Source organism: Zootoca vivipara, chromosome 14 (assembly GCF_963506605.1).
Source record: "Zootoca vivipara chromosome 14, rZooViv1.1, whole genome shotgun sequence".
Classification (NCBI taxonomy): Eukaryota; Metazoa; Chordata; class Lepidosauria; order Squamata; family Lacertidae; genus Zootoca; species Zootoca vivipara.
In genome coordinates this window covers 812,501-870,337 of record NC_083289.1, presented here as the reverse complement: position 1 = coordinate 870,337, position 57,837 = coordinate 812,501, and the positions used below count along the sequence as shown (strand labels likewise).

At 45.1% G+C, this 57,837-nt stretch overlaps 1 protein-coding gene across 4 annotated transcripts; it reads right to left on the bottom strand.

Annotated features, from left to right (window-relative positions):
- Nucleotides 1-3,026: 3,026 nt before the first annotated feature.
- SIN3A (SIN3 transcription regulator family member A) lies at nucleotides 3,027-55,741 on the bottom strand. Of its 4 annotated transcripts, none has more exons than XM_060282590.1 (21): nucleotides 55,675-55,741; nucleotides 29,703-29,924; nucleotides 29,011-29,187; nucleotides 26,273-26,379; nucleotides 23,985-24,279; nucleotides 23,204-23,452; nucleotides 22,403-22,555; nucleotides 21,781-21,939; nucleotides 20,671-20,754; nucleotides 19,856-19,974; nucleotides 19,219-19,429; nucleotides 17,445-17,561; nucleotides 16,505-16,743; nucleotides 13,173-13,356; nucleotides 11,386-11,950; nucleotides 10,419-10,588; nucleotides 9,800-9,973; nucleotides 8,019-8,111; nucleotides 6,132-6,226; nucleotides 4,950-5,262; nucleotides 3,027-4,516 (listed from the first exon to the last, which is right to left on the bottom strand). In XM_060282590.1, the coding sequence occupies exons 2-21, from the start codon at nucleotides 29,889-29,891 to the stop codon at nucleotides 4,286-4,288; spliced, it is 3,924 nt and encodes a 1,307-aa protein (XP_060138573.1). In that variant the 5' UTR covers nucleotides 29,892-29,924; nucleotides 55,675-55,741; the 3' UTR covers nucleotides 3,027-4,285. The 4 variants fall into 4 exon arrangements, with proteins under 4 accessions (XP_060138573.1, XP_034993470.1, XP_034993472.1 ...); XM_035137579.2 differs by lacking the exon at nucleotides 55,675-55,741 and adding an exon at nucleotides 45,127-45,639; XM_035137581.2 differs by lacking the exon at nucleotides 55,675-55,741 and adding an exon at nucleotides 45,127-45,637 and having other exon boundaries at nucleotides 4,950-5,175.
- Nucleotides 55,742-57,837: the final 2,096 nt, after the last annotated feature.

Sequence of the window (57,837 nt, the reverse complement as noted above, 5' to 3'; positions counted from 1 at the left end):
GACCAGCTTAGATAGCTGTACAAGTATGATGAGGGAGAGTAAATGGCTATTATGTGCTGCTTGCTGAACATTAAACCTTCGCATCTAGGAGCGGACACTTCGGACGCCAGAGACAGCAAACTTGTGCTGTGCCAGAAAACTTCGCAGACTAATCTGCCTGGCTGCTACTGAAGACGAAGGACCAGAAAACATTTGGTCTAGTACCAGGGGAAGGGGTGGGGAAGAGAGATCTTATGAGCTGAACTGTCCCATGGCAGCCCCTCCCTAATCCAGATTTTAATTTAGACTAGACAACTACTTTTAATATTTGCAGCTATGGGACCTCCGTATTAGAGAAAACAGACTAAGAGTGCTGCACTGAAGTGAGAATCTTCCACAGACTACTTTGTACCTCCAGTAAAGAGATTCTGCCTTCCAGCACAGCACGTAGCACATCTAAACAGATCATTTAGTTGTCTTTTAAGGACGTGAAAGCAAAGTGCCCAAGCTAAAGACTCAAAAGGGTGGGAAGGGATCTGAATGGAGGGACTGCAGAGAAATTCTTCAGGAACCTGTATCGTTTGCACTTCCTGAACCAATACGCAAACCAAAACACAGTTAACATTTGAAGTCTGTACTTCTTCCAATTGTGAAATGCAGTTCCTCCAACCAAAAAGAAGTGTGTAAAAAAAAGGGTACATTTGGGGAAAGTGCATACAAAGAGCAAGTTAGTTAAAATAATGTACATTTTAGATGGGAAAACTGCCTGCAAAAATGCATGTACAGTATTAGACAAAATCATGTACAGTCAACCAGGCATCAGGAGAAATGCACACAATTTTTTGTGTGAACTTCCTAAAAAAAGAATTACAAAACAAATGTAGAAATGGAACAAACGGAACTTAAGATTGGAAAAATGAGAAACAGAGTGAAACTGAAAATGGCAATTTGCCAATCTCTACTTAGATGAGGCCATAGTTCCAATTCTAAAGGGGACCGGCCCTATCAAACTTCTTCAAATCAGAATCAAGTTTACAAGCACCTTTGTACCATACCTGCAAAAGGGAGTTACAATCCCAACAACCGAAAACATTTTTGCTCACTGTTGTGCTTGTATATTGAAGAGATCCAACCCTCTGAGCAGTTTTGCACACTAGAGGCAAATGTATGAAAGTCAAGAGCCCAAACAGCACTTTTCAAGTTACAGGTAGGTAGCCGTGTTGGTCTGAGTCGAAGCAAAATAAAAAAATTCCTTCAGTAGCACCTTAAAGACCAACTAAGTTTATATTTTGGTATGAGCTTTCGTGTGCATGCACACGAAAGCTCATACCAAAATATAAACTTAGTTGGTCTTTAAGGTGCTACTGAAAGCACTTTTCAAGTTCACCCAATCAAGACCTCACCCATGTTTTTAGCCGAGTTTGATCAGGAAGGACCACCAAATTTGTACACGAGGAGCCCTGATATTTTAATGGAAATACTGCACTACAGTCAAGTTTACAACATCTGTATAGAAATCATCACATGAATAGGTGGCAAAAAGGTTCACGTTACAGAATACAAAAAGCAATTTAAAATAAGAACGAAAGTATTTTGCTATTTGTACAGGCCAGGACTAGGAGCTTGGAGCTCAGATGTCAGACATCAGCATTGGGAGGGTCAGGGGGTGGGGAGAGAGAAATGCTGAATTCTGAAATCCTGCTACAGGAAGGGCAGTGGCCTCCTTTATTTTGCAGCTGCAGGTGGTTTTTCTTACCCTCAAAAACAATGAGTGAGAAAAAAATCCCACCCTGCTCTACCTGTCTTGCTCAAAATGACACTTGGGCAAAAGAACAGCAGCAGCTGTTTTATTTTCTAACTTGGTAAAAAGGTCTAAACTGATAGTTAAATATACACAGAAGAGGAACATCTGAGAGGCTGTCGAGAGTGAGGAGCAGGGGAGCAGCACAAGCAAAATGGAACAGGACACAGTAGTGTTGTCATCCCCCCATCCCCCTCTTTTAAACGGGCAAGGGAAGGAGACATGAGTGTTAGCTTATTGCTGGCATACCATAAGAACTCCCCAGCTGGGCTCCACTTCTTGCTTTTACCGTTGCAGGTCACATTTTCACTGTGCAAACCTGCCTCTCACTGCAGAGGCCCAACCTGCGGCTCTACAGTGTTCTCTTAAGCTACAGGGAAGAGAGAGATACTTGCACAGATCCTCTTTTTCTCCTCTCTCATTTCTTTGCCTTGGACCGTGACAACACTGTTCTGAGAGTGTGGACAGCTACTTGCCGGGTACCTGGAGAGGTGCAAGTTTGGCAGATTTGGGGAGAAGACAAACACCAGCAAGCCATATTTTTAAAGGTCTCTTGGTTTTGTCACTTTGTACAAGCAACCAACGCCTCCTTGGAGGAGGGCACAAATGTTAGGTTCATTGCCATTTACAAAACCCACAGCAATTTCTTTTAAAGAGAGACCTTCATATCTTCAGTTTCTGTTCGTGCCATCTATAGTAAAATAAATATGTCCCTGCTTGTGTATGTTACCGGTGAAACCACAAAAGGCCACCCCTCTTCTTTCCTATGTTCCTGCATGTGCGCTCTCTCTCTCTCTCTCTCTCTCTCTCTCTCTCTCTCTCTCTCTCTCTCTCTCTCACACACACACACACACACACACACACACACACACACACACCTTTTCTCTTGAGCAGCTCTGTCAAATACTGGTTTGGTATTTAGGATATTTTCTTCAACACTGAGAAGAATCACACAAGAAAGCACAACTAACCCCAAACTAGGGAGCTCAGCAACACTTTCAAAAAGTGCAAATTCTCTGAGCTGGAAGACTAGGTGGATAATAAAAAAGCTACCCACCAAAACAATCTCCCCAAAACAAACAAACAAACAAACAAAAAGAATTTAAAAATTCGGATATATATTCTCATTCATATATCACACAGGCTGCTTAAAATCATATAAAACCACAACACACACATTCTCATTCTCTCTCTTTCACATGCATATCCTTTTTTCCCTTTCCATGGTGAAGAATTTTTTTGTGTGTTGGGTTGGATGCTTCCCTGCCCGCAATTGGTAGCCATACATCTCTCAGAACAGGGTGAGGGAACCAGCAAGAACACATCTTTCTCTGGTAAGAACCAAGATGTAGTATTATTATTATTATTATTAATAATAATAATATTTTTTTGTATTTTTGTATTTATTTATTTTTTACAAAAAGGAACAAGTTTCCACACAAAGCACTACAATGATAACTCCCTTTGGTAGAAAGTGTAATAAAAATGTCTCTGTCACTCTCATCTGTAGGTACTAAAACCTGAACCTGAAGCCACCTGGTACTAAAGTACACAAGAAGCTAGTATAGTTATACTAGCACATCAAGCATACTTTTTCTTTAATAAAAAACAAAAAAATTGACAAGTATGTACATTTATTTACAAAAAGGGGGGAAACCAGTTTAATATAGGTTGTTGCTATTGTGAAAGCGTGTGTCGTCTGTCTAGGGGTACTGTGTAGGTGAGAGGAAGTGTTTGTGTGAAAAGCTGCTACATGGCACTAAGAGAGACTAGTAAACAAGCAGGTTCAAAAAAACAAAACAAAAAACAAACCCCAAACAAAACCATCGTTCCACTGGCACTGGAAAGGACAGACTGATCTTAAATGGTTTAAGTCAGGCACCCAGATAGCAAGGAAGGAACTGGAGAGAAAAGAGAAGGGGGCAGCAAACTCAAGAGCCAATGTTTCCGCTGTCTGGACTGCTGAGTCCTGAGAGCTGATGGAAGGTTCCAGAAAGTCTGCTGCCTACTCCTGCTGAAGCTGAAGCCGGGGACTGGGCATTTGGGAGATTCCCAACCAAGATACTCTGGCTGCAAGACTTTTTTCCTTTTTCTTCTTGGGGAGGGGATGTTCAAATGCACCACATCTTGTCAGGCTATTCAAAGCCCCCCGTTGTCACTGATGCCCACGGGGCTGGGAGAACGAACGCTGCTGGTGTGTGTACAGGCAAGGTGGGCTTCTTTCTCTACAGCGACACGGACACCTCAGCGCCCCTCATGGCATGGAGCATGCGTGGGATCTCAGCCTCTGGGCAACAGGTCCAGCTTCCGTTTCTCAGGATGGACATTTCCAAAAGTGCCCCCCCCTGGGGCAACAAGATGTACCAGCTATAAATTAGTCCAGAAGTGGCTGGTAACAGCGAGGGGCTGGGGAGGAGGTGGGAGGAAGGCATCTTCCTTGTTTTCCTTGATGAACCTGCACAAAATGTGCACCCACAAGACGACCTTTCCCTATCCCCCTGGAGTTTAGGGTGTCTTGAATATTGTGCCATATTTGACACGGTACTTGTTAATGCTCACAAAGTGCAGGTCCTCTGTGTCACAGGTGGTGGTGCAGGGCACCAAGCCTTCCAAGCCCTCCCCCATTAGCCACTTGCTAGTTTCAGCTGCCATTTCACGGGTCACATGCTCCTTGGTCCATCTGTCAACCCAGGCCTGGAATCGCTGGTGCAGCCTTTTGCTCACCCTTTCATGGGACTACAGGGAAGGGAGAAAAGAAGAGAAAGCTTTAGTGACTGGCCTTCTGCAATGAGGCCTCGGTCAGACACGCAGGCCTGCTTAGCACATGCACAACCCTCTTTTCCCTCCATGTCACAATCTGCATATAGTCTAATGGACACAGGTTTTCTGCCAGAAAAAAAGGGCTTCCGTTACACATACTCAGTGTGCCATTGAAGTGATCCCCCTTTACTGGCAACAAGGCAAGCCAATGGATGCAGAATACAGAGAGTTCCCAGTTGATCTCCCAGTAAGATATGGATCAGGCCCTGACACCTCTGGTCATAAACACAGTTGCTTTGATGAACAATGATGCAAGCAGAACCAAAAACCCCCTGTATCCTGGCTGCCTGCAGCTTTCCCTTGGGGAGAAGCCAGAGCTGCTCGCCCCACCCGCTTTGCTCAGGCCTACCTGATGGGCGCGCAACAGAGCAGTCCTCCTGTACATGTAATCCTCCGATTTGATCACGTACACCATCTTGTAGGAGTTGAGCTTGAATTTGCACTCCAGTTTGTCCAAGCTCTCCACGTTTTCCAAGGGCTTCTTGCTGAGACCCTCCTTCCCGTCCTTCTCCTGCTGCTCCCGACCCCGCTGACACTTGCGGATCCGCCTCAAGTTCCTGTAAAGCAGAGAGCCCCTGCTGGAATTAGCACCCGCCTCCCTCATCGGGCTGGACGTTGTGGCTCGCGGGGCCTGCTTCTCAAAATCCATCACACTGCTCGTGCTGAATGACGATAAGAGCGTAAGGGATGATTAACACATTTAACGTTGCCGTGGTTGCCTGCATCCTCCTCCACTTGTTGAAAAACTGCCGTGGAAAGGAGCAAATCCCCTCCCGGCAGAGTTCAGCCCAAGCTGAGAGGGGAAGGGTGATTCCCAGGCACTGGCTAAATTGGTGCTTGACCTGCACTGCGGAGGAGAAACTCCTGTTACACATAACCATCCTTTTTTCCTGACCAAAAATGTGATCTTTGATATGCTACCAAGGCACATTCATTCAAAGAATTGCCACAAAAGCTCATGATGACATTTGCTGGCTGGCTGGGTCAGTGTGCACATGGTGGTTTTTCCTCCTCTGTACAGGCAAGCATTAGATCAACCAGTCCTTGTGACCCACTCCTTCCCCCTTTGCTTGTTCCGAGCGCTCGGTGAAGGGCCTTCCACCACAAGGAGAGGGAGACATAGACAGACAGCTACGGCTGTTTTTAATGTGTGGATCAGCACTTAGCCACAACCATGCGAGAGCTTCAAAGGTGTTTACAAAGTCTGTACATAGTGCAATTGCAGGAAGCTGAAGCAGGGTTGCCCAAGTACATACTAGTGACCACCCCAATCTGAAACATTTCCTATTTCTGCTTTGTTTGTTTGTTTTGGTGGGGGGGAGCAGCTAAAATCACAACAGCAGAGGCCTACAAGGAACTCTCAGACTATTAGCAGCAGCAGCAGCAGCAGCACACAACTGCCACCATGTGCTTTCCAGCTGCCAGTTTCCTACAGGGACCCTAGGCAATGGGGCTATGATCTCCAGAGGAAATGCATGGCTCAAAATGACCCATTAGTTCTTAGAGTAATGCGCAATATCATTTCACTCACCTTGGCAGAAATACTGGCTTCTGGGCCAGCTGTTCCCGTAGTTCAGGAGAGGTAGAATCAGAATTGACGTACCGATCCACATAGTCGGTCCAACGCTGTAATAGAACACAGAATAAAGAGATGCACCAACGAGCACCCTTTAACAGAGAGGAAGCTTTCCTACGCTGGTACCCAGGGATGAAGGACCATGCATGCAGGCCCACTTCTGAGGAGCATCCATTCGCCTTCTGTGTCCAGGGCGGCTGTTTACCAGCTCCATCTGGTACGCAGGCTGAGACCCTACCTGCCCGCAGACTGTCTTGCCAGAGTGGTGTATGCTCTGGTTATCTCCCGCTTGGACTACTGCAATGCACTCTACTTTGAAGGTGACCCGGAAACTACAACTAATCCAGAATGCGGCAGCTAGACTGGTGACTGGGAGTGGCTGCCAAGACCACATAACACCGGTCCTGAAAGACCTACATTGGCTCCCAGTACATTTCTGAGCACAATTCAAAGTGTTGGTGCTGAACATTAAAGCCCTAAAAGGCCTTGGCCCTGTATACCTGAAGGAGCGTCTCCACCCCCATCATTCAGCCCGGACACCGAGGTCCAGCTCTGAGGACCTTCTGGTGATTCCCTCCCTGCGAGAAGTGAGGTTACAGGGAACCAGGCAGAGGGCCTACTGTGGCGCCCGCCTTGTGGAACACCCTCCCATCAGATGTCAAGGAAATAAGCAAGTAACTTACTTTTAAAATACATCTGAAGGCAACCTTGTTTAGGGAAGTTTTTAATGTTTGATCGTTTATTGTCTTTTTAATATTCTGTTGGGAGCCGCCCAGAGTGGCTGGGGAAACCCAGCCAGACGGGCAGGGTATGAATAAATTATTATTATTATTATTATTATTATTATTATTATTATTATTGATATGACACTCATTATTTGTAAAAACAGAGCTGGGGAAACTCTGTCTTCTTTGTTTTAGAACAGCAGAGGTATGTACCACTTTAAAGCAGGGATAGAATAATCTGTTTAAAATTACTGCTGTTCAGTGGCCCAAATGTTACAACATTTATAAGTGGCAACTCACTGATTCTTGGTAAGCCATGATTTTATAGAATTTTGTTAGTACAAATACATCTGTAACTTTCAGGATCAAACTTTGGAAGTTCAGTTCCATTTTTTAAAGAACTCACACTCCGTTTTCCCTACATTGGTAAGAATGAAAGCAGCCTGAACTATTTCATGTTAAGGACAATATATTGCTCTTTCCCTTGTATTGCTAAAAATATTGCATTACTCACCCCAAACTTGAGGGACAAAGGGCTATAAAAAGAAATAAGATTAGACCCTTTTGGCTTTGGCAGTGATCTTTGGCAGTGCACAACAGTATCTTCTACGAGTAGTCTTGGCACTGAATAATTATGTTGTGTGAACCTAAATATTTTGGAAGGACTTTTTGTTTGCTTTCAAGCCTAAGAATGCATGTGGTCATTGCTCCTCATGAAGACTTCATAGAAAAGCACTGGGCAACAACTAACTATTGGAAATTGTTGGAGGTTCACCTTGTCTTGTTGTTTGTATGTACTGTAATGCTTCAAAATGCAACATTTGGAATTAGGCACCTACTGTGGCTAATGTTTTCAGCTTGCTTTTAAAAAACCAGTTATCTAGCCGTCACGAATGTTTCTGACCTGAAAGCACCTAATCAGATGAAGCCTAAATATACTGACTTGCTTGCCTTTGTAAGGAGTTGTATAAACTATACATGTTAAAATCTGAAAAAATCCTCATAATAGAACCTGGACGTATTTTTACTGCACCTGAAGCACTTCAGTAAAAATGCATATGTGTTCCTTTGATAGCTGAAATTAAGAACCACTGACCAACAGCAGTCCTTTTCTTACCTCAGCCTCAACAGGGTCATCAGAGTTCTCCTCTTCTGTGTCAAGCAGCTCAATAGTTAGCTGAACATGGTCTCTGCTCTGAACAAACATCAACTGCACAACAGAAGACAGTACTTCAATAAGGAGCTCAATAATTCTCAGAGTTTTTATTGGGTACCCAAAGCCATATACATGCTATACAGGCTGAACTTGGCTCAGCAATGTAAAGTCACCTTGTTAGAGATCAAAGAAGGTTCAGATAAGCAAAGAGCTCACTTGAAAAGTTCTTTGCTGGAAGTCTACAGATGAAGCCGCCACTGTCACCATAGGAAGCATGAGTTTTCTTTGGGCTAGCAGCCCCCACCAAGAAACTGCATTATTTTGCCCTTAAGGTGAAAGTGAGGGAATTGCCCTGCTGGCTGCTAAGCCATGCTGCAAGACCAGGCTGGACTGCTGAGTCACTAATCCTGCAAGTCCTTCAATTCACTGAGCAAGGGGCTGGGCATTGCATTTTTAAATTAGTTCTGTGGCTACACTTTTCTGCTTCTTACTACCCCAGCTGTCTTTCTTCAGTTTCTGCTTGTTTCCCAGACTTCAGCTACAAATGATGGAGCTGAGTCCATCACCTTCTTCTCTTCCCCCAACGCACATTTTTTTTTGGGGGGGGGGGGAGAAACCAGAAGCTTTATATCAGCTTGCTCCAGCCTGTAGGAATGAATTTGGGGGGGGGGAGGGCATGGAAATCGCTGCAGGGAAACAATGGGAACACAGAATGAACTTCAGTGGAAGGAAACATTATATTTAACAGCCTTTATGCTGAAGAGTTTTCAGGTGCAAATGAAGCTCTGGGTAGTGTGAATACAACTACAGAATGTCCATGTGCAAGGGAACTAGAGAGTTGTAGAGGAGAAAAATAATTGTGAAGAGCTGGTGGAAAAACTGGGACTTTGGTGGGGCAACCTATGTATCTGTAAGGGAGGTGGGGTGGGGGACAACATTTACTTAATAGAAAGAAAAGTGTAAGGGGTCAGGACTATAGTTAATTCATGCTTAAGTCTCGTCTAGTGTAGCATTTGGGAAAGTGATGAAGGTGGGGGAGAAGCGAAAGGCACTCTACTGACACCAAAGAAACCAAAATGAAAATGATAAGAATAGCAATTCAGGGAAATGGAAGCCAGCACACAGGTGAGGCAGCCACCTTCTTTCTATGCTTGTTCAAAACAGAAAGAGCAGCTAATTGGGATCTGACTGAATGCTGCTTCTGCCAGCTTGCGTCAAATGTACTATAAATCATTAGAAAAACAACTACATAAATTTCACTAGTTTGGTGCTCCAGTTTCCAATGAAAAATTGATTTGTAAGCTTCTACAAGTTGCAAGTAATGGTGTAAAAGATCAGGCTTGGAAAAGCTGGGAAATGTTTTCAACACATATATAAAAGTCAAGAAATAACAAAATCAAAGCCACTGCCTTGTTTGACAGAGCACAACAGCTTATCTGCATGTGGCCCAGAGCATCATTAAGCAACCACTGCTGCATACAAGCCTATAGCACCTTTTGCGATTTGTCTCTATGGCACTGGAACTGGTAGGTGGTTATGCCAATAGCGGTTGCAAGGGGTGATGGCAGAAGCCAGGCAAGATACCTGGTGAATTGCTCAAGAGTAATGCAACTTGGAAATGTGCACATCCTTGGACGTTTTGCTAGCGACAAAGAAGACTGTCCCCATTCCGTTACCCCACTCTAAGTACATCAGGATCTCTCTTCCTAGCTTCGTAAAAACTCCAATACTTTTTTTTTTACCTTAAAGCAGTTCTCATCTTGCATTAGCTGCTCAGCTTTGCGCTGGTATGCTGTCTCCACAAGGGACCGAGATGACTGTGATGACAGCTGGCCTCCAGTAGCTCCACTGCTGTTCTCAGCCAGGTACAGTTCTGTCACCTGTACACAGAGTTCGTCGCTCACAATGTGCTGAAGCTGTTGATATATCATATACAGGAGACATTACAATGCTTTCTGGTAACCAAAATTACCAAGTGCAAAAAAACTCCACATAAAATTGCAGCCTAAATCATGCCAGAGAGAGAACTAACTACAGCTCACAAATGGCACACCATCAAATAGCAATTCCTTCTATGAGTAACAGGTGTGGGTACAAGTTAATTTTTGTGTAACTTGATAAACCACTTTGAAGCCTACTTTGGCATTAAGTGCTATATAAATCAATCACTCGCTCAAAATAGTACAAAATAGACAAAAAGGTAAACACAACCTCCTGGATTTCTCATCCCCATCTCCTCTGGTAGACAGGAGTTGAGGTTCAGCAGATAGTAACTATGAGCCCTGCACTGGTTTTCTAGAGCACAGCACTGACAAGGCCTGCTCTTTCTTGGAAGCCCCAGAAACCCTGCCCCCTCCTCACCTGTCTAACAAGACTCTGAATCAGCTTGTCCATGGTGAAGGCAATGTAGGCATGGATGGTGAACATCTCGCGAAGAGAGTCCTCATATTGCGAAAAGTCCATGTTGCCGTCCAGCAGGTTCCGCACCATGTCTAGGAAAGCAGGGTAGTAATCTTCCACATCGATATCCACTAAAAGGGGAAAGAAGGATGCTCCACGTGAGACCTGCTTCTCCCTCCCTTTCACCACCTGGCCATTAAATGTTGATATGGGCCAGTTGTTAGGTGGGAGATTATATTGGAGTTTGAGAAAAAGGTTAGGAGGGAGAGACTGTGATGGAGTTTGGCCGGTTTCGGGCAGAGTTTGGCTTTTAGATGGGTGTTCCCCATTCTACGCAATCACATGTATCAATCTATCTATCTATCTATCTATCTATCTATCTATCTATCTATCTATCTATCTATCTATCATCTATCTATGCCAGTCCTCTCTTGCCCACCTATACAGTTGTACCTCGGCTCCCGAACACCGAGCTTCCTGCAGCCAATCAGAAGCCGCGCTTTAGAAGTCGAATGTTTCAGAAGTTGAATGGATTTCCAGAACGGATTCTGTTTGACTTCTGAGGTACGACTGTATGTGTTTGGGATGCCATATTTTCCTTCCTTATCTGGTAGATGCAGAAGCCTATTTCTTTCTCTTCTCTAAAGATATACCTAACTCATTGTTTGCTAGCAACGAGTTACCAAGCTTTGTACTGGGGGACAAATTCATCGAGTGCAGAGCTAACACTCATTTTAAAGCCCCTTAAGCTATTGCCATCGCTCTAGGTTGTAGCAGTTGACAAGGCCTTTCATGGCTGGAGCAAAAGCCAAACTGTGCTGATGGGAAGGAAGATGGCTCTTTAAAAGAGAAAGCAGCCCCCCCGTCCCCCTTCTGCCTTGGAGACCATTGTCAAAGACCAGCCCCAGCCACGTATGGGTGTACTCACTTGGCTCTTTCAACCGCAGCTGGATGGCAGGGCTGCCACTCTTGTCACGCTTGACACCCAGCACATCCCGCTCCCACTCCCTTTCCCGATTCTCCTCTTCAATCTGCCGTTCGGCCTGGTTGTATATTCGCAGCAACCGCAAGCAGAGGATCTGGTGGAGACGGAGGAAAATGTACCAGTTGTTGTTGACATAGAACAGGTTGTAGACTTCATCCATTCCACGCAGCTTCTGGGCTGCCGTGTTGCTGAAGAGCAGCTTGGCTTTAGGAGGGCTACTACCCCCCACACCATTGTGCTTTTTCACGGCCCCTGAGCCTTCGTCCACATCCATCTCTTCCTCTTCCTCCTCCTCCACATCAGACAGCTCGCCTCGCTGTGCAAAGAGCAGGTCTGGGATGAAGTGATACATGATCTGCTTGATTTTGTATTTGTCTTCTTTCTGGATGCCTGTCTGCCGCTTCACGTGGTGGATAATTAGAGAGGCAGCATCGTCCAGGATCTGTTTATCTTCGTAGGCTAAGGACAGGTGAGGGCCAATGTTATCTTCAGAAGTCTGCTCCTGCCTCTGAAAATCAGGAGAGAAAGAGCATGAAACCCATCTCCACATGGCTCTCTTCTCTCATCAGCTGAAAATCACTGCCTGGGCTGGACAGGAAAGTGCTCTACCCCAGTAAGTATAAAAAGATCTGTGCAACTAATTAGTTTATACCAGGGGTGTCCAACTTCCAAGAGACTGCAATCTACTCCCACTATAAATAAACTGGCAGTGATGTACCCACTGGGTTGACCAAAGTTGTTGAGCTTTTTTTGGGGGGGGGGGAGACCAGAGAGTTGTTTTCATGTGATCAACAGCTCACAATTGGCCCACTTGGACAGCTCTGGCTTATACAAAGCCACTTATCTGGAGGCCAGAGCAGACTTCCTGGCACCCAAAAGGCCCACTTTTCCTTGAAAGCTTTCCCACCATTGGCTCAGCTATTTCTCCTCTCTATCCGAAACCCTTTTGCCCACCTCAGATTATAGTACAGTGGTACCTCAGGTTACAAACACTTCAGGTTACAAACTCTGCTAACCCAGAAGTAGTACCTCAGGTTGCAAACTTTGCTCCAGGATGAGAATGGAAATCGCGCGCCAGCGGTGCAGCGGGAAGCCCTATTAGCGAAAGCGCGCCCGCCTCAGGTTAAGAACGGACCTCTGGAACGAATTTAGTTCGTAACCCAAGGTACCACTGTAACAAGGAATGATATTGAAGGATATAGTCCTCTTTAATTATTAGGGCTGCCAAACACTAAAAGCAGCCCTGTTTAGGGAAGTTTTTAATGTTTGAAGTTTTATTCTGTTTTTAGTCCTCCATTGGGAGCCACCCAGAGTGGCTGGGGAAACCCAGCCAGATGGGCAGAGTATAAATATTATTGTTATTATTATTATTATTATTGTTATTATTATTATTAAGAAATTGAGTTTGTCATCTACCACCTAATCAGTTTACTGCATATGGCCACAACCTGGATGCAGGTGCATTTTTTGATGTATTGAACAAATGGTGAAGTAGTTTGATAAAAATCAAAATTAAAAAAGCAATTTGATAAAAAAAGAAGCTGTCACCCACTGTTAGAAAAAAGCGAACTTTCATTTCCATTTTGTATTATAGTAACAAATAGCCTTAAAAGAACAAGCCCCACCAAGAACAAAATTGAAATATTGCAATAATTCACAACATCCTTTCCATCAATTGCCAATCAGGATGAAATAAGGCTGAAACCGAGAGGACAAAGCCTCCAACCTACCTCATCGTAAATAGTCTCAATCTCGCTAAGAAGGCTCTTTGATCTTAAGACCTTGGTGTCATTTTGTTTAAAGTTGATGCCCTGGTGGTCAAGGGACTTCAGGTAGTATTTCTCATTCTGTTCCCGCCACACTTTGTTGAATCCTCTCTGGGCTTCTCTCCACTCCTCCTCTTTCATTTTTAACCTTAGCAGAAAGAAAGGCAACATGGCCTGAGAGATGAGTATAGCCATGAGGACTAGCAGGAATAACGCATACTGCTTTTGACAGACTTTAATATTCAAGGGATATTCGTGATTTGACCACATTCAGCATGGGAGAACATGAGCAGAAGGTGATGTAACACAGAAAATGGGCTACTTTGGTCTTGCTACATTCTTGCTCTCTATTATAATTCATGACTAGATCAGAACATTCCAAATTAATCACCATTGTGGATCTTTCCCTGTTTAAAAAAACATTCTCTGCCATGAACAGAAGTTTACCATCCGCTCTCCTGTAGCAGAAGCTTTGTTGTAACTTCATTTGAATCCACTCAGCTGTGAAGCTCACCACATGCTCTTGATGTAACCTACATCACAGGGCTTTTGTGAGGATAAAGAGAGCTAAACCCCATCCATGTATGCCACTCTGAGCTCAGGGGGGGGGGGCGAGATAATAATAATAATAATAATAATAATAATAATAATAATAATAATAATAATAAATTTATACCCCATACATCCGGCTGGGTTTCCCCAGCCACTCTGGGCGGCTTCCAACAGAGATTAAAAAACGTATTAAAAAGTTCCCTAAACAGGGCTGCCTTCAGATGTTTTCTGAATGTCAGGTAGTTGTTTATGTCTTTAACATCTGATGGGAGGGCATTCCACAGGGTGGGCGCCACCACCGAGAAGGCCCTCTGCCTGGTTCCTTGTAGCTTTGCTTCTCGCAGTGAGGGAACCGCTGGACCTGTGTCCTGGCAGAACGATGGGGGAGGAGACACTCCTTCAGGTATACTGGGCCGAGGCCGTTCAGGGCTTTAAAGGTCAGCACCAACACTTTGAATTGTGCTCGGAAACGTATTGGGAGCCAATGTAGGTCTTTCAGGACCGGTGTTATATGGTCTCGGTGGCCGCCTCCAGTCACCAGTCTAGCTGCCGCATTCTGGATTGGTTGTAGTTTCCAGGTCACCTTCAAAGGTAGCCCCACGTAGAGCTCATTGCAGTAGTCCAAGCAGGAGATAACTAGAGCATGTACCACTCTGGCGAGACAGTCCGCGGGCAGGTAGGGTCTCAGCCTGCGTGCCAGATGAAGCTGGTAGACAGCTGCCCTGGATACAGAATTGACCTGCGCCTCCATGGACAGCTGTGAGTCCACAATGACTCCCAGGCTGCCCACCTGGTCCTTCAGGGGCACAGTTACCCCATTCAAGACCAGGGAGTCCTCCACACCTGCCCGCCTCCTGTCCCTCAAGAACAGTACTTCTCTCTTGTCAGGATGCAACCTCAATCCATTAGCTGCCATCCATCCTCCAACCGCCTCCAGGCACTCACACAGGGCCTTCACTGCCTTCACTGGTTCAGATTTAAAAGAGGTAGAGTTGGGTATCATCCACATACCGATGGACACCCAGCCCAAACTCCCTGATGATCTCTCCCAGCAGCTGCATGTAGATGTTGAAAAGCATGGGGGAGAGGACAGAGCCCTGAGGCACCCCACAAGTGAGGGCCCAGGGGTCTGAACACTCATCCCCCCCCCCACCACTTTCTGGACACGGCCCAGGAGGAAGGAGCGGAACCACTGTATGACAGTGCCCCCAGCTCCTAGCTCCTCTAGACGGTCCAGAAGGATGTTATGATTGATTGTATCAAAAGCCGCTGAGAGATCCAGCAGAACTAGGAAACAGCTCTCATCTTTGCCCCAGCCCGCTGGAGATCATCAACCAGTGATCATTCTAGAATCATAGAATCGGAAGAGACTACAAGGGCCATCCAGTCCAACCCCCTGCCAAGCAGGAAACACCATCAAAGCATTCCTGACAGATGGCTGTCAAGCCTCTGCTTAAAGACCTCCAAAGAAGGAGACCCTACCACACTCCTTGGCAGCAAATTCCACTGTCAAACAGCTCTTACTGTCAGGAAGTTCTTCCTAATGTTTAGGTGGAATCTTCTTTCTTGTAGCTTGAATCCATTGCTCCGTGTCCGCTTCTGAGTCTGAGTCCAATTCAAAGTCTTGGCTTTAACTTTATACAGTGGTACCTCGGGTTGAGTACCCAATCCGTTCCGGGGTGCCGTTCACACCCCAAAAAGTGCTCAACCCGAGCGGCGATAGTGTGTGTGCACAAAGTGCTGATAGAGCAATTCTGCACACGCGCAAAGCATGCAGAATGCTTCTGCGCATGTGCGAAGCGCACAGAATGCTTCTGTGCATGCGAGTGTGGTGGAACCTGGAAGTAAACACTTCCGGGTCCACCAAGTACGCAACTTGAAAGTATGCAACCTGCAGCATACTCAACCCGAGGTATGACTGTATTTCTTTACAGATTGTGACCAGGTTACCTTGCAAGGACTGCTCTTCTCCATGTATCTACCCAGCTAGAGATCTTTGTACGTGACCCTCAACTATGAACTCCTGTCAACATGACAGATGGCCTTTTCCTTGCCTACCTTTGGAGAAGCTGACCTGGTGCCTTCTTTGGCATTTATTGTATTGATCAAGTCTTTGTCTGTTGTGGGATCTGAGGCTGTGCCTATATAAGTAAGAGCTGTTTGAAATTGGAATGGTCTCAACTGGGAGGCTGTGGACTCTCTTTCCTTGGAAGTTTTTTAGCAGAGGATGGATGGTCATCTGCCATGATGCTTTAGCTGGGATTCCTGCACTGCAGGGGGTTCAAACTCTAAGGTTCTATGATTCTGTAATTCTATAGATAATACACACGCTCGCTTAATGGATATGTATTTTTATATTGCCTTTTAAATTACAGGCAGCCTCCCATTTACACGTGTTCAATATGTGTGCAACCTTATGTTCGTGCATTGTGCCAAACACAGAAGTGACCCTGAAACATCATAAAGATGTCACTGAAACATCACTAAAAAGGTGGAACGGGGGCGGGGGGTTGCAGGCTTTTTCAATGGTATTCAATTATATACAATTTAACTGGCACTTGTGGTGCCTTGGAATGTAACTCCCACGTAAACAAGGGTCTACCTGAAATTGCTTTTTAAATTGTGCAATTCGCACACTGAGAACCTTGTTAAATGACAGGATGAAAAGCCACCCAAAAAAGCAGCACTTGGGGAAAGTGAAAAAGCAGTGGGGTGAGGGTGCTCCACCTGCATTTCCCAGTTACCTTTTCAACACAATAGGGACTGCAATGGCTGGGTTCTTCCTAAGCCCATCAATGATGTCAGCTGCCTTGTCAGCATATATCCTCTGCAATGCCTTGCGATGAATAACTTCTGAGGAGCCGCCCAAAGTGTTGTCCAGACGGAATTTGGCCTGCTCCTCAGCTGATAAGCGTGAGAGTTTCTTCTGTATCGTCTCTAGGACTCTGATGGTCGCTAGGTTGGTCTCCAAGACAACATCCAGCTGAAATGGAGAGCATGCATCAGCCTTGGCTTATAGCAATAAGAAAATGACATAAAAAAATAAACAAATTCTGGCATGTGTGGGAATGGGGTTCTTACATATAGTACAAAAAGCTTTTCAACACTCTGTAAGATGGTGGAAACTGAGTTGAAAAGCAGAGCAATATATCCAAACAAAACTCTTATTCACATCCGATAGGCTTTAAATCTAATTTTTTGGTGGGTGGAGCGTGCTATTGTAATAGGCAATTTAATTTCTATGTGAAGCAAAACATCAAACCTATGAGTCTGCAGCTACTCACTTTCAGGAGATGCACATGGCAGCAAGCAAAGTTTTGACTAGTATTATATCTGGGAGGGTAAGATAGGAAGACCACCATGATAATACTATTGTGCATTTATACAGTGCTGAGTGCTCAAAACACCTCACATACACAACCACAGTCAATCCTTACAACAACCTTGCAAGGCATGCTGGTATTATTACCCCATGTTACAGAAGCAGAGGTGAGTTTTTAGGCTCCTACTCTGTTTGTTGTGGGAGCAAGGTTCAAATTGGTGGCTTTCCTTCTCACAACCCACACTCTTGGTTAGTGCTTTACACCAAAGCTATCAAGAGCTATTCATTCATCAAAGCAGATCTTAAGTCAACCTAACATAGTATCCTAAGCTTCCCATGACATTAAGCTCTGATACAGCTACCTCAAATCGTTCATCCTCACACCGGTAGATGTGCTCTTCATATTGAGTCTTCTTGGAGCTCACAAACGTAGAATCTTCAGACCAGGATGGAAAAGAGACCCAGGTGTCATTCAAAACCTTAGGAGGAGAGAGAAGCATCTCATTTAAGAGTAGCCAGATACCAACAATTCTAGCTCCTACATAAAGTAAATTCTTACAGATTTTTGGGAACTGTCATAGATGTACAAGAAAGGGCGGCAACAAAAGATTTTCTGAATTTTTGATCCATTGGTCAGTTGTAAGATTAAAAGTACTAGAAACCATCATGCTTTGAGGAAAACTGAATAGAAGCGCTTGAGCTCCACCTGCAGGACCACAGTAACAGTCATTTCTATTAGAAATTCCTTCCAGTAGCACCTTAGAGACCAACTAAGTTTGTCATTGGTTATGAGCTTTTGTGTGCATGCACACTTCTTCAGATACCTAACATTATAATGTGCCTTGGATTTTAAGAAGATTAGACTTTGCAATCCACACATAAAATCACATGACAGTACCTCAGAGTGGCTCTACACTTTATGAGGTGAGCACAGTTGCTTGGGACGTATTGGCACTGACACTGGTGTTTCACAGAGTAAATATGCACAGGCCTTTAAACCCAAGTATGCCCACGCCTGCACTTTATGCACATTCTGTAGAAACCACTCAAGTAACACCAGTAGACACACAACAATAAAATAAGCTTTATTGTACTTGCCAAAGGCCATGACAAAATCATACCAACACTGTCAGGAAAAAGAAGCATCTATATAACTAGCAGAGCCACTGCCTGAACCAAGATAATAAAATGCAGGTGCTCATGTAGAATGGAGACGTCACACAGCTTGCGAGTTTCCTATTAGGCCTCTGAGTCTCCCTTACAGTTTACTGCAATTTTGTCCAGGTTTTTCTTCCTGATCTTTCTTGCCACCTGCGCAAAGAGTCACTGGAGCATTAGCATCCCTGAGCAGCCATAGACCCCTCTCTGCCAGGGAGAGACAGCTTTCCTGGACGACCAAGGGATTTAGAAAGGGTCTCCTAGGTTCTGAGTATAGTCAAGTGAGTACTGAATGTGCCCCACTTGCAGTTGCCCACAAATACAAAATCTATATGCGGATGGAACCCTATTATAATGCCCATCCAGGACAGCAGAGAGCATTCCTTGGAAACACAGCTCAGCAAAGGCAGATCCTAATGAAGCTGGCCAAAGTTTAGACAGGGAGTTGGCTCTAAAATGCACCATTTTTAAGAGTGGAAACCACTGGGAACTTTTGAGGATTTGATTACTTGAAAATCCCATTCAGATTCTGTCCAGTAACACCAGTCCCTTAGTTGACACTTGTCTATGATCATGATCTCATTTAGCTCGTGGAAATGATAGTAATTCAAGTTACACTGAATGTTTGATTTCCACCAAAGTTAAATGTGGGACCATGTCATTGATACAGAAATAAAAAAGCATAGGGCCAGAATACAAACTTGTTTTACTCCACTGGTCAACTTAAAGGGCTCAGACAAGAAATATACACACAGAAATTAATTTATGCAACTTGAAGAAAGGAGCATACAGTTTAAGTTGCGTAACGTTGACCATATTTGCAGTGCAAATAATTCCTGATTTGGAGGCCTAAAATGAGACACCACATGTTTTTCTTATCTTAAAGCTCTATGTAGATATCAACCCGGAGAAAATAATCTAATGTTTCCTGCTTTCCACTAGCATCCACTTACTTCAATATGAAGAATGTTGCCTTACCTCCTTACACAACGGAGTCCGACCAGTGCACTTGGGCTGCTGGTAGCTCTTCGGCAAGGCTCTGTAGCTAGAGCCAAGTCTCTTACAAGAAGCGTAGTCTATTTCCATTGCTATCCCTTCTGTAGCCCGTTCCTTAGGAAAAGTCTCCATATGTGCAGACTCTTTGTAGCCCAGAAAGTTTTTAAACCAAGTGAACAGCTCTGGGAATTTCCTAAAAAGAGGAGGGGAAATGGGAGAGGAAAGAGAAAAGATTATAGAACTCAATGGTTGCAGGAAGATTATCTAAGTCTTTTGTCTAAATGATTTACACAAAAAAGGACAAACTGCATTGCCGTAAGTTATTCTTGTTTGAAATTGTGGTTTAAGCATTCCACATTTTGCTGTGTGGATTCAGCACCACAACTATGGTTTGCAACCAACTAGAAGCAGAAGCATCTAATCTCTTCACCTTGCAATTGCAGGAAGGAGGAAAGCAGGGGAGGGAGCAAGTGAGCCCAATGTTCACTGCTGCTAATTCCCAACTTTCCAAGTCAAGTTAGCTCAATGCAGCCAGTAAATTCATCTCCTTTGTCAAGCACCCCAATGTACAAACAGCTGGCAATGAATTATGCAGCCAAGTATCATTTATTTCACTTACCCCAAAAATGGAGAAACTAACTGTACAAGCTCAGCTCGGGATATCACCTCCTGATTAAAAATGACCAGGCAACGGAGGAAATTCTCATATGCTTCTGTGCTTCGCAGAGCTTTCCGAACCTTGTGGGAGAAGGAAAAATATGGTTAGCAAATTGTTGAGAAAAATGAATGACAACACCGTCAATACACCATACTCAACATCATCTCTTTGGGATGCTACATGGGAAACAATTCATAAATGGAATAAACACTTATATAAAAAATGTACTGATTTAAGAGCTAATGCTCCAATTTCAACAAGCCTTGAATCCACTTTGGTAGAATATTATTATGCTGTTTAAAAACTGGTTAATCTTAGTACCTGTCAAATGAAAATGTTGTTCAGTTGCATCTGAAATTGTTTTTACACATGAAACTCTTTTTCATAGTTGCAATTGTTTTCATTGCTGAAAATTATAATGCAAAGCCACTTAGCTCACTGCTACTTTTGTACAGAAGGGTACTTTTAGCAAAATTTGCTGGGGTTTTGCAAATTTTAGTCTCTGAAACAGTGGCTTCAAATGGTATCCAAGAATCAGGGATCTCACCTCAGTCAGGAGAGATACACAGCCGGCTGAGGAGTGAAAAGGGGCAGTGATGCAAAAGTTGTGTGAGAGGGTCAGAAGCCCCCCCCCCCCCAATGTTAGATGCAGGTAACATCTGGGAGGCTTAAGGCTGCTTTCCTAATGCACACTGATCTGGGAGTAGGACTCAAATAAAAGTAAGTGCTGTTTGAAAACCAATGGCTGCTTCAGCAGAGGTCATCCAAAGCCTCACCTTGTCAAAGAACAGAGACTCTGTCCCATGTTTTCCAGCTTCTACCACTGAAGAGTCCTTCAAACTGAGCAGCTTTGGTTTCTTCTGCAGAAAGAGAGAATGAGCCACAAAAGAGTTTCAAAAACCAGAGTCAAAAGATAATACTTGGGCTGATGCTTATTGCAAAATATTTTAGTTTTGCTAAGCTGCTGCAGAGAAGCCAGAGAAGTGGAGAATGGTATACATTACTGTTGTTTTGGTAGGGTTAAACAATGGTTACTGAAGGCATATAAAGTAGGCATGTAAGAAAACCAGTGTACTATTAACTCTTCCCTGGGTTTTTATTATCAGCTTGGAAAGGCAAAGCATTAAAATAAGCAACAGTTGATACCGCCCCATATTAAATTCTGAATGGTGAATTACAAACACTGTTTCATTTGCAACACGTTAATTGATCAACAAGAGTTCAACAACCTTGCCTAGAAACACTTATTTGCTGGCATCCCATCCCAGGTCTCAGAAAAGATATTATGCCTGCCTCCTCCTCACCCAGGACCTCAACCTTTTATTGCAGACCTCACACAAGGGCTCCCAGATGCCATGGGACACCTTTACTGGCTGTTCCCTCACTCTCACCAAGGTTAACTCCCTGCTTAAGAGTTTCTTCTCCTAGAGCAGCACAGCCCCTCCATTCCCTTCAGAAGAATTTGCATCCTGAAAGGTTATTGTAATAAATAAATATTAGGAAGACAATGATTCAAAAGGACTGATGGGCTCTGATGAACAAATGATTTTCCAGCTAAAATGAGCCCATTTGTAACTTACGACTAAGCTGTCCCACTGACAGCTCCCTCTGTTCTTGCTTTGGGCTTTATGTAGAAATGCAGCAGACCTTCTGTGACCTTCTTCATGGTCTCCTTCTCCACCCCAATCCTACTGTTTTCAAACATAAATATGTGCATCTACCAACTAATGAAACACCTGCATGCATCTGATCAAGTGGCCTCTAGTCCACAGAGGCTTAGGCCACAATACAGGATTCAAGGGTCACAAGGGACTCTGTTGCTTTCATTGCAACAGACCAATGCAGTATCTGGTATCAGCCTATTGATTAAGATGATCAATGCTCACCTTCACTGGAGGAGTTGTCCCAGTTGTGGCATGCCGCCGGATCTGACAGCCATTCTGATTAGGTCTTTGCTGCTTGCTGTTAAGTTGGGGCTTCTTGACTGTGCCCCCATGGTCATTTCTCACAGACTCCACTTTCTCTGCAGTTGTCTTGCTTAAAAGCTTGTTTAAACAACAATGTACAAACACATTTATTAATTCCAGTGTCCCATACAGGCAAATGTATTTCATTGTAATAACCCAGGCAAAGGCCTCTAGAGCTCAAGGAACTTGATATTAAAATGGACTTGTTAACTGTGTGTGTGTGTGTGTGTGTGTGTGTGTGTGTGTGTGTGTGTGTATGTAGAGAACAGGACTCAGCTCATATCACCCAAAGTATATCCTTTCCATAAAGGAAACTAAGAAATTTGGCTTTTTGCCTGTGATCCTCTAAAAGGGAATCATAAGACAATAGAAACCCAAATTAGGAATTCTTGCTCTGAAGTCCAATCTATTTTATTTATTTAATTATTATAATAATTAATAATTAATCCATATCCCTGTGCCATAAGGAGTAAGCAGAACAGGATAAGCAATGCTCTCCTTCAAGGTACCCTGTAAGTAACAACACTAGGAGTCAACTTACCACAGAGCTGTTTGCATCTGGCAGGAACTGCCCAAACTCTGAGAGCAGATCTTCCTGGTTCTTGAAAAGACGGGCCACCTGGGCATAGACCTCCTGCTCAGTCAGTGCCGGTGTGTAGTTGCCTCCTGCTTCCTTGGCATTCCGCTGCTCTTTCTGTCATGAGATGGAAGAGAAAGGAAGAGCTCAGAGCAGCTGTTCTAACCAGTTTCGTTCTCCTGGTTCTTTCAAGAAAATCCACAACACCTAGCATGAGAGCTCAGGAGAAGAGCATCAGATGACAAGATAAAAAGGACACTGGAGAAGTTTCCTTCCTGCCCCTGGAAGGATTCCACAGAGGACCAGACACTTGAGAGGCACATCTGGCTGTTCTACAAGTGTTGCCCCCTTTGTATGACTCATCTCTATTAATGATGGCTTTTAAACAACATCTCTGGAGAAAATTTCCTGCTCTGCAGGCAGGGACTTTCTATTACTATAGCAAGTAGGTTTGAAGCAAAACTGAGCTAGTGTCAACTGGCTGGGGATTTACTACTTGTTATGCTTCACCCAGTCAGGGCTTTTTTAAGGCAGAACTTGCCGGAACTGAGTTCTGGTACCTCTCAGGTGGGCGCCATTGCCATTGTAAGAGAACAAGGGAGGTGTTCAGGGTGAGTTCCAGTACCTCTTTTTCTAGAAAAATAGCACTGCACCCAGTAATCATCTTTTCCTTTTTTGCTTGATAAGCCCCTCTTTTCTTCTATATAAAAGTGAATATTGAACAGAAAGAAGGTGTCATGAAGACCTGTGCAGTTGCCCACTCACCTGATAGGTATGGAGGATCTCCAAGAAAGCCTTGTAAATGTCTGGCTGTCCCTGGAAACGATTCTTGATCTTATTGACGTAGTTGATGGCATGATTAAACTCAACCGGCTGGTTATTCTGGAGGGATGGTGTGGATCCAAGAGAGATTGTCACAGGTGCATGGGGCTGGACTGGTGGAGAGCGAGGTGATGCATAGGGGATTGGGGGAGTCTGCTGGCTGGTTGGTGTATGTGTCTGTAGCTGGGATGGCTGGGAAAGAAAAGCAGACACTGGGTTACACTGGTTCCTGAACAGCCATGTATTGAGTGAGCCCTTAGTGAGCCCTCCAGAGTGCTGCTTGACTATGCTCAAAGCAAAACTTCTTATTACCTCAGGATGATACAGACCTTGCCCAGAATAATCATGCAGCAATATAGAGATGAAGGGAACCAGAAGCTCATCTACTTCAACTCCTTTCCCAAAGGCAGTGCTATTCCCTTGTGAATCCACCTAGCTAGATCATTTACACAACACCAACTATGGGATGCCAACAAAGCAGAGCTGCGGAAGCTTGGTTGGCTCAGAATTTCTTGTGCCTGAAGAGCGAAATTCCAAACAGATATTGTGCTCATGTGCAGTTAGGCTTGCACAGAATGTGTTGGTGGATTGTGCCCCATAGGTCAGCTATCTGTCTCTGACTCTCCACTTTGGCACTTTGTCCCTTGAGAGGGCCTTCTCTGTCCAGAAACCACAGGTGTCCCTACTTCTAAGCTAGAAACTCCCCGTTTCATCTTGCGGTTACCTTGCTGATCTTGGCAGGTGTCGGCTGTGGCGCTGGCTGTGCTGGGGCTGGGGCAGATTGTGCTGATGGCTGAGACTGATGCTGATGCTGGGGCTGGGGCTGGGGCTGGGGCTGAGGCTGGAGGCCGTGGGTCGGGATCTGATGAACCTGCCCTGGTGTCGTTACATTCACCATGTCATTAGTCTGCACTTCAATTTTGTAGCCAGGAGGCAAGAAAGTGTTGAAACCCATGATCAAATCAGGGTGGCCTTTGAACAGCTGAGACACCCGGCTAATCACTCCTGGAGTATCAATGCTGTGAAATGAAAAGACAAGGGGGAAGAGAGAGATCAGGTCTCCTCTGTGGATTTGACACATTTCAGACATGCATAGCACTACATTTAGAGAATGTTGTTAACACACAACCCCCATTATGGCTACTAGCAGAAAATAAGGCAGGCAAGCTGCCAACTAACATACTGCTTGGGAAAATAAATGTGCCCCAAATCTTGAACAAGCACCTCTTTCCATGCCAACCTGCCCACGCCTGAAGAACTTCTGGAATGGTTCTGCTTCAAGTACCCTCTTTAGCAGAAATACCTATGGTGGCACCTCAATTGTGGAATGCCCATCAGGAGGCCCACCTGGCATGACATCACAAGCTGTCAGAGCCTGATGAAGACCGTCCTATTTGTCCAGGCATTTAGACTGTAGATGGGTTTTGGAACTGTTTGTTCTGTTTTTAGTTTTTTAAGAATTTATTTTTAATGCTTATTCACTGGTTACAAATTCACACTTACTATATATACTTGAGTATAAGCCTACTTTTTCAGCACCAAAAATGTGCTGCTCTGTGCACGGCAGTAGGGAGGGAGAAATGGCAAGGAAGGGATCCTTCCTCGCCACTTCTCCCCCCCCCCACCCTGCCGCCAACAGCTGGGAAAGGCATAGGATGGTATTTATTTTTATTTTTGAAATTTACCAGTAGCTGCTGCATTTCCCACCCTCGGCTTATACTCGAGTCAATAAGTTTTTCCAGTTCTTTTGAGGTAAAATTAGATGGCTCGGCTTATATTCGGGTCGGCTTATACTCGAGTATATACAGGGTATTTGTTTTATGAACTGATTTTATTCACACTTTGGAATTTTTTAATGAAAGGCAGATAATAAATATTTAATATAAATAAAGAAAATATATAGGCATGGGCATTTCACAATAAGCAAAAAGCTGTGACAGGACAAGTTTGTCTGATAATCTATTGCTAAAACTCAAGATTCTAAATCTAATGGGGGAGGGGGTGAGAAAGAAGAGTTCTCAGGGATTGTGTTTTCTTTTTCTGTCCCCGAAAAGCACCTACTTCTTTCCCCTTCCCCCAAGAAACAATCTTTATACAAGTATCAAATATGCAATGACAGGTTAAGTGGCTGTTGGTAGTATTTATCATTTCCTTTTCATTTTGATACTTTGGCAACTCCTGTTTGCTTTATTTTTCTTTGGATATATTAAAAAAAATCTAATAAAAATTCATTTTTTTCTTTTTTAAGTGCAACAGCAGAAAGTAAAATCTGCATCATGGACTTCTTAATTTTGTTACATGCATTTCTTCCACAGTGGAAGTTGATGAGACAGGTTTCAAGTGAGTCTTCAAAACCAAAAAAGGCAGCTGCAGAAGTGGATATGGTTCCCAATGCGTTTCAAATATTTTTAAATTTTATTTTTTTCATTCAGGATATGATTTATGCTTAAATCTCCTTACAGCAAATTTTCTGACTCAGCACACCTGAGCACATCCTAATTTGTCTGAGTACTTTGCATTTAAGAAGCATAAAAACCCCTCCCTTAAAGAGGAGTTTTCTCAAAATACATTGAGAACCATATCTAGTGATGCAGCCACCTTTTCACATTTTACTTGTGTTTTCCTATGGCTGCTATTGATTCTCTTCCTATGTATTCAGACATCCTCCTATCAAGGCACTAAGCATGCTCAGGCCCTACCAGTTTCAGTAACTTTGCCATATCAAGCCCATCTAGGCTATGCTTTGGACCTTGGATAAGGCATACTTAAGAGCAAACTTTGCTTTTTTTAAGGCCCACTATAGATGGGGGTGTTAGTCATGAGGGGTTTTAATCAGATCAGAGGCTAAAAAAGGAAGTTGGGCTATGAGAAGAATTATGAAAAAAAGCACAAGAAAAAAACAGCAGGCAAGATAGGACTATGGTGAATTTAGGGCAGACAAAAACCTTACTAGTGAAACACTACATGGCCCAAAGAAGCATCTGTTAAATAAAGCACACGGCAGGTTCACACCTTTGAGATTTAAACTCCTTCATGATGTCCAAGAAGTCGTTGTAGACTTGAGGCTGGCTGCCAAATTGCAGCTTCACTTGGTCAAGGTAGGAGAGGGCATCTTCCACCTAGGACCAAAAGAAGCAAGTTAGGAACATGTCTTTCTGTCACCATTTTATCTCCATTCTTGCACATGCACACAAAATGCAACCCCTGAGATACAAAGAAGCAGTTAAGCCAAACTTATTCTTCCACCAGAAAGCAATTCTGCACTGTGTATAGCTCTCTCTTCTGTGAAGCCCAGCCATACATAAGAGATATAAAGGCCTGGGGAAAAACTGGGGAACTGGGCAGAGTGGAGGAGAATAGTCTGCCCCTCACTTCTACCATTTTGGGGGGGGGGGGCTTTCTGGAGCTTCACATCTCTTGTCATGCAACACAACAGTCCTCTCAAGAAGTCAACAGTGCTAGGCAAAGCTCCAAGGAAGGGCACAGTAAGGGACTTGACACTACTTTCTTGTTTTACATTGTGATGGGTGTGTCCCGTTTGTGAAGTGCATTTTGCTGCTGCTTTCTGGGAAATTTACACATTACAGTACAAAGGATTGGATAAGAGCGCCTGTTTCCACAGACCCAGAACAGTGGTGGATCCAGGGCTTCCAAGCAGGCTTTTAAAATAAATGTCTAGTGGACAAGCCTGAAATTGCAAACCCTTCATAAGCAGGGTGCTGTGCAGAAAAACAATATACTGTACCACAGCCACTCTTCAGGCTGGTTATTTAAGCAATATTTCAGCCTGACTGAAAACCTGTTTTTTTAAGGTTTTTCTTTTTCCTGCAACAGCTGGGCTATGCATGTGCTCTTTCCTCAGACTTATAGTTGGCTACATAACAGTTTTCCTGAGTTCAATAATGGAAACTTTTGTTCACTGCTTTGTTCGACAACCAAGACACAATTGATGGTTGGCAAATTCCTTTTAAAAAATGGAGAAACGTGCCTCAGGGCTCCCCCTCTCCCCCCCCCCCCCCGGGCATTTCTTGGCCCCAGGCAAGAGCTATACCAGAGATACTTTCACAAAGTAATACTCACTGCGCCCGACAGTGGCAACAGCACATGCCGCAGCAGAAAACAAGTACAGGACAAAGAAACACCCCCCAAAAGTAGATACTTACATACATATAAGAAATGGGATGTATGTAAAGTCAGCCTTACTCAGAGTAAAAGTTAAGGAAAAGGACTGTCTAAGTTCATTAATTTCAGAGGGATTACTCTGAGTAGGGCTAGTATTGAACACAGCATAACAAAACAACCTATAGAAGAGATGATCAGAGGCTATCAGAGTTCGCACATCCCCTCGTCAGGGACACTCCCTCCTTAGCCAAAGAAGACAACCACGAAGCTCCCTGGGAGACCTTGGGCCCAACACCATCCCCTAACCTAACCTACCTCACAGGGTTGTTGTGAGGGTGAAATAGGAAGGCGGAAAACCATGTACACCACATTGAGCTTGTTGAAAGAAAAAGGTGGTATACAAATGCAATAATATGTCCAGGTGAAAAGGCAAGAAATCAAAACGTCTCAGGCCTGCACAAAATTTTAGTGGGACAGCAAGTGGCTTTAACCAAAAGATTGGAAACCTGTGCCCATCCAATTGTTTCTGACATACAACTCCCATTATGCCTGACCACTGGTGTGGTGACTGAGGATGTGAAGCGGAGTCAAATAACAACTGGCGGGGGGGTCACAGGCCCCCCATCACTGACCTAAATGCTGTTTGACTTCTGCCTCCCCCTGCTGTTGCTGACCTTTATGTAGGGGTGGCAGTGGGAAAGAAACCTTTTAACAGCCAAGATATTAGATCCAGGCAGTTATGATAAACAGCAACGTAAGAAGAAGAAGAAGAAGAGAGAAAAACATAACAGTGCAGTTGAAGTTCTTCAGTGTTACTAAACTCTTGATAAAACAGGGTATGTATCTTATTTCTGCTATTCCTCAATGTGCACCACTATAGCTTATCCCAGGCATCCCCAAACTTCGGCCCTCCAGATGTTTTGGACTACAATCCCCATCATCCCTGACCACTGGTCCTGTTAGCTAGGGATCATGGGAGTTGTAGCCCAAAACATCTGGAGGGCTGCAGTTTGGGGATGCCTGGCTTATCTGGTCAGGTTTGCAGCAAGGCACAAAACCAAACTTGACTAGTTATTCCAAGACCTGCTAGCAAAGACTCATACAAAAATGCATACCATCCCCTAGGTAAAACCAGGGTTCTCCCACTTCATGGGTAGGCAACCTAAGGCCTTCCTTGGGCCCAGATCTGGCCCAATCGCCTTCTAAATCCGGCCCACAGATGGTCCAGGAATCAGCGTGTTTTTACATGAGTAGAATGTGCCCTTTTATCTAAAATGCATCTCTGGGTTATTTGTGGGGCATAGGAATTCGTTCATTTATTATTATTTTTTCAAAATATAGTCCGGCCCCCACAAGGTCTGAGGGACAGTGGACCAGCCCCCTGCTGAAAAAGTTTGCTGACCCCGACCTAAAAGTTCTAAAAGCCGACAGCCATACAACACATTATTTTATATATTTATTCAATTTGTTAATCACTTTATCTTGCCCACGGCAACCCAAAGCAACTTGCAACCAAGTAAGTGGATATCCACTTGAGCTAACAGCGTAACTTTCTCATTTCCCCAAGCAGTCTGTGCTTCTCTGAAGAAATTTTAAATGAAACCAAGTCAATCTACCTCAGACCTTACCTTCAGCCTCTGGAACTGTTGCTGCCCCTGCACTGGTGCTGCAGGGGGAGTTGGGTGAGCATGACTCTGCACCACTTGGCTGCCATGAGGCTGGGGTGGGTTGGGATGGTGATGCCCACTATGGGCAGTTGCAAGAGGGGGCCCATGACTGCTGGAGCTCTGTGGCACAGTAGACACCTGGGAAGGAGAGAATAAAGACAAGCCACTAAGGGTAAGCCTTAGGCCAGCACGGGCATGCTCTGGGGGTCACCTGGGAATGATGACTCCAAATAACTTCCATCAACAACACCTGCGGTGAAAAATGAACTCATCTGCTGAAGCATCCTTGGTTGTCCAGCCTAGAGCTTGGCTTTCAAGTGCTCCTTTGAGAAAGCGAAGCCTGGCCTTGTGCCCACAGAGTCCCCACAGTTGGGCACAGGAAGAGCATGGCTAGAACCCTGTCACCTATTTAAACTGATACACTCATCCCCATTACTGACAGCACCAGCTTGATCATGAGATTTACTTCCAAACGAACATGCTGAGGATTGCACTGTTAAATGATGGGCCTCAAGACTGAATCTACTTCCAAGCACAAGGAGGTTTGAGTCTCATACACCCGGGGGGGGGGAGGGAGGGAGAGAGAGAGGGAGGGAGAGAGAGGGAGAGAGAAAGCATGCTCTTTATTGTTATGCTATTGACAGCAATTCTACCTGGTAGCTGGGTGTTACAGAGTACTGTATCCCAGTAGCCGACTGCATGGTCTCTGAAACAGATTCATATACAGGAGGTGCTGGAGCAAGAACACGATGCTGGTGCTGGAATGGTTCTGTGTTGCTGGCGATACGTCTCTGCTGTGACGCGTACACAGGTGACTCCTGTTCATCCAAACGCCGCTTCATTCTGAATTCATGCTCAGGAAAGCACTACAAAACCTGTTAGAAAAAGGAATGGACAAATAGAAGCAACGAATTGTCAACCTTAACAGTAAAAATTGTATTTCAAAATCAAGGAGACAAAGCAGATCCTAACCTCCCCCCACCCCGAAGAAAGACCAGTTTCAATCCAAGCTGAGTAGGCAAAGTTTTTCTGAATGGCCTTTGGCAGATCACTCTTTTAGCCTAACCTACTTCTCAGGTTAACCTGGTTTTTTAAAGCTTCCTAAAATGGGAACTCCAGAGCATCCTTAAGTACTTTTGTTTGCAAATATTAATCTACTTCACAAGGGTTGTCTGCTGTGTTAGAAACTGAGATATAAAAGCTAGGAGCCATAGCAAAACAGATCATACAGAGAGCACAGTGGGACTGAAATTTAGGCATGTGTGGGACAATAACAACCAGTGAATTTCATGGCTGAGTGAGGATTTGAACTCTGGTCTCCCAGGTCCTACAGACACACTACGGTAACCACGACACCACATTGGCTTTCATTGGGGTGAGCCTCTTACTATCAGTTTGCAAAGTCACAGCTTCTGCGATAGGTGGAGCTGCCAGTGAGGGACACTGCCTCTCTGTCCATTCATGCCCACATAGAATAGAATAGAATAGAATAGAATAGAATAGAATAGAATAATTTATTATTGGCCATGTACATTTTCCAACATACTTGGAATTTGTTTCGGCTACATTGCAATGTAAACATACACACTCACAAAAAAATAAGCAAAGAAACCCATCCATAATTTACCTCCCCTTCAGCTACACATCTACAAATTTAACAATTTAATGGCACAAGGGAAAAAACTGTTCCTGTGTCTGGCCGATTTTGTATATGAAGACCTGTAGTGACATCCAGATGGGAGTAAATCTAACAGATTTACAGGATGTAAAGGATGTGCTGCAATTCTCTCTGCTCTCTTCTTAACTCTGGTAGCCTAGATTGTCTCTCTTGAAGGCAAGCTAGCACCAATTACCCTTTCTGCAATTCTTACAGCTCGTTGGAGCCTTTTCTTGTCTGTCTTGGAGGCTGTACCATACCAAGCAGTAACAGAATTACAGAGAACAGTTTCAATGATGCTTCTGTAAAATTGGATCAACACTTCCTGGGACAATTTAAATTTCCTTAGTTGACGCAGGAATACAACCTCTGGTGGACCTTTTTAATAATACTATTGATGTTGCTTGACTAATTTAACTTTTGAGAAATTATAGAGCCCAGGAACTTAAACTACTACTACAACCATGTTACCAAGGATGGAAATTGGCAGCAGGACAGAAGAGTGCCTTCTAAGATCAATTACCATTTCAACTGTCTTTTGGGCATTTAGTACCAAATTATTTCTGGTGCACCACAAAACAAGACGGTCTACTTCCCACCTATTTGCAGATTCATCCTCCTCCTGGATAAGCCCAATAACTGTTGTGTCATCAGCAAATTTCAAGATCTTAACTGATGGATCAGTCGAGGTACAGTCATTTGTGTATAGAGAGAAAAGCAGTGGGGAAAGGACACACCCCTGGAGAGCACCTGTATTGATGGTATTGTTGCTCGATATAATTTTCCCCAACCTCACCTGCTGCCTCCTGTCCGTTAAAAAGATGTATATCCATTGGCAAACATTAAGATGAAGTAATTTGGAAAACAATTTAGATGAGGCAATAGTATTAAAAGCTGAGCTAAAGTCCACAAACAGAACTCGCACATAGGTCCGCAAGGAATCCAAGTGTTGCAGGATGTAGTGCAATGCCATGTTGATTGGGTCATCTACTGACCTATTAGCTTGATAAGCAAATTGCAGGATCCAGTAAGGGATCAGTAATGTCTTTCAAGTAGGCCAGCACTAGTCTCTCAAATACTTTCATTACCACAGATGTTAAAGCAACCAGTCTATTATCGTTCATCACACTGATGGAAGGTTTCTTAGGTACAGGAATGATGACAGAATGTTTAAAGCATGAAGGGACTCTACACAACTCCAAAGAATGATTAAATATATGTGTGAGAATCAGAGCCAATTGTGCTGCACACACTTTCAAGCAAAGAGGAGTCACACCGTCTGCACCTGGAGCTTTTCTGGCCTTCTGTTTCTGTAAAAGGCTCCATACATCTTTTTCCCAGATTACCAGCGGGGTGGTTTCAGAACAGGTTGAGGTGGTTATTGATACCTCTGGATCCAGCCGAATGGCACTAGTTGATAATGCTTGACTTTCGAACCTGCTATAAAACTGATTCAGGTCATTTGCCAATTTTTGACTCTCTGGAGCAGAAGAAGATTTTCTCTTATATCCAGTAATATTCTGTAAATTCTTCCAAAGAATAGCCAAGTATCTGTTTGAGAATTGAGTCTGCAGTTTTTCACCAAAAATTCGCTTTGCCACTTTAATTTCCTTGGTCAGTGCATTCCTAGCTTGGTTGTACAAAATTCGATCTCCTTTCCTATGAGCCTCCTCTTTAGCATATCGGAGTTGCTTTAGTTTTCCTGTAAACCAGGGTTTATTTATTATTATTATTTATTGTTATGTGCACGGTTTTAGAGGCACGCATAATGCTTCACAGAAACTAATATATGATGTCACAGTGTCTATAAATTCATCCAGGTTATTTGAGGCTATTTCAAAGGTGCTCCAATCAGTGCAATCAAAGCAGGCCTGAGGCTTAAGTCCACCTTTTCACTGTTCTAAGCCCAGGTTTCACAGCCTTTAGTCTTTTCTTATAAGTTGGAATGAGAAAAACCATACAGTGATCAGACGAACCCAGGGCTGCGCGAGAAACCGACCAGTAAGCCCTTGGAATTGTAGTATAACAGTGATCCAATTTATTCTTTTTCCTGGTGGGACAATTTACATATTGTTTATATCTGGGCAGTTCATGAGATAAGTTTGCTTTATTAAAATCTCCTAGTACAATAAGTAGGGAATCTGGGTATTTCCTTTCCATACTAATAATCCTGTCTGCCAAATCTGCCAAGGCTCGACTAGTACAGGCTTGAGGTGGAATATAAACCCTGGCCAAAATTACTGAGGAAAACTCCCGTGGAGAGTAAAATGGTTTACAGTTGATAAACAGGGCCTCCAACTCCTCACTACAGGTTTTCTCCAGCTCGTATTTACATAAAAACACACTCCTCCACCCCTCATTTTTCCAGATGATTCTAACACCCGGTCTGCCCTAAAAACTTAAAATCCTGAAAGTTCAATTGCATTGTCCATAACAGACTCATTAAGCCAAGTTTCCATAAAGCAAATAGCAGCACAGTTTGAAAAATCAAGATTTACTTGATTAATAAGATGCAGTTCATCCATTTTGTTGGCAAGTGAGCGAAGATTTGAGAGGTGAATAGAAACATAACATGATTATTTACAAGGTTCTAATGTTTTTATTTCTGTAAAGGAAAGCACTTCCCTGTAAATGGTACGGGACCACTCCCACAATTATTTAAAAAGGAGGGTGATACCGCACCATTTCTATTAAAAAAATTCCAGCATCATGATATCCTATAATGTGGTAGTTGTGGGTAACCAGGATTGTACACAGTATTTCAAGTGCAGCTGCACCACAGGCTTGTATAAGGCCATTGTGATATTTCCAGTTCTATTTCCAATCCTTTCCCTTGTTGTTGTTTAGTCCTTTAGTCGTGTCCGACTCTTCGTGACCCCATGGACCATAGCACGCCAGGCACTCCTGTCTTGCACTGCCTCCCGCAGTTTGGTCAGACTCATGTTGGTAGCTTTGAGAACACTGTCCAACCATCTCGTCCTCTGTCGTCCCCTTCTCCTTTCCCTAATGATCCCTAAAATATAATTCCCCATTTTTACCGCTGCCACAACCTGGGTCAACATCTTCATTGGGCCCTATGACCCTATAATGGTAAGACACCACCAGCTCAGCCCTCAATAGCATACAGTGGTGCCTCGACTTACGAATTTAATCCGTTCCAAAGGCACCTTCGTAGTCGAAAAATTCGTAAGTCGAAAAACGCCATTGGAAACGCGATTTCCCATAGGAATGCATTGGAAATGGAAAAATTCGTAAGTCAAAGCAACCCTATCTAAAAATTCGTAAGTCTAAAAATGCCTATTTAAAACCGCCACGGTTTTTTTCCGGATGTGGAGACATTCGTAAGCGCGCAGCCATTACCCCCATTCGTAAGTTGAAAAATTTGGTTGTTGAGTTGTTCGTAAGTCCAGGTACCACTGTATATGTAATGTTAGGATATGTTGCCCCTGCGTGCATCCCCTTACACTTATTAACACTGCATCAGATATATCATTTTAATACTCATTCACCCAGTTTGGAGAGATCCCTTTGGAGCAATTTACAGACTGTTTTTGTTAAAAACTACCCTGAACAACTTGGTGTCATCAGCACACTTTGCTAACTCATCTCCAGGAAGGAACAGAAAGGCATTCTGCCTCGTGCTGCAGACGTGCGTTCAAAAAGCAGGTAACACATATCCAGTAAATCTCACCCACGATCACAAATAGGCAGGACCAGAACCAAGAACAAGACAAAAATGGTTTTCATATCTATTTCAAGATATAAGAATATTTATTCTACTTAGACTCAGCGTTCGAAATTAGCCAGGCACTGGTTACATTTTGCGACCGACACCCGGCCGACAATGAGACAGTGGAATGTCCAGGTGCCATTGTTTGGTGCCTAACATCTCCACCTGACTGGTGTAGCTGCAATGCCATGCCAGTCAGTTGGTCTTCGGGGCAGCAGCACACCAAAAGATACGACTCTTTTGCTGCTGCACTGCTCCACAAATCACCTGGTCCGCTGGGTAACACAGCACCAGAAGTGCTGCACAAGCCAAGTGATTTCCCACAGCCAGCCAGCCACTCCAGCTCGCTGGGCTTCAGCAGCTCCCCAGAGGCCACCTGGGTTCAGTTTTGTTGGGGCCAAGGCAGTGACTTTCAAGTCCTGTAAGTAGAGGGCTGCTCCTGGTGGTGACAGGCAACAAGCGGGATGCAGACGGTTGCAGCAAGAGGCTGCAGACACCCAACACTGCACTGCTGGGGATGCTGCTAAGGAGCCTTTGGGGGCTGTTGCCTAGAGCCCCACCAGTGCTGCAAATGCAGAGCTAGCTGCTCGTTTGGCTGCTCCAACTTCTTAAGCAGCTCCTGCAGCTTCCACACATTGGTGTCGGTGCAGTGCTACCGCAGCTCCAAACAACCCTGTAACCCTCTTGCCCCACAAGGCAGCACCTGGAGTGCTCCAGTTGCCGCCTCCTCCTCCTATTCTCCCTCTGTCAGGTGAAGCTTCCCCCCTCCATCCCCTTATTCCCCTTCCCCAACACCACCTTCCTTAGGCCAGCTCTGCTCTCCCCACCCCCATGCTCAATATGCATTCCTAGAAAAAAAAATGATGCAGCAGAATCCAAATAAAGGGGGCAAACAATCCAAGCAAGCCAGCAAAAATATTATTATGGGAAGAAATTAAAGGCAAAGCAATAAAAGAGGCACTGCTTTACTGCTAGAGTCATTTCACTTCTGAGAAGCAAGATCACCATTAGAAACTCCTGAAATAATCAGACAGCACAGGAATCAGCAGCAGAAGCCCCACAATAAAAACCAGTCCTTTTTTCTGTCAAGGGTAGGCAGTACAAGCACCTTTCCCCCCTAGAAAAAAGGCACTGGTTAAAAGGGTGGCACTTGCTGTAACAGCTTCATTGCACCTTTTTTCTAAGGCCCTGAGTAAAACCCATTTATCTGCCCATAACTTGCAAGCCTCACAGAAAGACTGAAAGGGTGGGGTGAAAATCTGCCAGATCTCCCTTTCTGCGCTGCCCCCCCCCCCAGCAATCCATTTAACTGTGTGAAAGAGGCTTCTTATGCAAATTGTACAACAATGGAAAAGACATCAACAAGCTTCCTGGAAGGGAAGGCATCTCCTGCCCAGCCAGAAGAGTTCTCTGCACCATGTGCAAACCACGTGACTGCAAATCTCAACCTGGCCACAAGGGAGCACTCCTGAGTTACAGAAAGCGACGGACAACTGGTTAATTTGAACACTGGTTGCCTGGGAAAAGGAAAATACCGTATGTCCACAGAACCATTGTAGTCTGCTATCCACATGATGCCCAGCTAGCCATTCTGGCTCTGAAAGGCACAGAGGACCAACTTTTTAAAAAGCTCCCTTACCTGCTAAATGAGATTGTTTCTTCCCGAGGATGACCAGATTATGTGGCTACTTATAAACATCAGTGAGGAATGAATTGTTATCCAGACAAAAACTTTGTAAAGGAAAATGAAGAAAAAGAGGAGAATGTGGCAAATTTAAAAAACAAAACAAAAATAGCCATACAAAGATAAAGGTTAGGGCCAGAGGCCCAACTGGACTGCAGTAGTGGATACTTGGAGCTGTCTCCTAGCTACTTTTTCCAACAATGTGAATGCTGAATGTTGACTGTGACATCCTTTTCACAACAAGAGCAACACTATACAATAGTTCCCTCCAGGGATCTAAATTCTCCCCCTTATCATACCCCAGGTGTCACCTGTGGATCATTTAGGCAGTTTAAGGCAGGCTTGCAGAGAATAATATAGCTTTATTTCAAAGAGCTTCACATGCATTACCTCCTTGATCCAAAATCCTGTAAGGTAGGCAAATGCCAGTCTTCTCACATGGCAGGCACGTCCAACAGGTAGATCGTGATCTACTGGTAGATCACTGGACATCTGTGGTAGATCACCGGCTCCCCCCCCCAACTACCTTGAACCCCCAAAAGCAGTATTTTCTTTCCCAAAAAAGCTCAACAGCTTAGACCTGAACGTCCCAAAATGGGGTAGATCACTGCCATTTTTTTTAACTCTGTGTGTATAGAATCATAGAGTTGGAGGAGACCACAAGGGCCATCCAGTCCAACCCCCTGCCAAGCAGGAAACACCATCAAAGCATTCCTGACAAGCCCTCTTCTTAAAGACCTCCAAAGAAGGAGACTCCACCACACTCCTTGGCAGCAAAATAGATTGCAGTCTCTCGGGAGTTGGTCACCCCTGTCATATGGGATATGTGGGGCTGAGGTGAAGAGAATGTTGGCTTGCCTAAGGCCACCTAGGAGGATTCCACCACATGGGAATGTCCCAGGCTTCCCCATTCAATAACTGTGCTACACTAGCCACTTCAGCTGTACATACACTCAGGTAACAAAGTAGAGATGTTTTTACAAAAGCTGGGTGCTTTTAATTTTTTTTGCCTTAAAGCCACTAATGACAAGTTAAATATGATGGCTTTGCATCTTTTAAGAATTATTTGCAAGGGTGCTCTAAGGCTACTTAATATTTCATGGTATTTAAGAAAGGCAATAAAAAGGTACATTCATGGTTGTGAGCCATTATATCAATGAGTCAACATATCAATTCTGTTGACGGACACTTGAAAGGATTCTTCCCCAAACTGGTGCCGTCTGGATGGTTTCGGCAACAACTCCCACCAGGCCCAGCCAGCACAGAAAGGAAGTGGTGGACATAAAACACAGTGATGCTGTCCATCTTTTAATATCTTGGCTTCTGCAACAAATCTGTCCCCAACAATGATGGGATGTGTCTCATGTGCTGATCCATGCACATTTTAATTTTGAGCAAGGCAGAGCCACAAAAACCAGAGATCCTCTAGTTTGTTTCCTAACCTATGGATGATGATTACGGTAAATAAGTCATCAGACCTATTTTTTAAAAGCTTTCCACAATGGAGATTTCACAGTTTCCATTATTAATTTTCCTCTCAAATATTTATGAACGTTTGTTTTTCTTTCTACACAATCTCCCTAAATAACAAAAATTAGAGACAATAGTCACTCCGTTATGGAATACATTTCTTCTCTTTGATTCTTGTCTATTGGAGTTCTAGTGGAATTGTCTAATCCACTAGAACTTCATTTGATCAAGCTCTGCAGTTCATACAGCTTCCTACTCAAACATAAAGGTAAAGGTAAAGGGACCCCTGGCCATTAGGTCCAGTCGTGACCAACTCTGGGGTCGCGGCGCTCATCTCACGTTATTGGCTGAGGGAGCCGGCGTACAGCTTCTGGGTCATGTGGCCAGCATGACGAACCAGAGCAGCACACAGAAACGCCGTTTACCTTCCCGCTGTAGCGGTACCTATTTATCTACTTGCACTTTGACGTGCTTTCAAACTGCTAGGTTGGCAGTTTGAATATATATATATCAAACATACCGGTATACTGGTCCTATTACCAGTATTACTTCCTGTGCATATCATAATTGTTAAGGAGAAAAAGAATGCCACTATCTGAGCCCTACATAGGGCTACATAGGCTCAGAGAGAGCAAATAGCAAATGCTGACAAAAACACAATCGCCTTCCTCCAGGTGATCTGGTTGTGTTGTACTGGTTTCTGCAAATTTCACTTTAGCCAATTTATCTCTCGTTTACATATACCGTAATCCACTTAAACATTTCAACAATGCAAAGTGGCTTATCTCTGGATAGTGATATGCTTTACATTTTAAAATAAAAGGGTATATCCTCTTTATTTTCCTTTTTCAACAAAAGTGCCATTGAGAATTTGAGCCAATGTAATAGGGGGTTTAAAATTAAAACAAGCTTTTCAGTAGGACAATAACGTCCAAGTAGCCCAAGTAGCCCAGCGTGTGGCTGAGAGTTGAACTACTGTTCCATGAACTGAAGGCTGCCTTTTGTTCACAAAAAGAACTGGGATCCAGTGGCAGTGCATTCTGCATTTTTCACGAATTACCTCTCATGCAGCTCTGGGGAGTCTCCTAACCCTCTGGAGCAGTTTTTCAAGAGGCAAAGGAAGGGATAGAAAAATGCTGCTGTCCCAAAAGCAGAACTCACAGGATTCGTCCACCAGTGGCACCATAATCAGAACCTACACGCCCAACACTAAGAATGCTAAGCTTCACATATGCTACATATTCCTGCTTCTCATTCCAGCAACAGAATGAGAAGCAACAGAAACAACTTTGTCCTTAACTGCATGGTCTAAGCCTCAGGAGACTAAAAGGAAACTATTGACATATATAACCTTCCATTAACTATGAAAATACATACACTTCAGTTGATAGTGTTAATTAGATTTAGGTCACTTAACTATAGGAAATGATGCTCCTATGTATTGTTCCCCAAGACACACTCTCTCTCTCTCTCTCTCTCTCTCTCTCTCTCTCTCTCTCTCTCCTTCTGCATCCATTAGAACACATGCTGATTTGCCCAGAGGTTAGGCAAGGTCAGACAGCTGTTGTTTATAGACACCATTCAGAAGTAGATCCCAAACTTGTAACAGGGATTTGGGAATTGCTTGAAAATGAAAAAAGCAAGCAAGCAGGCAAGCAAACCACCAACTGTGTTTTTTAAAGGAAAAATACAAAATTCTAGTTAAGACAATGAAGAGTAAAATTTCACCCAGAAAATTAAGTACCATAATTTAAAAAATATCAACTTCTAATACTTAAAATGTAGAGACAGAGATAAGGCACACAGTTATAGAACAACAAAGAATAATCCAACATCATTTGCAATACAACTCACCCCAACCTTAGCATGGAAAAGAATTGTAGTATCAGCAATTAGCAGGTGCAATTAGCTTAAATTCAAATGTCATCACTACACAAATCAAACCTTTTTCATCAGCCAAAAGCAGATTTTTCCATTCCCCATTGCATATGATTTGCACTCACTAGAAAGAATGAACTTTATCCACTGATTTCAAACCACTACTCTGGAAGAAAGATATGTAAGAAATGGAAAGGAGAATAGGACAGCTTTAAGAGGACATCATAGTCTGACAAAGTACAGTAGCACATATGAGGCACACTCCCTGATCAGGTCATTTTTTAAAAATGACCATTTCCCAAACAGGCATTTCAGACTGATCCAAAAATAAGGGCACAAACATTTACAAATTAATCAAGGGCAATAATACCCTCCCACTCAAAAGATATACACCAGGGTTTTACAGGTGCAGGTGCCAGATTGCCCTCTTCCTGGCAACTGCAATTGCCTATGAAGTGAGAGGCCACTCTCCTCCACCAGATAATGTGCTTCATGCCACGCAGGGGAGAAAAACAGCTGAAAACCTGTATGGTGAAGTGTCAGGTTCAAGCCACTCAGATATAAAGCTCAATAAGTGACATTAACCTAATTTTAGGGAATGTTTAGGGAAGCTTTTAATGTTTAATAGATTATTGTATTTTAATGTTTGTTGGAAGCCGCCCATAGTGGCTGGGGAAACCCAGCCAGATGGGTGGGGTATAAATAATAAATTGTTGTTGTTGTTGTTGTTGTTGTTATGTACCTGAGCATTTTGGAGGAAGGGCGGAACAGAAACATAAAATTAAATAATATTCTGAATCTTGTCCTCTGGCACAGGCAAAAGAATCAAGAAAAGGGAGGCTCCTTAGGCTAGGAGACAGGCAATAGGTGCTTGCAGCATGCTTCTGAGTAGCTCCAGTGCTAAGTGGAAGGAGGATCCCACAAGTTGCCTGAGTTCCAAAGGGCAGCAAGGAGGGGAAAGGGCTCCTTTTTCACTCTGCACTAGGTGTTGAGAGCAGTCAGTAGCATTAATACATTCTGCCCAGTATGAAGAAAGCCAGCCTTGTCCTCTGTGCATTCCATGATTTTAAAGTGGCACTGCTCTCCAATGAAAAGGGTGGAAGCCGCTACAGGGTTTGGATGTTGAAAAGGCAGAGCAAGAAAAACCAGGCTGCCACTGAGAGGGGCCAATGTGTAGTTTGCTCCTGCCATCAGTATGACATAAAATGAGTTCTAAAATTATTACTCTATGATGTGGAGCGGGCTTGGAAAGAGAAGAGAGAAACACATAATGTGATAATAACAGGAAAGGTAAGTTGTACTACACTGTGCTATGAGGAGAAAAATGAATCAGATGTAGGGCAATTAGTTTTAGCAGCAAACCCACTCCCACTTCTTGTAACTATCCTAAGTTCTATCCTAAAGCTCTAGCTGTGAAGCCCACTGGAAAGTCTAAGAATCACTCTCTCCCCTGCATACTACTGCAGAAGGTTATTGTTAAAAGGATAAAATGTCACTGTGGAATCCTTGAAGGAAGAAATCGATAATAAGCAATTCATCAGCAATTACAGTTCCTTATCCCCTCTTGGACATGACCAAAGTAAAGGCAAGAGGCAACATAACAATTTTCTATAACCATTTCACTCATTTATAACTGTGGAATGCACCTTGGTTTTCAAACATCTCCATTGCTGAACATTTCGGTTTTCGAATGCCATAAACCCAGAAGTAAATGCTTTCGAACACGCCTCGAAAGTTGAACTTGTCACGCAGCTTCCGCTGAGTATAAGATCCTGAGGCCTAGCTGTCAGCTATTGAGTTTTCGGTTTTTGAACGTTTCAGAACTTGAAAGGTCTTCTGGAATGGATTGTGTTCGAAAACTGAGTACCAGTACTGCTATACTGAAGTAAAATTTGAAATTTTTAAATTTAAAAAATGTAAAAATTTAATTTAATTTTAAAAAATCTAATTACTTTTAAGTAGACAAGACCAACTTATGTAGGCTGTGGGTCCCAATGCATTTTAGAACACAGTTTTTCCAAATAGTGTGGTACCTTGGTTTAAGAACACTTAGTTAATGAACAACTTGGATTAAGAACGCTGAAAACCTGGAAGCGGGTGTTTTGGTTTGTGAACTTTGCCTTGGAATAAGAACATGTTTTGCTTCCTGTTGAGTGTGTTCCATTTGTAAATTGAGTCTCCCGCTGCTATGGAAAAGCACGCCCTGGTTTAAGAACGCTTTGGTTTAAGAACGGACTTCCACAATGGATTAAGTTCGTAAACCAAGGTACCACTGTAATAATTTTTTTAAAATGAAGTGAATTTTCAGAGATACAGAAGTCCCCAGCTTCACAGCTGCCCTCTACAAGTTGATGACAGGATGGGGGGCACGAAGCTAGCATGCTCATTCCCATCAGTCTCCCTTGGGTGATTAACTGACTAGGCAATAGGCTGCCTGAATAGGGCTATTGAGAATGAATAGCTTCAGATTTCTGCATGATAAACTCACAAGTACATATGGTAATACCTCATGTTACATCCCCTTCAGGATGCGTCTTTTCGGGATATGGATGCTCCGAACCTGGAAGTCCCGGAATTACATCACGCGCCTGCGCAGATGCGGCGCTTCAGGAGGTGGTCTTTTCAGGTTGCAAACGGGCATCCGGAACGTATCCCGTTCGCAACCAGAGGTACCACTGTATTCAGAGGTCTAAATCCAAGCCTTTTGCACTAGGAGTCACCAACTTTGTTTATAAAGCACAGACCCTGTTATATTAATGCAGCTGCACTGTAGTACTTTTACAATCAATATCACTCATAGCAACAAACCAATCTAGATTTCATTAATGCAGGCATGAGATTTACAAATCTACAATTTACAGGCATGAAATTTACAATCAGAAGCATCAACATACAGTAAGAATTTTATATCCCGTTTCCAATAAAACTATGTTTGTTTGTTTTTTGAGATATTGTAACACACCATTTTGTAAACTGTATCATTTATGTAACCAATCACATAAGGGCCAGTAGTAATTTCACATGCTCCCTGATCTGAACCTCCTATAACATCACTCCCCCCCCCTTTTTTAATTAAAAAGTCCTGCTTTGTAAGTGGTTTATAAGCCCACTCAAGCATGGAAGTGAAGTAAACATAAAATATGGCTATGCAGAACTTATGTCAACATGAAAATGCTATTCTATGCCCAACAATCCTATATGTGCCTACAGTACTCAGAAGGCCAACTGAGCTCAGTGAAGCTTCCTCCTAGCAGATTACTCCCAGCTAGTGTGGTGGAGTTGTCAGAATGTAGGACAGGACCGAATACAGTCATACCTCAGTTTAAGTACGCCTCGGTTTGAGTATTTTCAGTTGTAGAGCCAGTTTCAAACCCCAATTCAGCTGTAAAGTTCAAGGTGACTATAGACTTGTCGTTTTCACTCAGCCTAACTTACCTCATAGGGACGTTCTGAAGGAAAGACAAGGGAAACTGTATGCTAAATTGAGCTCCTTGAAGAAGGAAGGATGCAATTGTAATAAAATGAATGAGTATAGAATTGCATCTTTACTAGAGAATAGGTCCTACTGAACACATGTAGATTTGAGTTGAGAAGTTTAATACCCTGACCCTATGCCGACCTATCCCTCCATCCCCCGCAAAACCAAATGACAAAAAACTGATGACAAAATGCTTTTGGCAGGGATGGAGAACCTGTGGCCATCCAGATGTTGCACTGCAACTCCTATTAGCCTCAGCTGGCCTGGTCAAGAACACCTAGAGATCCACAGGTTCTCCATCCCTGTAAAAGAAGCACAAAACCACTCTGCCCTGAAACCAGAGCATAGAATATGATGGAACCTTTAAGAGGACTAGTATGATCTATAACTGCACTTTAGGTGGAGAGACATGGTTGTATCCATGACAGTAAAAAACTGAATGAATTAAATTCAATAACATTGCACACAACATGTAATACATATACATAACGTTTGAAGAAATCTAGAAACTTTATTTTTTCAAAGGGAAAAACAGTCACTTTTTTAAACAGTCACCTTTTAATAGTTATGTATTATTTATAACCAACTCTTCTAGATATCCAATTGCATTCCTAAAATAGAGGAAAATGACTGCCAGCTAGCTGCCCTCTAAATTCCACAACACAAACACCATTATTTTTAAACAGCCACTCTTAAAAATTGCACACTGAATATTTCTATTTAAAGAGCATATTTAATGGCAGTGAACCCCATTTAAGCACAGCCCAGTGTCTGGAAAAGCAAAGTGTGCTGCCTCTGTTCACACACGGAGCATCTGAGGACAAAAGGCATCAGTGTAAGAACTGAGTGATTAAGGAAGGATTCAAAGTGATTGGTTGCAGTGCAAGTAGTGGCATTACAAGGGGCCTCCAGGGTCTCCGTCACCATCCGCTCTTCTGGCAACAGCCCAACTTCACCCTGATGACCTCCGATAAGGTCCTTTAGGGGGCTTTTATGACTGCCATAGCTCTCGCCTGGAAAGCCATGAGGCCATGATGCCCAAGCAGCTACTACTTCCTGCAGCTGCTTCTCAGGCATGTGGAATGAAAGGGTGGCCGTTCCTGCACTCGCTAGCTGCTAGCCAGGTTTTTTTACCAGCCACATGTTGAAGAGCTTTGTGCCCGCACTGACAAGAAAAAGTAAATACTGTACATCCATTCATTTAGCCACACTTCCTCATCCACTCAAGCTTTCCCTGCCTTCCTAGCATTGGAGCTGAAGAGAAAGTGAGCCAACAGGATCGCAACATTCCCATTCGTGGGATGTTCTCCCCAGGGAGGTTCGTCTGGCACCTTCATTATACTTAGATGAAAAAGTTCCTCTTCAAAAAGGCCTTTGGCTGGCTAACATCCTTTTAAATGTGCTTGCAGAAAGGGAGGGGGGATTATTGTTTTGTTCTGTTCTATTTCTTAAGCATTTTGTGTTTTTATCTACCCGAGATCTACGGATGAAGGGCGGTATACAAATTTAATAAATGATAATGATAATGTTAATAACAATAAAGTCCAAGTAATCGGGGCTAGGCTTGCACCACAGGCAGCTCTTCGTCGTGAAAGTGAAGCAGAATTCCAGGATGAGTGATAATTTTTTGATTTCATTTTATTTTTTAAGGACCGCCACCCGCAGGAGGGACCGCACCATCCAGGACGAAACTACCGAGGGGGGAAGGGGAACAGAGGCGGCACCGGTGGCCGCGGAAGCGCTACCGAAGAGAGAGGGGGGGGGAGGGAGGCCCCGCCCACCCGGCGGCGCCCCTCGCCCTCTTCCCCGTCCTCTCCGAGGGGGCGGAGCCACAGTGCATCGTGAATAAGCGGGGTGGGGGGATTTAAGAGAGCCGGCCGGAGAAGGGGAAACATGGGGCGGGGCCAAGCAGCCAGAACCGCTTAGGATTGGCAGCGCGGGAACAAGAAGAGGGGCCGCCGCCGCCGCCTTAGTGCCGACGACCGAACGAATCGCTTCCACTCCCTCCATCCTCCCTCCCTCTCCCGCTTTCAACGGATGGCGCGCGCGACACAGGCGCGAAGCCACGCCCCCTCCACACACTGCGCGCGCACCACGCTCCCGTTCGTTCGCCCGCCCGCCCGCCCGCCACGGATCTTGTCAGCGCGCGTGCGCGCGCGCCGCTCGCGCCTTCTGCTCACCTCAGCGCCGCCGCTGCCTCGTACTTGCCGTCCTCCTCTCGCTCCCCGCCGTCCTCTTCTGCCGCTGCCGCTTTCTCCTCAGGCAGCGGGGCTGAGAGCTTCGTCAGGAGCCGAAGGCCAAGCCAGGCCTCCGTCTACCCGCCCTGCGTCCCCCACACACCAAGCAGGGCGGCAAGGGAGCTCGCGGCGGGGCCGCCGCTCGAAGGGAAGCGGGGGAAGGGAAGGGAAGGCAGCAGCGAGGGAGCAGGTTGCCCAGATCAACCGCCTCAGGACGGCCGCCGCCGCCGCCGAGCACTGCCCGCTTCTCTGTTCCTTGGGAAATCCCGCCTCTCCCCTGCCCGCGGGGAGGCCTCCCGCACGGCCATTGGGCGCCGCTGACGCCGCTCGGTCTCTCCGCCAATTGCCGCGCGGCGCTGGCCAGCTTCCGCTGCCTCGATTGGACGACGGCTCCCAGGAAGGGGATGCGAAAGGAGAGTTGTAGGAGGAAGGGGGAGAAGGCTTTATAAAAAAAAAAAAATCCGTATCGGAATCAAAGGCCCGCCCTTCCCGTTCGCCCATTGGATGGTGAAGCACGGCCCCAGGCCAGCTTGTGGCCGAGGAAGCCGTCGCTCGAGGAGGCGGAGGCAGGCCCCGCCCACTTCGGTGGCTGGAGGAGCCCTTTTGTGGAATGTTTACATCGCAGCTCGTGGCGGCCAAAGCGGCGCAGCGGCCTCGGCAAAGGACGGCCGGGAGGGAGGGACCCGTGGGGCGGCCAGGCGCGCGCGGGGACCCGGCCGAGAACGCGGCGCGCCTACAAACGCGGCGCGGGTAACACGCCGCAGCCAGGCGCGCTTCGAGGACCCCCAGCTGACGCCGCCGCCGCGCGCCAGACAAACTCACGGGAGCAACGCAAGAGCGCGCGCTCCCGGGACGAAGACCGCGGAAGCCGGGCATGCGGGGGCAACAGGTTTCCAGAGCTACCATACGGCCGCTAAGTTGAAATTCTCCCCAAAAACATTCGCCGGGAGTAATTTCTGAAAATACTGGAGCGCAGAAGGTCCGACAGCTTGGGCTTAGGAAAAACATTTTAAAATTGCTACCGAGATCTGACCTGGACAACAAACGTCTGCATCGCGTAACGCGCTAATACGCGTTTAACAAGTCCCCCTTGTCTTTACGGGGATTTCCAAAGGATTGCTAGCATTGAAGTTTCTAGCCTCTGACAATAAACTGTTGCAATCCTATGCATTCTTACCTCCGAATAATCCCTGCTCTGTTCAGTGGTCCTTACTTCCAAGGAAACATGTATAGACTTGTACCTCCTATTTAAGTCAGTCACAGAATTTAAACTTCACACAGTTTGATACCCTGAGAATACTCAATTAGATATCCTGACTGTTTTCATTGTCACAGGCAACCAACCCCAGAAAATACTGAATTCTTAAAAGCATTCAGGACCCCCTGCCAGCATCATGAGAGCCAATACCCAAAGAATTATCCCAAACAAAGTACTGTACACACAAGACCATTTGAACACAGCAAACTACAGTGTTACATAGAAATTCAGTCCACACAATGATCACTATAAATCTGCAGTCCAAAAACAAAAACTACTTTGCTTGCTATCTGTCCTCTTTTTAATATATACACTGGGGAATCACATTTTTAAGCAAAAGGAGAGCCCAGCCATTCAAACAACGCTAAATACATTTTTAAAATGTGTGTAGTTAGCTTGCAAATGCTCTCCCCCACCCCCAAACTTTAATGCTGGTGCATCATCACACAAGAGATTTATGTACACAATGATTGGTTTGGGAAATTGCAGTCCTAGAATACTCCTTTGCTCTTGCATCAGCTTTGCTTTTTCCCGGAGGTAAGACACCTGCCCAGCCTAAACCTACATTCATGTACACTCACACCTGAACATCCAGTTTAAAGGGTAGCAACACAACCTGGCTCTCCAAGTCTTTTTTTTTTTTAATATATTTTTATTAATTTTCCAATTAAAACCAATTATATCACATTCGTTATTTCAAATTATACACATATATATCAATCAAACCGAATATTATGCCAAATCATCTAAAAAATTTTTTTGGGTTCCCATGCTTCAAGAAATTGGGAATTCCTCGCAACTGTCCACTGCCGTCTTTTTTCTAAAGTTCAAATCGTCTCTCCAAGTTCATAATAATCCGAATCTTTCCCTTATAATCACATAGATGTTTTCCACTTTCAACCGATTGTTTCCCAGCTGCTGAGATAAATATCAAACAAGGTTTCACAAATGTTCTTTCTCCTGTGTGGGTTAATCAGTCCAGCCTCCCCATAAATCTTCTTGGTCTGGAGCTCCCTGTTGCGTCAACACGAAGCAGCGCCATCTTAAAAAAACTCAAAACACTTTCGTTTTCTCTCATATAAAATTTACAGCTTTTCCAGGCAGAAGACCCAAACATCAAACCATAGACTCTTGGTAAATTAATGGATCTCCTTGCCCTATAGCTGAACTTAGCTTCAGGTCACTGCTCCAATTCAAAGTGCGTCACAGCTCATAAATCCTCCGAACGCGTCCAGGACTCCTTCCGTCCAACTAGAGGGGGGCTTTTCTCGTCGGCAACTCCACATCTTTAAAAAATATGCTCAGTAACAACAGTTTATAAAGTTCAACTCACACAGTCTTTTGCTTCTCTTTCACTCCAAACAAACCAGGACATCGCGTCTGGGAAGGTACGAAGTAACTCATATGAAGAAAAATAAAAAAGGACTCACTTCCCTTATCGCTCCGTCCCCATCAATCCTTCTTTCAGATGAAATACAGCCTTTGACTCCTCTCTCTCAGCAGCATAAATTTCTCAGCAGTAAACAGCGCTTCTTCCCCTCCTTCTGAAGTATGTCCATAGATTTAAGCCTAATTATCTTCTTTAACCATGGAAATCCCCGCCATGCAGATTAGCGTCCGGGAGTCCTGGCCCTCGTAAGTGCTCAGCCCAAGCTCCCCCCACTCCAAAAACAGTCGGAGTGGGTCTGGGGGCATCGCGGGCCAGCGGCCCCTCTCCGTAACCCCCGGAGAGGGTAGGGGGTTGCCATTTACTCCCCTAGCAACCGCCAAATTCCTTACGAAGGTCAGAGAGATGGAAAACAGGTCCGCCATTCCTGCCGGCGGAAACCGGAACTCTCAACCTGGCTCTCCAAGTCAATGATGTATGTCTTGAGCTGCACTTCTGATAAAATGAAATGCAACATAGAATCATAGAATTGTAGAGTTGGATATATCCACGAGGGTCATCTAGTCCAGCCCTCTGCAATGCAGGAATCTTTTTGTCCAATGTGGGGCTCAAACCCACAAGCCTGAGAGTAAGAGTCTCATGCTCTACCGGCTGAGCTATCCAGGCTCAGACCTGTAGGAGTCCATTTCAAACCCTCAGGTGGCATGGGTTTATAGACTTCTTTGGTATCAAAAACAACTTCCAAAATGGCTAAATTCTGTAAAGTACAGAGTTTATCTATCTGTGTATGTATTATTTATTACATTTATATACCACCTTTTACTTCCAATGAGTTCAAGATGGTGTATGAAGTTTGTAACCACTGCATTAAACCAATGATTTTCCAGCGAGGAACTTCTTAGAAGAGGGCATAATGTTTCTGATGCTCCCACTGAGGTGAAAATATACGTACTCAGAACTGTGTGTGAGTGAAAGTATCAAAAGACGGGGCTCAACATGTGTGTTTCTCTACACAAGTGTAGTAAAATGCACACAGACCATCAGTCACTGGTACAATGAACATTCTCTCCTGCTGTGTGGGTCTGGTTCCATGTCTTAATGCATCTTGCCTATTTATTTTATGTAGACATATAATGTATACAGATGTATACAGATTGTGAAGCTGAGGCTCCAATACTTTGGCCACCTCATGAGAAGAGAGGAATCCTTGGAAAAGACCTTGATGTTGGGAAAGATGGAGGGCACTAGGAGAAGGGGACGACAGAGGACGAGATGGTTGGACAGTGTTCTCGAAGCTACGAACATGAGTTTGACCAAACTGCGGGAGGCAGTGCAAGACAGGAGTGCCTGGCGTGCTATGGTCCATGGGGGTCACGAAGAGTCGGACACGACTAAACAACAACATACACACTACAGATGCAAAAGAAAACAGCCCATCTGCATTATGCAAAGCTGTCTTGGAATGGCAGAATCCACAGAGCCACGGGAAGAAATGGAATCAAGCAGCTTACTACATTCGTAAGTCAAACAGACTTCCGGAATGGATTCCGTTCGAGAACCAAGGTACAGCTGTAATGGAATGGAGTTTCCTGAGAGAAGGCATGGTGGACTCTCCTTCCTTGGAGGTTTGTAAGCAGAAGTTGAATGGCCATCTGTCATAGATGTTTTCGCTGAGATTCCTGCATTGCAGGAGATTGGACTAGATGACCCTTGGGTTCCCAACTCTGCAATTCTAGGATTCCACCCAGCTGTCACCAGTAGTTATAGATTAAACTCACCGACTTCTTCCAACAATGATATCTGGGCCAGATCAAAGGGAAGGAAGGTGACACTCTCCGTTTATACCCAAATTCATTACAGCATATATGAGAGGAGGCTGCTTCTTGGATTTCAGATCCACTATTTGGGAGCATGATTTTATCCTGGAAGCAGCAAACACAAGCATTGCCTAAGAAGCTCCAAAGTGGCACATTATCACCCAACAAATCCAGTAATTCTCAGATGCTCAGAGCATTGCTTGTCCACACATTTCCCACATGGGCAAAGCTACCATACTAGCAATTAAGCCGCTTCCATCACCAGGAACGCCTCCGAATTGCAGCTACTGCACAGCAGACGTTCACATTAGCCTGACTCTTAAAAGAAGAAGAAGAAGAGGTAAAAATAAATCAGCCAACATGACTCGGCTTGAATTAATAGAAACTCTGTCCCTCAGGAAGAGGGCGCCTAAGCTAAATATGGGGGAATAATTATATTCACTTAGCTGGAGATCTCTAGGATTTGATTCAATGTGATGGCTTTAAAAAGGTAGAGAAAAGTGGATTAATTCATGGAGAACCAAGTCTGCCAACAGTGATTGGCCACATTAGCTACATAAAACCTCCACATCTAAAAGCACCTGTGAGTATCTGCTCCTGAGGAGGACTACTGCCTTCATGCCCTTCTCATAAACATCTGACAGAAAAAGCAGACCGGCCCATGGTTCGAAATTAGCCAGGCGCATTTTGCACCTGGCTTTCAACCACTTGCAACCAAGTGAAGGTGCCTGGGTGCCAGGATGGCGCCTGTCATCTTAGCCATCTAGGGATCATTGGCTCTGGACTGTTTTCACACACTAACACCCCATTTTGTAGAATTCCATTTTATCTGCAAAATCAGAATGAATTTCTGGAATCAAAATGCTTTTTCTGTCCTGCCTGAACAGGTCAGATAGGCCAATATATATGCGGACTGTCCCTCGATCAAGTGACTTTTCTTCTTTAAGTTCTCCAAGCTCAAGGTTGTCATCTGAACTAGCCAGATGGTTAACTGAGAATCATAGCCAGTCCATCATATGAAAAATAGGACTTTAGAGCCATCTTGCCCCCAAAATGGCAACTAGACATTCCGTTTTGGCGACCACAACCTTAGTTTAAGACAGTGGTTTTTCAACAAGTGTGCCATGGCACCCTGAGGTGCCTTGAAGCACAGTCAAAGGTGCTGTGGGCAACACTGCCCTCTGTCCCTCTTTCCTTCCTTCCCTCCTCTGATGCTCTTTCATGTCTCTTTCACCTACACACTTTGGAAAGCTCTGCTCCAGACAGGAAACCTGCATCCAAATCCTTACACAACCATGAAGTTGACTGGGTGCTACCTCAACGGCATCATCGCACATCAGCTACGAAGGTAGGGAAGACACAGATGAAATAAATATTGTCCCACCGAAGCTTGTTTTGTTCTCCTAAGTAACTTTTGCCCAAAGCTCTTGATGTTTTGTTTCCTGCCTGCACCGTACCCAGGGGAGAAGAATGTGTTCTGGCACCCCAACACCACTAAGAGGAAAAGGAGATCCTTCAAAATTTTGCAGGCAGCAAAAGAAAAATGCTGAAGTCTAAAAGAAAGAAAGGGTTACGTATGATTGTCAAAGACCAGTGGAGCAGGAGTAAAAACCACTTCCTGTTGAGATCAAGGAGTTAAAAAGCAACTTGAAACCTATCACTTGAACTTAACAGGGTTGGATTTGACTCCTCATAAAACAGTCCTCTGCTTTGATTTACAGACTGAACTCCAGGAGAATCTATTGTCCCCAACGACTAGAAAAGATTGCTTTGAAAAACAGAAGACACGCCCTGCTGGATCAGGCCAAAGGCCCATCCCGTCCAGCATCTTGTCCTCCTTGCAAAAGCCACCCAGATGCCCATCAGGGGAAGCCCACCAAAAGGGGATGAGGAGCACTCTAGCACTCTGCTCACCTGTAAATCCAGGTAACTGACATTCAGGAGATGCAGTCTCCAACAGGGGAGGCAGCAACAGTCATTGTGGCTACTAGCTACTGAGAGCCTGCTCTTCCCCGAGTTTGTTTAAACCCCTTCCCTTTGCAAAGCCTCCATCCAAGTTGGTGGCCACAACCCCCTTACTCAGCCACAAAGCTCCCTGGGTGAACTTGGGCCAGTCACCTTCTCTTAGCCTAACCTTCCTCACAAGGTATCTGAAGAAGTGTGCATGCACACGAAAGCTCATACCAATGACAAACTTAGTTGGTCTCTAAGGTGCTACTGGAAGGGGGGCAGGAATTATTTTGCTTCCTCACAAGGTTGTTGTATGGATCAAATGAGGAAGATAACCATATATAACCACTGAAGCTCATCGGAAGATAAAGGTGGCATATAAATGCAGTACAGCACATAAATAAACAAAGTGTGCTGTGTGAAAATGTCCTCTGTCTATCCTGAATCCTCCAACATTTGGCTTCATGGGACAACCCCACTGGGTTCCACTTTCTCCATAAGATGCATAATTTCATATACAGTCATGCCTCAGCTCCTTGGGAGACAAACGTTCCGGCTCCCCAATTATCGAAAACCAGAAGTGAGTGTTCCGGCTTTCAAATGTTCTTTTGGAAGCCGAACATCTGATGGGGCTTCTGGAGTTTCCAATTGGCTGCAGGAGCTTCCTGCAGCCAATCAGAAGCTGCGCTTTGGAAGTTGAACATTTTGGAAGTCAAACAGACTTCTGGAATGGATTCTGTTTGACTTCTGAGGTACGACTGTACCTCTATAATATGCTCCCTAATACTCACCTTCCCCCACAAACCCCCAAATGTTATCTGCCAGGCTTAGGTTGTTGTTGCTTTAAAGCAGCCTTAGGGGTGAAGACATGCCTTACCTAGGAGCAAAGGATGACAGAGACACATCAAGTGCCTTCTCAGGTGTCCCGGGGCTGGTGAGGAAGCACAGGGGCAGGCAGGACAAACACGGAGGGGGAAATGAAGAACGGCCACAGCATTCAAAGGTATTTGGCATTCAAGTCATGATGGAAGAAGGGAACAGAGCAACTAGCAAAGCTGCCTTACATTAAGTCAGACTGTGGGCCCACCAAGCTCAGTGGCTCCTCAAGGATCTCTCCCTGGCCTTCCAGCAGATGCCAAGGATGGGACCTGGGCCCTTCTGCATGCAAATCAACTGTTCTCTCCAGGAACAACGTGCCCCCAAGACACGCAGGCACAAGCTACAATCCTGGCTCTTCAAAAGCCTCCACCCTTTTTTCTTGTACAAGGAGGAAGATGGGTCCTAGCCCTCCCTGAGGTTCTGCACAAGGCAGGGTGGAGAGCTGAGCTTTGTTGCAGCTCTTGCAGGAAGGTAGCAGAGAGTCCCAGATTCCTCTTCTGAAAGGAAAAAGCATAAGAGCTCCGCTCCATCCCACCACAAGTCCACCCATCCCTGAGCATCCCACAAGCTTTCTCCATGGCCTCTGGGGTTCCTATAACTGCCCTGAACCTGGAGGCTCCCTATCTTTCCGACAGTCAATAGTGAATCTTCCATGGCTCTATCTAACCCCCACCCATACCATTTCTACTCCAATGGGCAAAGAGAGACACTATTTGAGCCAATGGTAGCAGAACTGATGGCAAGAGAAACTGACTCTGCTTCTACCTAGCCTTCCCCAACCTGGCGCCCTCCAAATGCTCTGAACTATAACTCCCACATGATTCCATCTGGAGGGTGCCAGGTTGAGGAAGGCTGAAGAACCTGCAATTCAACAGGTCGGATGTTCCCTTTCTGTTTTCTAGAGCAGGGGTGGCCAACTCCCAAGAGACTGCGATCTACTCACAGAGTTAAAAACTGGCAGTGATCTACCCCCTTTGGGGGGGGGGGTTCAGGTCAAAGATGTTGAGCTTTTTTTGGAAGGAGGAAGGTCCATTTTGGGGAGGTTTGGGTCAAAGTTGTTGAGTTTTTTCAGGGAGGAGGTAAAATGTTGAGCTTGTTTTTTTAGGGGAGCCACAGTTGTTCAGCTTCTTTGTGCTGAGCCAATGATCTACCAGAGATCTACCGCAGACATCCAGTGATCTACTGGTAGATCATGATCTACCTGTTGGACATGCCTGTTCTAGAGGCACAAGAGCAGCGCTGCACCGGACGCCGGTTAGCCAGATTCCTCTGCAGATATACTGCTTCTGCACATGGAGGACTCAACGCCCTTTAGAGCACCGACCCTTCGTGGAACTCAAGCCTGCCGAAATGTCACGAGGGAGGTGGAGGGAACACGATCCCTGGGGGCCGGCTCCTTAGATCGCTCTTATTATACTCCTCCCCTGCAACCGAATTTAAGTTTCGCTTCCGGGATGCTTTCAAACAGCCGTCCGCCCCCCTCCCGCGCGCCGCGAACACGCCCCTCCTCTCCGCCCCATCCATAATAGGGAAAGAGGCGGAGCCCGTTTTCCCGCCTTGCCCAATCCGCTTCAAGGAGAAAGACGCCCTCCCCCGCCTCTCCCCTCTGGAATTACAGTCACATTCTTGACCAACGGCACAATCCGAATTTCGGCGGCGCCTCCCCCGCCCTGGAAGCTCTGCCCTCTTCTCCACGCAGGAGGGGGCCATCCCGACGAGAGCCTGGCCCGCGGGGAGGGAAAGAGCGCGGCGCCCCGCCTCCAAATTCATGCACTTCAGGAGGGAAGCTGCGCCGTAAACAACGGAGGCCGCCATCACTCTTCCTGCGCGCTGCTGCGGGAGCCGAGCCCCGCGAAACGCAGGGAGGGGCGTCTACTCCCGAGCAAACGTCGAAGAAAAGGACCGGACCGCACGAGGGGAGGGGGCGAGGGGAAACCCTCCGAATGTGCCTTCTCCTCCCCTTCGTGCCAAGAAGCCGCGCGTGCAGCCCGCCCGCTTCTCTTCCCCTTGCATTGGTTGTTTTCCCACCACCCCGTTCACACTTACACCCAAAAAGGAGCCAAGCCCCGCCTATGATTTAAGAGGTTTTTTTTAAAAAAAAGGAGATCCCATCTGCAATCGCACGCCAGCCAGGTTTTTGTGGGAGGTTTTACGCCTCCTCCCGTTGTGGAAAAATCGGGACGCCACGTTAAAGAGACCCTTCCCACACCCACGTGGGAACGGAAGAGTTAGTGCGAGGGCGGACGCCGGATCTGGCAAGAGAGCCACCCAGAAGCTGCTCGTGTTTTGCCCTCCTCTCGCCAGCCGTACGAGGAAGCGGGCGGAGACTAAATGCCACAACTCCACGTTCGTTCAAAGGAGGGGGCCCGCAAGGCAGCCGCAAGAAGCGGGCGGAGGTCGGGTGGCCGCGACCCGCGCAGCGTCCCAGGGCGAGCGCGGCGCGCCATCCCGGCACAGGCGGCAGCGGAAGTTCCCCGGTGGAACGTTCGCCCGCCAATCAGCGATTCGGCGATCGAGGATGGAACGCGGCGGAAAACGAAATCGGAAGCGAGACTTCCCCGCGGAGGGGTGGGGGGAGGAGCCGCCGCGGATCCCCAGACACGCGACACACACACGCGATTCGGCCACAGAATGACGCTACCCGGCTAGTAACAGCCGGCCTCCCGCCCCGCCAGGAAAAGGGGCGGAGGGAGCAGCGTCGACGCTCCTGGCCCCCCGGGGGGGGGGAGAGGAAGACAACATCCGGCCTGGAGCCGGTGTGCGGTGGGTTTCCAGCTCTCCCCGCTGCGCTGGAGGGCAGCGGCCACGGCCGGCCCGAGGCCAGAAGCGGACGCTGCAAGCCCGCCAATTGCCCCTCTGCCCCCCCGGCAGCGCTTTTGCTTCGGAGAAAAGGGGGGCGCCGAGAGGCGGAGGGTCCCCTCGCTCCTCCCTCCTTCCCTCGGCTGCTTTGGGACAGAGCGGGATCAACAACCAGGCAGGCGAGCCAAGCCTCCGGGGATCTCCTCTTCCCTTGCGCGAATGGCCCGGGGCGCCCCTTTCCCTCGCGCCCTCCCCATTTTAACTGCCCGGTTCCTTTCCCGTCTTTCTTAGCAGCCCACTCCCCCCCCCCCGCCAACAAAGACGTTCTAAACTTGTGCGACCCCCTCTTTTTTAAAAAGGCACAATATGGGGGGACTCAGTTGAAAGCAGCTGTTACATACCCTCAAAACCCGGACGAGGAATCCTGAATGGGTGGGAACGCCCCCCGAAGCGGATTGGCTGCTGGCGGAAGAATCACTGTGGTTGGGGCGGGGACTGACCCTACACTGTTAAGCCACGCCCCTTCCCCCACCTCTTCCTTTCCCTCCCGGAGCGCCCGGGCTTTGCACGGAAAGTCGATTTCCGGCCGAGTGATTCGATCGTCTGAAAAAGGGAGGAGCGGCCATAGGAACTCCGGGAGGACCCTGTTGCTTCAGAATCGCTTTTCCGCCTGCCTAGCTCGGGAGAAATCACTGCAGATCTACCTGTTACAAGGGCATAAACTTGGGCTCCCTGCGATAGATTATGGGCTGAGAACGTAAGCAGAGGATCTGCTGGATCCGGCCAGGGGCCCATCCGGTTCTGCATCCTCTTCTCAGTGGCCAACCCCGTGGGAAACCCACAAGCAGGATCCAAGCTCGAGCCCCCTCCCGTCCTGTGGCTCCCAGCAAGTGGTACTCCGACGCAGCGGAACCAGGGTTGGTGGGCGCCAACAGCCTCTTCCGCCATGAAGTGTCCAATCCTCTTTTAAAGCCATCCAAGTTGGGGGCCACCACTGCCTCCTGGAGGAGCAAGTTGCCTAGTTTGTCTATGTGTTGGTGGGGAAATACTGATATATCATGATGTCTGAATCATATGTTCCTATGAAATAAGAATGGAGCTATGTAGAGGCATTGGGCTGGCTTCACGGTTTTCCCTACATCATGATTTTTGCATAGCACACACACAGACACACACCATGAGTCACAATTTTATTGCCAGCTCAAAAATTATGAAACTAATATTACAATATAGACTTTGAACCAGTTTTGGACAATAGATCGCCCAGCCCTAACACGCACTATTATTTTATCACTATTAATTAAATTTGTCTAGCGCCCTAGACCTACCGGTCTCAGGGCTGTTCACACTCATAACAAATAAGAAAGGTCCCCAAAATACTGGCAGACTCTAGAAATGTTTCAGCACAGATTAGCATCTTTACCAGAACCCATATCTGAAAATGAACAATAAAATTAGTTCAAACAATTGTTTTACTAACTAAGCAAATAAAGGCATATATTTTCATTGAAAAATGGATCAATGCAGTTCAAAGCATTGCGGGGTTGGGCGTGGGATTGGGGTGTTAGTCATGTGCACAGCTAGAAATGTGCACAGCTTTAATTTAACATTTGTGTTTATGTCCAAAAACAATTCTTCCAAATTAACCCGCTGAAAGAAAGGTTGATTTTTATGTAAGCATCTATACCTGAACAGTACAGTCTAAAACCTCTTTAATTACTTATTAATTGTTGCACCCAAAATACTTCAATATACAGCAACCATACTCAAATTGTCAAAATACAACAGTGAAAACTAATCAATGTTTTAGAATGATACTGTATTAGGCAACTTCCAGAGGGATAAGTTACTGCAGTTGCAACATGAAATAAGAGTCTTGTGACATCTTAAAGACTAACAGATTTATTGTGACAGGTAGGTAGCCGTGTTGGTCTGATTTATTGTGGCACAGGTTTGCAGATAAATGAAGTGTTATCCTCAGCTCGCAAACAGATTAGAGTAGATAAGAGAGAAAGTATAAAGAATAACATTATGATTTGTGGTCTATTGCCAGGTCAAAAATTATGAAATTATGTTTACCACAATATGGACTTCAAACAGGTTTTGGTCATTATATTGATATATTGCCCAGCCCTAGTTGTGTCACCTCTTCCTTGCCTTTTCTCCAAACTAAAAAGTCCTCAAACTGGAAACTTTCTTCATTGGGGGGTTCACCATCCTCTTGGTCATTTTGCAGGGCTCTTTTCTTAACCTTTTCCAACTCTATAGTATCCTTTTTGAGGCGAGGTGACCAGAACTGTGCACAGTACTCCAAATGTAGTCATACCATAATTGATATAATGCAATTATGATATTATTGGCAGTTGTCTTTTCCATTCATTTTCTAATGATTCCTAGCATGCAATGTGCCTTTTTCACAGCTGCTGCACACTCGATCAACATCTTCATTTTGATATCCACTGCAACCCCAAGGTCTGTCTCCTCCAGTTTAGACCCCATGAATGTGTACATGAAAATTAAGATTTTTTTGCTCCAACATGCATCACTATACACTTGTTTACATT

What these genes read in the sequence shown, in the direction of transcription:
- SIN3A (XM_060282590.1), bottom strand. Translation starts at nt 29,891, where the DNA reads ATGAAGCGGCGTTTGGATGAACAGGAGTCACCTGTGTACGCGTCACAG. An exon ending in CACCTGCCAAGATCAGCAAG is followed by an intron (nt 23,453 to 23,984) that starts GTAACCGCAAGA and finishes TTTCTTTCCCAG; the next exon opens with CCATCCCAGCTACAGACACA. An exon ending in AGTCTCTGTTCTTTGACAAG is followed by an intron (nt 19,975 to 20,670) that starts GTGAGGCTTTGG and finishes TTCTCCCACAAG; the next exon opens with GTTCGGAAAGCTCTGCGAAG.